Genomic DNA, 72089 nt, shown 5'->3' with positions numbered 1-72089 from the left:
TGCCACACCTACATATCTTTTAAATACCTCGAGGAATGGTGACTCCACCACTTCCCTGGGCTGCCTGTTCCAATGCTTGACAAACCTTTTGGTGAAGAAACTTTTCCCAATGTCCAGTCTAAACCTCCCCTGGCCCAGCTTGAGGCCATTTCTTCTTGTCCCATTGCTGGTTACTTGGAAGAAGAGACGAACACCCACCTTGCTGCAACCTCCTTTCAGGTAGTTGTAGAGAGCAAGAAGGTCTCCCCTGATCTTCCTTTTCTCCAGGCTAAACAATCCTAGTTCCCTCGACTGCTCTTCACAGGACTTGTTTTCTAGACATAAAGATTCTCTAGCCTACTGTCTATATGCCAGTACTGTCTATATACCTATACTGTCTATATGTCTATACTGTCTCTAGCCTACTGTCTAAATGAAATAGAAACACAAAGATCTACAGAAAAATACAAAGGTCTATACACAGAGTTTCTGCTTACTCCTCTACGGTTCAAAAACCTGTGTGTTTGAGTAGTCTTTTCAAAGGACCAAAGTCCATCCTTCATTCCTCTCTAGTTTTCTGTCGTGTCTCTTGTCTCTTTGTTCCACTTTCTGTTCTCGTATGTTAGAGGAATGTTTTTTGCAGTAGTCCAAACTTACTGGTTATTCACACCTCTGTCAGATGGACTTCAGCAGTAAAATAGATCTGGGCAGGCAACTTTTAGCACTAAGAAAGCTGCATAGAAAACTACAAATTATTATGGAAGCACTAAACTTATTTTAGACTATGTGTAGTGGCCTCTGTGTAGAATTCTGAATAAAGAAATACTGTCTGTATGTTTGGATAGTGAGTAGCCTAGCTCCATCACAGCCATAATGGCTTTGGGCTGCAGGCCATGATTAGCAGCAAAGTTCTGCTGGCCCAGTGGAACACTTTCCTCAAAAGAGATAGTCCCAGACAGTGAAGAGTCCCCAGCCACAGTGGAAAATTTCACTATCATCTGCTCATCATTCATGCCATTTCTTTGATCTTCTGTTCTCCAACATCAGAGCATTGACAGAGAGAAAAACACTTACTTCTTTCCTCTGGGGAAGGATGAAAGAACATACATGTGACAGATGTTAGACATGTTGCTTAGTATATTACTTGACAATGTTCCTTCAGTGGTGAACACAATTTAGGAACCCATGTGGAACAAAGTGGAATTGCTCTGGCCTATGAATAAAGACATCTTTAGGTGCTTCTGAGTTTCCTAACACTCTTTTCTTGGTTCAGACTTCTTACTGGCGGTCTTTCGATTGCTTCACTCTTATCCCTGATGAAGTGCTTTTTGCCACCTTTGATTTACAAAACATTTGAAGTGCTACTGTGGATGCTTATGCTCTTTATTAGCTTGTTAATGCTACGCTTGCTGTTCTTCAGCCTTTTTGAAGACCCATTTAAAGTAGTCCAGAGACCTACTGCTGCGACCAGATCTTGAAACTCCAGGTTGAGAACACTGAATTTAGGAAAACTAGTCTCTTGTCATGCCCTAGCCATGTTTTTTTATCACAGTTGGATTATGTTCTAGTAGTTATTGTCAATGACTTTTTGATTCTTCTTTAGCTACTTCCATATAGATTGGTAAAAGGATGTTATATGCACATTCAGGGTTATCAGTTACATATGCTGTTCATGATGTATTTTAGAAATGGAGAGCTTTACCTAGAGGCACTCCTCAAAATCTTTGCTTTTGCTCCTGACTTATTGCATATTCATAATTTATGTATCTAAGGTTATCCTATGAGATGTAGGTCAGTATGGTAACTTTACTTCTCACTGCTGATTCGCTTTTCTGCTCCCTCCTGCCACGACTTGCCTGCTTTTGTTTCAACAGCAAACTCCCGATTTTCTGTCTCATTACTGAGGCTTACAAATCGTCCTGGAACTTTTCAGTCTGTATAAAAACTTATCAGCTTCAAGACAGTTCCCTCCTCCTTTTTACTTTGTCCCTGTATTCTCACAAAGACAAATTAAATATCAAAAAAGATGGAAGCTTTGACTATCTTGAATCTGATTTAGCTCAGTGACAAATGTTTAACAACCTGCTTCTTTCACCCTTACAAATCACTGCAGTTCTTAATAGGTTTTCTTTCTTTCTGCTTTTCTTTCCATATGTGACACTTCTGAAACTAGATAGTGAAGATTTATTCAGACTTTCAAATGCTGGTTTAAAACGTGCAGACGTTACAAAGGTTATATTTATTGGAATAGGTAGAGTATTAACCACAAGAAAACAAATGTAGTCCAGTAGGTGTTTATTTTGCAAGCTAATGTCTTCATTTTAAATGTTTTAGTGTTTTGCTTTTTTACTCTTCCCTCTCACAAGCCTCAAGATTAGAGTCACTGCTGATCTAAAGGGAATTCTACTGTCGTACAGATTTTGTTCTTTTCACACAGTTTCGGAGGCATTGCAACCCACAGTGCTTCTAGTAGCAGAGCTATTGTCAGTGGCTTTTTAGTAGTGCAGAAGATACTAGGAGAAACATGCAGTTGCTTCTGGAAGCATTAACTTCCACAAGACCCTTTTGAACATGGGTGGTGAGAATCCTGAGGCTGGCTATGAGCTGCTGCAGTACTATGCAGAAAGTGGATAATTCATGCAACAAGGATTTTACTTGTAGAAGTAGTGACACTTTGTCCCACTGTTGGGGCTTGGCAGTGAGAATTGCTCCAGTTCACACGATGTGGATGATTGGGTCAAACAGCTACATATGCTGTTCTCATTTCAATTCTGTTGTATATTTCTATGTTTTAAAGCAGAAGGTATAGTAATTACATTAAAGCTGTCCACTAGGGAAAAACTTAAACGCACCTAAGAGATTTAGAAATACTGGTGTTACCAAAAGCCATGTCCTAAGATCACTTAGATTATTTTTGGAATCTTGCTCAGGATTCCTTTGGAAAGTGAAATAAGAGTGTGCTCTGAATTCAGAGTGTGCTCTGAATTTGGCTTCTGTGACTCAAAAGAAGCCAGAAGTGCCATAAGTTCCCACAGAACAACTTCTTGTGGTCTTTGCCTGAGATCTCCTTGAGTGAGAAGTGGTAGTGTCAGGTGAAGCTGAAGCTTGTATGTGTTTACTGCGTGGCCAGTGTGAACATGATGGCTGGCCAACTGGCTGCTGCCAAATTTTCCTCAGCTGGAGTATGGATTTAGGTCTCTTCAGAAGGTTTGTGGAAACATGGTTATGGCTTCTACAATACTTAAAGGTAGTTGGACTTACCTAGGTTCAAATTTGGTTGAAATTGATCAACAGGTTAAAATAGGGTACAAATGGGATAAGTAGATGAAATGAATTGGGAATGGGGATTGAGAGGCAGAAACCTGGATTGCAAGCCTTGCTTTCTTACAAACCAGACTGGAAATGGGCTATTACATTTAGATTCTAATGTTTTGCTTTTTATTTGCTAATCTTTTAATCTTGATTTCTTCTGTTTTCAATTAAAGTTTTAATTTGCAGAGAAAAAATGTGTGATAACATCATAAGTAGGTCAGAATTCCCATGAACATCCTTAATGTTGCTGGATTCTGTGGTGCGTGTGCTATCTTTAGTATAGTAGACTTTGCTTATAATCAATTATGCCCCTTATGCCTTGTAAATAAGCAAATGAAAAAAAAGGATATTTCATTTTCCATACTTCATTTGGCAAGTTTCTTTTTTATTTAGCTCAGTTATGCTTTAAGGACAAGGGATGAACTTCTTTGGTTAGCCTGTTACTTCTTGGAACACAAGTGGATAGGCTGGGTTTAAACCATAACAGGTTACCCAAAGGTAACTTGAGTGATTTCCCTCAGTAGACTAAAAATTCACCAATGCTGAAATGTTTTTAACTGTATCAATACTGTAACCGGATAGTGTAGATCTAGTGTTTTCTTCTGAAGATGATGTCCACTGCCAAGTAATAAACATATGTATAGCCCATGTTTCTAAACAGCTTTTTGATGGCTGCAACTTTGGCATATACCCAAAAACTGTTCAGGAGGTATTAATTCATATGGCTTTGAAGCTTAACCAGGAATCTCAATGAAACAAAGGCATGATGAATTTAGTAAAGCTAATTTAAGTCTCTGAATGTAAATTTTAAATGAAGTTTTTATTGATGATAATAAATATACTTTGTTTCTCATTAGTTTTCTAAGCTTCAGTGGTAGTATCAGTATTGCAAACATGTTTTACAAAGATTTAACATTAAAAATGCTATTAATATGACCCTTGGTACACCAGCACAATTAGATTTCAAAGTGAGCATTTAGGATGTAACAGCGATTAATGACAACCATCGAAAACAATTTTGAACTCCATCAGTTTAACTCAGGAGGGTAAACTTAATATGATAATTTATCTAGTTGAATTGTATCAGCTTAGCAGGAAAGTATGCAAATATGTGACCCTTACCTAGAATCTAAATGGATGCTGTGCTGATAGATTTATCAGTTCCATTAAAGAACTTTAGGGAACTTTGGAATTTCAGCAATTGTTCCCTTGGAGGCTGAAAACCAAACCTGATCTCATACTGGGACCATTCTGGTCTGCATATTTCCATAATTTGCCTTTGCTACTAATATGACAGCAAGACGCAAATAACTGTTTCTAATAATACCAAATGGAGTTGAGGAGGACAGCATTTTAATGTAGTAAAAGACCTCCCCGTGGGGTTGTTATTGCCACTATAGAACAGCAGTTACACAGTTGCAACAATAGTCTCTTAATTGATTCGTTTAATTAGCAAGAGATGAAGCTTGTGCTGCATCTTGTCATCTGTTATCATGGGGGCGGCTACAGGGAGAATCTTTGCATTTGTCACTCTTTATGGTTGGGTTTAAGTAGAGTAAAAGGAAACTTCCAAACACATTTGAGCTATAGAGGTGAGCGTTGGTAAGAACGTTTTGTGAGCGTGCTTCCACTCGGGTTTGCAGTGTGTGGACACATCTGGTTTAAGCATAGAATGGCCTCTGGAGTAGCATGTATGACAAAGCATTGTTTTAGTGGGGGAAAATCTTAATCCAGCGATGCTGGGTATTTCTAACCTAAATATGCAAATCTAAGTATTATAGGAATGGTGGATTATTTGGGGCATCACTATTATAGACTAGATTTACTTGGAAGAAATAGGGTCAGATTAGTGAAACCAGACATCTGTCTTGTGATTGCTTTTTTGTGGCATTTTTGTTTCCAGACTAGATAAACAATGAGTTACATGAGCACATGGTCCATGGTAGGAAGCGTGTGTAAAAGAGGGACTTTCTTTGTGGTTGGTTTTCCCCAGAGCAGTTATAAATACAGCTACAGTGCTGTGCTTGCTTCTGAGAGATGAAGTAATTTTTTTCTCAGATCGATTTTATTTACATTTTAAGGGTATGTAAATAAATATATTTTAAAGGCATGTAAATATATTGGGAGCTTCAGTTTCATTTTTCTCTTCTCCTTGGCTTAGTTTTATCTTCTGTTCAAGGTTATTCTTCCTTATGGAAGGAAATATTTCTAGAGGAGGACAAACTTCTTGTTAAATGCTAATTAAGAAAATGAAGGTTACATTGGCATACTTCCATTGTCATAGCACTGACCTAAAATAAGAGATCTCTTACTAATCTGAAATAAATTAGAGGGGGAAGCAAGTGATTCTGTGCATGTGAAACACTTGTAATGTCTTCTGCTCTATTTTTTTAGATGACTGCGCTTTGTGGCTTTTTGTTTACTTGTTTTTGGTTTTCCACTTCTGTGCTGTAGTGTTGGACAAGCCATCTAATTTTGGAATATGATGGTGCTGTCAATCTGTGTAGCTAAGGGACAATGTGCTGTTAGAGAAGGCATCTTTTTTAGGACAATTTAAACAGACATTTAGCCCACTTATCATTAAAGTTCCCATGGTAATTTCCGCGAGGTTCTGAGATCGCTTCATATTCTGAGACTCTTGGCCAAAGTCCACTTTGTGTAATTACCTTCTGTCTGCACAAATCCCTAATGCAAGTTTAGATGTGTTTGGTATTTTTCACTTCCTGTCCTAAATAGTGAAAATATTGCCACACAGTGCTCATAATTACTGTGGGTTATAGTCTAAGTTCAAATAAAGAGATTCCTGTAAATTACCATAGTGATTTTTGTTTTGCCATTGTTAAAACACCAGAATATGTGACAAAAGATGAGTAAATAGTAGGATATGTAATTAAATTCACATACTGATGAAATAATTCAGATTTTTTGACTTTTCTGTTTCACTGTATTTTGGCTATGAGTTAAAATATCTCTACTGCTAGGACCATCACTGAGGGAAAGTCAACTCTCAGACCATGTCAGAGGTCAAGCTTAACACACTGCACAGTGCTTTGAAGCAGGTAGGAAGCCAGTGTGGGGCTCTAAGTGCCTTCATCATGTGCTCAGTTGGCTTTTACTTGTGTTCTATACTTTTTTTGTTCCTACAGCTGAAACCGTTGCCTGTGCGTTTGTTTCTTAACTAAAACCAATTTCAGTTCCTTTTTCTGTAGGCCTTTCATGGACTCCAGAGTATGTGTTCAACCATGCTGTCTTAAAAATCGTCTGCTTCTGTGTTGTCTCTTTTGATAGAATTTATTGGCTTACACTTGAAGTTCAGTCCTCCTGTTTTCATCACCAAATCGTTATATCACTTTATTGTATGCCATGTCAAATCTTTTTTCTGATACTTCATTTCTTCTTTCCAGTCATCCTTTCTTTGATTTTTCTCTCATATTTATCTCATCCATATTTTCTAAGATTGCTTCTCTTGTGCATTTCCTGTGTCAGGGTTTTTTAGGCGTACTTGTTTTTTTGCTAGAAAGATACATGGGTCGAGAAGAGAGATACTACTATTAATCTGACATGAACTTTCATGTTTTTCTGTAAGTAGCATTGAGGAGAAGAGTGAGTATAAGAATGAAGTATAGAAAAATTGCTGTGCATCAGCAAGTCATACAGGGACAGGGAACACCAGGGACTCTTGTAAGACAAAAGTCTTTCCTTTGTCCCTATTGTGTATATTACGTTATCTGGGTCCAGTTTATTCGTTGCATGTAAAATCTAATATTAGCCTTCAATCAATATTTTGAAGCTCTGCAATTTTTTCCCAGTGTTCATTTAAGACTTTATATAAATAATGGGAAAATACTATGCAGGGACAGTTTATTTCACTTTTTATGGAACTAAGCTTTCACGCAGATTCTTTTCTGTGTAAACTACATTGAAAATTATGTTAAAGATTTGTGCATCCCTGCTTATCTGAAGGGTAGCAACCCACACTGCTGCAAACACTCATACTGATACAAGTAGGCAGCCTCCATCTGCTTTTCATTCATGCCATTTGATATTTATAGCCCTTGCCCATAGTAAGGTGAAGGGCAGAGCGGTTGCAGTAGGAAGTATCGTGCTTGTGTGACCATCTCCCAAACACCAGTCTTATGTCTTGGAGAGGTGCCATGTTGGCAGGGTGCACAGGAAGTACTCACATAGCAAATAGTGTTATGAGCAGCAGAACCGCAACAAGGTTCTTCCTGCATCTAATGATAATTGTTGGACTGGGGGGGAGGGAGGGAGAAAAGGAAGGTCAGGGCAATGCAGATGAAAAGGAAAGGCCCTCACTATTGTAAGGACAGGGAAAACAAACTGCCCTTGTGCCAGGGAGCTTCAGTGTATGTGACACAGCAGCACTGAGTGGGACATGGGAATATTCCTTTGAGGCTGAAAAGCCCTGTGGGTAGGAAAGCTCTGCTGATGTCCTGTGTTTCCACTGCTACCTCTTATCCTCCCTACTTCAGAGTAATTTCTCCTCACATGCCCTCAGAACCAACTCTCACTTTATTCTTTGATGTCAGTGATTTCATATTAGGAAAAACAAAGATGTTTGAGTTTTAAAATACTTACATTAGTGTTCTATTACAAGTCTTTGGGCGTTCCTTGTTTTTTTGAGAGGGTTTTGTGTTATTTTGGTTTTTTTCTCACTAGGTTTATCTTTTAGTTATAAAAGAGCTGCAGGGAAGCTGTCTCTTAGCCTTGTAAGTTCCAAGCCCACTGTTAAAATTTAACAAATACTCAGCAAGCAGAACAACCCATTGTGGTCACTGTACCTAAGCCAGATCTTGACACTGCATCAAGAAGATCATGGCTACATTCTGAAAAGCATCTGTCCCACAACATGGTTTTGACACATTGTCTTAGAAAGAGTCAAAAGACAATGGAAATCTCCTTGTTCATGCCAGCAAGTGGTGGCTTTTATGAGGCACAAGCTGTATTCAAGTTTCCTGTAAAGCAGAAGATACTTTCTAGAAGTTGGGAAGCATCCCAAGATGCAAGAGAGACAGTGAGTTTCTCCACCCTTAAAATATTTCTCACCACATTGCAGGCAAGATGAAAACCAAGGATGTTACTGTTTCCTAATTTATCTTAAATAAAAAAAATATAAATGCAATGTTACATGTGAAATAACTGTACAAACATGCTTGCAATCTTGGAGAGGCCAGACAAGACTTACAGAACATCTGAGGTTGGAAGTGACCCCCACCACCCCTTCAGTGCAGGGTCTATGACAGCAGGCTGATCAGGGCTGCTTCCAGTTGGCTTTTAAATATCTCTATGAACTCCACATCTTGACAAATGTATTCAGCAACTTTGCAAATTCTTGCGTGTCCCCAAAGGCCTTAGAGGGCAGCGTCACAGAAGTACTATAGATGAAGAAAAATAGGACAAGCAATTCAAGGTCTGTGGTAATGCTGAGTGTAAAAGGGAGCAGTCGTTCTTTACCAGAGCTTGTGTGACTGCATTGAGAAGAGAGAGAGGTCAGAAGCTCAATTTCTAATCTGGAAAAGGCTGGACACTTGTGGTAGAGACATAGGTATGCAGCAGAACGTACTGGTGGTGTTGTAGAGGTTTGAAGACCAAGAGAGGTCTGGCAGGTTGATACCTCTTAACCTGTCAAAATCCATCCAGAAGGCAATGATGGAAGCTGTAGAGAAGGTTAAGAAGAGATTATCGCCAGAGATTAATTGAACTCTCAAACAGGCTACCGTTAGTGTGCTGAAGGAATAAAGATTTTAATAGAGGCATCCATGGGGTGCACAGGAAACAAAGAATCAGAGGCAATGTCAAGCAAAGGGAATCTGTATACAAAGGAGAGGAATTCCCCCACATGCCCACCCAGCAAATGCTTTATAACCATATCACCGTTAAATGTTTCAAAGTACATGCATGGGTTTTGTAGATGTGTGCAAGTTCACCAGTTTTCTTTGAGATGGTAGATAAATTATTAGAGGGAGAAAAAGCGTGTGACTTTGAGAATCTTAGGTACATGCCTCAATAACATGAGGGTTCACTGAGAAGGTAAAAAGTAGAAAAATGATATCAAAGCTGTCTAATTTCCTTCCATGAAGTCCACTCCTACTCTGCTAGAATTACATTTGAACCAGTATCAGTAACGTGAGAGATGTTAGAACTTACCTGAAACATTACATCTGAAAAAGTATGATTCTCACTGACAGATGATCTTACATTGTGAGGCTGTGCTGTGTGTGTGTGCCAAATTGAGTAGTTAGCCTCAAATTACTGACGACTCCATTCAAACTGGGAACTGGCTGCCAAAGAATTTGGATGTGCTGGGGTTGGAGAAGAGGTGCCCTACGCTGGTTGTGTAGAGTGGTAATGTGTGCATGGGGTCTGAGCCAAGCTTTCTTCCTTGGGCTTGAAGGAAGCAGGGTGGACTCCTGTTACCCTGCAATGCCATTCTGGATAGTGAGGGAGGAAGGGACTGTGGAGGACATAGTGAGGCAACTACTTGAGTTGTAGTGGAGATGGCAGGTTGTTAGAATTCCTTTCCCTTACATAAATTTTGATGAACAGAGTAAAAAATGCCTGAGATGGAAGTCAGACTGGAGGCTGTGATTTCTGCCTATTTTCATGTATGACAGTGTGAGATGTCTAGCATGAGCAAATCAGATGCTTGGTTTTATGCACAGGCTGCAAACTGAATGGCATATATTAGTTTTTGGCTTCACTGCAGGCTGTCTTACTCTCCAGGCCATCGTGGCTTCTCAGCAGCAGGAGATGAGCAGCCGAGAAGTTCCCCTGCAGAAAAGCTTTGTACAAATGCAGCTGCTTCCTAGGAAACTCACTGCCACAGGCATGCTCAGTGTAAGGATGAGGATGAAAGTCCCAGCAGCTGTTGGAGTATACCGCACTCTCTTCTGTCCAAACTAGAGCTGCTTCTCAGTACCTAAAGGATTTGTCTGTGTCTGATAGCTTGGAACTAGACCTTCAGGGCAGAGTAACGCAGCTCTGTGCAGCCCTCCTGAGCTCCACCTGATACTGCTCTGTTTCAGTTTCAGTCCATTTTTCATTTAATGTCAGCATTTCCTTATGTAATATACAGCTAAAAGTGATTTTAAAGTACTTCAGCTTAAATGTGTTTTTGTTCCCCACCCCCATGCTTTTATGTTTGAAGGCTTCATTAGTGTCCATAACAAAGAGAGAGTAACACAGATGGTAAACATTTTTACCACAGAACACCAGCAGCGAGCACCATATCACTGATTTAGGAGTCTCTGTACTGTGCTTGCTCAGCTGTATATAATCACTCTCATTTCCTTCCCTTGGGTTTCTGGCTGGCTTCAGGAGACTTTACTGGCATGTTCAGTGTTGTCTCCTTGGCATTGCTGAGCTATTCATTGCTCAGTTCTCATATATGCCACTTCGTGGAGCAAGAAGCTCTTTAATGGAGCTGGGTGAGCTTTTGCCTGGTGTGTTCCCTGATTTTCAGAAATGTATTTTCTTCAAATGTACGAAGCTAAAATGAAAACTCTTTTGGGTGAGGACAATATCTATCTTAGCTGCCTGGCAGCCATAGTGCTTTTGAATGCCTCCCTGATATAAAAGGTAATAAACCTAAAGGACTGTGATTAGCCTTGCCTGAGCTTTGTGACATAGTTGCTATGGTGGAAGCTAGTGTGTGCTTGGTACAAAGCAATGATATTTTTAAAGTTTCAGTTTTCATTCTGGGAATGCTGATAGAAAGACAAATGCTATGAATAACGGTTGTGTTGGCTCTCTGTAGTAGTTCAAATAAAGCTGTAAAAAAGTAATTCAGTTTGGTGCAGCACTTTACCAAGCCGACTAGCTGTGAGGTTCTTGTTTTATCTTCCTTTTTACCTTTCTTTATACAAACAAAATAGCAAACTTAGGCTTTGTCTATCAAAAATGTATGTAGCTTTTCTTTTGTACTTCAATGAGAGAGAGAATCTCTAAATAAAATTTCACATTAGCATTCTGCTTGGAAAATAAAGCAGTGTCCTTTGGTCCAGAGAAGTATTTTTTTATGAAACAAGCGTACACTACAGTGTGTGTAGTCGTGGCCCATTTTGGTGACTTATTTACTGGTGTGTCTTTCATATCCAAATTCTTGGCTACAGACAAAGCATTCAAATACTTTTCTCTTTGTCAAAAAAAGAAGATGAAAATTGTCTGAAATTGGAGCCAAGTTCACATTCTCTGGAGTACTATTTCAGCCTCTGGGAGGACTGTCTAGTGCAGAGTAACTGAAAACTTGAGCTAGGTTTGTTTGAACAATCTAAACTTAAAGAAGAGACAGCAAAACAAATACTTTTTAATTCTTGTGCTTTTTATATTTACACTGGCGGTGGTGTCTTCCTCAGATAAAACGTTTTGATATTAAGCAGTTCCTCTAATTTTACTGGGCTCTGTTTCTTTTTATGGTAACACACACTGTGCAGGAAGGTCATTATATGGGAGAAAAAAGCTGTCAGCATAAAAGAGAAAGTTAACATTGCACATGTCTTTGTTTATGGGGTTCCTGGAATGTGTTGCAAATTGAGCCAAATGATGGCTTAAAGTGTTCTTTTTAATATGCTGCATGGTCTCTGTATGTTCTGCCAGTAACAGGTACTTCACCTTGCAAGTATAGGTTGGAAAATTATCTGTGAAAGGATCTTGAGTGTTTCCTTTGTATGTTGCTAATATTTGCTTTAAAGACCATTTATATATTTGGTCCAGGTTGGGGAAATGTGATCATTGTTACATTCAATTAACCCAACTGTGTGTGATAAGAACATTGAACTTAATAATGAAACTTGTATTGGTTGTGTATGCAAAGCCAGTTTAGGTTAGTACTGGTCTCAGTGTTGCCTGATGACTGTACATCACAGGGAGCCTTGCGAACTGCTTGGTGATTTTTGTCTCATTTAGTATTGCATTAACATCTGTGTTACAAATGGCCATTCATCAACTGGTAGTTTTGAGTTCCAGAAGAAAGATGAAAGCAAATGAAGCAACTTTGCGTATTTTGAGTTCCATCTCCCTAACAGGTTTCATATCTGAGGTTAAACCAGAGCAAAGGAGTAAAACCCCCAAATAACTTTTAGCTTACGTAAGCAGTTAGTAAATTCTTTAATTCTTTACCTTAGTAAAAGAAGAGTAAAACCTTGTCTTCTCTAAGACAAAACTGCTGCCTTCAGTTTGTACTCGAAATGGGGTTTCCTTGTAAACAGACATGGGGCTGAGCAGGTGTTAACCGTTTTAGGGATTCTTGCTGAACTAGTCCTGCACAGGAGCCCTGATGACTTGGGACATGAAGGATCAAATCAACAATTAAAGGATAACAGTGAGTTGGGAAGGAAAGGGAAGAGGACTAGCCAGGAAGGATTAGCCCGAGTCAGGAACAAATTTCCTGAACTTACTCAAGCTGGTGCTTAAAGGGAGGTGGGTTATTCTCTTAAGGAGTGATTTTCAGAAGTGTGTGAGTTGGCTACGAGGAGGTCTGAGAGGCCAGCGAGGAAGAAATTCCATTGGGGAAGAGAAGGATACTGCCTTGTAGGGTCAGGAAGAAAGTAGTGTACTCTTGGAGGACAAGATTTCTGCTCTTCCCTGTGAGAGGCAGTGTGCGTTGTACCATGAAGGAGGTTAACACACTATCCCACACACCCTTTTCCCCTGGGAAAAAATGAGTGTTTAAAGAGCTAATGCATGTATTTTTGTGTGTTTTCTTTGTATAATGTCACTAGATACTGAAATCAATACTTGCTGAAAGGAAAACAACTGATTGCTATAAACTAGAGAGGCGAGTCCCATAGGGAAAACCAGCATCTTTTATTAGACCAACTGATGATGTTGGGGAGAAAACGGCAGCACTTATGTTCTTTGCTTGTTCTCAGCTTCAGTGGGGAAGGGAGATAAAGTTTTGACTGAGGCCTTTTTACATGCTCCATCCCTGTACTTTGACTTGTGGGAGCTGGAAACAGTGCAAGGGACAAGGCAGACGTGGGCATGGGTGAGGAGAGGGCTTGCAGTTTCTGCTCTCAAGAGCTGGTGTAGCATAATCTGTTGGTGCAGTATGAGTATCATCTCATGAAATGGCCTGGCATTAACAGGTATTTTATATTATTTAATAGCTACCTGTGTGTAGCTATTAAAGCTACACATTTATTAAAATACTCTCAGATTGGTTTTGTTAGCTGAAGCGTGTGCACATCTGCCTTGTGAATCAAAATGAGGATTTGGTTTTTTTCATTTTTCAATGTGTTTCATTACACTGGATTCCTTTACAAGCCATGTTGGTATTTGTTTGGCTGAGTTCGTTTTGGAGTTGTATGGGAATGGACACCTCAGATGCTAATTTCTGATTTTTATGTCCTCTATAACACCTCCATTATTTCTTTTGGGATTAGCATTCTTTAGACAATGGTTTTGCTCAGGAGCAATCACATTAGTGTTCAGTAAAGCTGAAATTGTATGTTTTACTCTTTATAAAGTATTTGTCAAAGCATTGGTGTCTATTAAATACTCCTCCCATCTAAAGGAAAAAAGCAGAGTTTATTTGGATGTCAATGGTTTCAACATACTGCTAGCTTCTGGCCTCAATCTAAATAAAAAGGAGTGAGACCTGCAAATACCAAGTATATAAAATTCCAGCCTATTTTATTGGACAAGGTAACTCTATGTTAAAGAACTCTGTGCTTTGAATGATTTCCAAAATATCTTGTTGGATTCAAAGTTGTGAAATGTAATTGCTTCTGCATCCTGACAGAGCCACAGGATCTGGAATGGCTTAAGAAAAGTGAAGACCGAAGGCCAGGTTTTCAGAGGCAACTTAGTCCCACTAAAATTAACGCACGTTATGCACCTAAATGCCTTTGAAATCTGGCTGTGAGCCTGTAGTTTTTGTTGCTGTTAATACTTTGGACATTTTCTTTATGCCAGCCTTTCAGCTCAACTCAAGGAACAGGAGAGGGATTTCCTGTGTTGGTCAGCAACGTGCTGTTTAGCACTGGAGCTAACCCCAAGCACAGGGTTGGGCAGTGCTGCTTTGGGACTCTCTCTACATTAATATTGCTCTAGTTGAAGTCAAAGTTTAATTGCTGGTACGACATTTGACTCCATTCTGAACTACAATAAGTTCTGAAGTAAGGAGGATGTCAAAGAACAATTTCCCCTTCCCCCACCTTTTATTTTTTTTTTGTCCCCTGGGTTTTGGCATTCCTCTCAAGACTTGTTTTGAGAAAAGAATGTATATATCCCAGCAACATGGACATCATTGAACTGAGCTTGTGGTGTAGTCATAGTTTCATTTTATGGGTAATAATACTGTGCCATTTTTAAAGGGAGGAGCAGACTGAGAAAATCAGACTGGAAAATAGCTAAAAAGTCTAATTTTTTCCCCATCAAATTATAAAACTGTACTGTGCTAGCTGAAAGCACATAATGAGTAGGAAGTGAGCACTGATCTATTTGGCTCTGTCTGAACCTTCATATTTCTATTTATCTCAGTGGGAGATTTTAATATTCTACTGATGTTATTTTATATTTTGCTGACTTTCAGGTTGAGATATTGGCACTTAAAATCACGTTGACTGCCTGAATGCAAAATTGGGCTTTATGAGAATTAATAAAATCATGCTATTATGAATCTTGGCGATGGCACTAGGTGATATAAATGGTGTCTGAAAATGATGTAATGAGCTGGCTTTGCTTTTATTTCAAAGCTCTTTTTCATACACTTGAAAGGGTTTTGCAAAGGTGTATGCATATTAAGGCCCAGATTCTGCTTACATTACAAGGAGAGTATCTCTAATTGATCTAACCAACAAAGCTAAACATATGAATGAAACCTCTTTTCAGTAGATATTTTATTAATTACAAATTACTTGTGCTCAGTCCCCAGTTTGCCCTCTGATTTTCCCTCAAGGCCTGCCTCCTCTCCACCGCAGTTCCAGACCATGGTTATTGAACGTGCAATGGTTTTTGCAGCTGATACAGTGAGGATTGCAAAGAAGTTGGAAAAATAAACAGAACTTAACATTTTGACATGTGAGGACACCTACCACTATTTGTGGTGTAGAAGAAGTGCAGAATGTGCAGTGGTACAAATGGGGAATTCTACTCAGAGGTGTGGAAGTCAACTGCTGAAAAATCTTCAGATAGGAAGAATTCTAAGGAAACAAGAGCCTACAGCCACCTCCTTCTCTCTGACTCATAATCTTACTGACTTTTGAAGCAAAGTAATTTGACAGAGGAACTGAAGAGTTTTAATCTTATGGCTGTTTCAAAATAAATCAGCAATTTCTCCATATAACTTACTAGGCTTTTTAAAGGATTGGGAAATGAAACCACAGAAGTTGTCCATTCAGAAGAGTGACTCCAGACTATCAAGTAAACCTTAGAGCTGGTAGAACTTGATCCATCATTTAGCAACTCTGATTATATTTTTTTTTCCCCTCCTCGAAACCTATTTGAGTGAGCTCAATTAGTATAAATGTATTAGATTTATATGTAGCACAGATAAATTAAAGCAAGTTAGCAGTGACACACTTCAAGTACGAGGTATCTAGAATACTTCCATACCCAGGATAGCATTTTATTGGAGGCTAGCTCTACACTTTTGTGCAAAGAGAGTTTTGCTTTAATTAAAAAACCACCACCAAAACAGGTTAAATGCAAAAATGTGATACATAAGGGAAATATATTGTCAGATGGACAAATGTTTCAGAGATGGGGAAGAAAATTAGTCTAAATTCTTAGTGCTTGATCATCACTTGTACACGTGCCAGGTTGCACCTGAAAGCAGAAGGCAGAACAAATGGAGAAAATGTGCCTACTTGGTGAAGAGTGCCTTATTTTGCATGCATAAAGGTTGGGTCTGCTCCTTAGTTAAGAAAATACTGAGGACCTCTGAGTCATGTCTTTGTGATCAGATTTTCAGAAGTGGTCGATCACTATCACTTCCATGCAAATTAGTGAAAGTTTCAAATTCTTCCATGTTTCAGAAAACCCTGTATCGATAGTTTAGGTTTCTCCACTGTCTCTCACTTGGAGCAAGTTATTTGTCTGAATGGAGAATTATTAAGACCTTTTCTAATGTGAATTATTCTGTAGCTTGCCAGTGACATCTTTACTATGCAGGCATGCATGGTGGTCCAGTGGGAGTTTCAGTTCACTTCTGATTATTTCCCAGGCTTTGGCCAGAGAAATTCTCAGGCTCAGATGGTTCTGAGTGATTGTTTCAGAGCATTCCCCTTCTTCACTGCACATCAGTGCCAGTAGATGCAAGCATAGTGTAATGTGTGACAGTTCTGAATCTGCAGCTCAAATACATGTATATGAAAAGGCAATTCTCTAAGTCTGGTTTTGATACTCCCAATGATCTTGGTGGTACAACATAAAAAAATGAGTTCTTTCAGCAACAGAGAGGGAGAGAGACAAATGTTTTAATCAGAAGAACAAAGAAAACCCATGCATAGCCATTGGTAACAGGATTAATGCGGAGGATTTACTTTTTTTTTTATTAAAAAAGTGAAAAATTAAGACTTGCAGTTATCTTGTTTCTGTATCAAATGATCTGGCTACATCATTACTTATTAATCAATACTATTTTTATTTTGCATAAGAAATTTTTTCATTGTATTTGTATAACTGTCTGATGAACAGGGTGGCTGCTTACAGTGCAGTGATATTGAAGTAGTTTGAGTTATAAATATTTTTAATGATCCCTTTGTTGATGGATGGATTATTCCTCTCAGTGAAGGCACGGACTCACCCAAGTAGTTTAAGAGAACAATTTGAGTGTCAGTTTCACAAGTGAAAAAAATCCGAAAAGGAAAAGGAAGCAATTCATTCACAACGGGACATGGTGCAGAGGAGGATAACCTGCCTTCAAAGATTTTTGTTTCGAGTATTATAATGTTTAATAAATAGTTTACTTCAAAGGCCTTTGCTGGAGAAAAAAAAAATAAAATAAGCAGCTTTCCTGCTATTCTTGTTCACTGGTTCAGTGTTGCTATAAGTAGCTCATATCCTGTCCTCTGTGGTCTCAGGTGGTTAGCTTTTGTTTGGGAAACTGAAGCTTCAACCAAAAGAGCTGTGCCACCAGTTAAATTATTAGGTAGTTGACAATATGTCTCAAAAATCAATGGAACTCATTGTGGAACTTGGGGGGGGTGGCTTTGGCAGGGGAGGAGGGGTGTCGGTATTATTTTGGGTGATGAGCAAAGGCGACAGATCAGATAATGTAAAAATAGAAGTTGCTAAGAAAGGCGTCTAAAGTAAATTCTTCACTTCCATCTTCCCCCACTACATACTTTTTTTCAAGCATTGTTCAAGTTTCATAGAGTACAAGATATATTGGAATGTCATTTGATCTGTCCTCAGTGTCAGGATTAACTACAACAAAACCCATTCCCGTTTGAAGTTGTTCTGACCTGTTCTGTATCCATTTCAGTATTTCTGTATTGTTTTGTTTCTGCTAAATGTCGTGCTTTGTATTTGTGTTCCATCAACTAAAGAAATGACTCAAGGCTTAAAGGAAAAGGCTTGGGTGTTTCCCAAATAATTACATCTTAGGTTTTCTAGTTCTGGGCATATGAACTAAGCTACTGGTTTGTTTTCTTCCATTGTTCTTAATTCTGAGTTGTTTTAAATAATTTGAGGGAGTAGCATTATGCTGTTGCCATCCATCCAAGCCTTATGTTTGTCCCTCACTCTGAATTCCCATCCTTGGGGGCACAGTCTGGATCTGAAAACAAAACCATTCAAACTTTCAGGTAAGGGTCGTGAAGTGGAATTACAAAGCTCCAGTCTTTAATTTGTAGCCTGTTGTAGCCAGAACTGTAAGTGACTGGACTTTGAAGAGAGCTGAGCAGTAAAAGCAAGAGAATTCTGCTGGAGCTATCTTCACTTCACCCATGCTCTTAGATGATTGAACATGGACAGTTTTTAAAAGGGTTTAACCCACCCCTCCCCAATAATATATTTTCATGAGATCACATCTGGTGTTTAAAATCTAGAACATAACCACTAGAGCAGCTTGCTCTGATAGGAGATTTATCAGGGTGAATCTCAGGTCTGCACACCCTGTTTGTTTGGCCACTTCAAAGTCAGAAATTTCCATGAGTTTTCACAAATGGATAAAAGAATCTCCAACAGATAAAAAAATACTGCTCAGCAAAAAAAGGAATCAATATCCTGTCTGTAGGAGTGTATCTCTTGTTCTATCATAGAATCGTAGAATGATTTGGGTTGGAAAGGATCTTACGATCATCTAGTTCCAACCCCCCTGCCATGGGCAGGGACACCTCACACTAGACCATGTCACCCAAGGCTCTGTCCAACCTGGCCTTGAGCACCGCCAGGGTTGGAGCATTCACAACTTCTCTGGGCAACCCATTCCAGTGCCTCACCACCCTCCCTGTAAAGAACTTCTTCATTATATCTAACCTGAACTTCCCCTGTTTAAGTTTGAAGCCATTACCCCTTGTCCTACCACTACAGTCCCTAACGAAGAGTCCCTCCCCAGCATCCTTATAGGCCCCCTTCAGATGCTGGAAGGCTGCTATGAGGTCTCCACGCAGCCTTCTCTTCTCCCGGCTGAACAGCCCCAACTTTCTCAGCCTGTCTTCATACGAGAGGTGCTCCAGTCCTCTTATCATCCTCGTGGCCCTCCCCTGGACTTGCTCCAACAGCTCCATGTCCTTTTTATGTTGAGGACACCAGAACTGGACACAACACTCCAAGTGAGGTCTCACAAGAGCAGAGTAGAGGGGCAGGATCACCTCCTTTGACCTGCTGGTCACGCTTCTTTTGATGCAGCCCAGGATACGGTTGGCTTTCTGGGTTGCAATCACACACTGAAGCCAGCTCATGTCAAGCTTCTCATCAACAAACAAGCACTGGCTTTCCAGTTAAATGGTAGGTAGTAAGAATGATAGGGCTTGATCAATGCTTCCTCAAGATGAGATCCAAAATGCAAAATGCAACAAAACGGCAAGAGAAAACTAAACACGTAAATGGGCTGAGGTGGGATAAGGAAGATGCTGAGGATGTTTCAGAGACACATCCTTTGGCCCTGATTTCAATGCCTTCCCTATGAAATATCCTGTATTTCCAGCCACAACAACTCCAAGACAGTGAAACAAGAAATACTCTCCTCACGTGTCATTTTTGTCTATGAGAGAGATGTTTTTGTCACTGAGGATCAATGAGACAAGGAGAAGGCTGAGTGCAAGGACAGACAGCAGTTCTCCAGAAAGAAGACATTGTAATCACCTGTAAGGAGGGCCTCAGATAGGCAAAGTACAGTCTTTCTTCTAGACAAAGTATGTAAGGCATAATACTGAGCTGTCTCAAAGTCTGCTTTTCTAGACCGTAATGTATGATTTACAGTAATATACTTGGTTATTCTGGCTGGAGGAAAGCTGATTTTACCAAATAATCCACATGCAGAAAAGTAGAGATGGTTCTGAGAACATTTTAGACCTTCACCAGTGATTCTTGGAGCCTTTGCTATTGACCCTGCATTTTGTTGGAGTCGTTATCTGATGACTATGAAATACTTAGTCCCCGGAACGTGTCAAGGAAGCAATTACCTCAAATCAGCTCTTGTTCAACTTACAGCTAATGAATAACTATTATAAACTAATCAGTGCTGTAATGGTAATTAGTAAAGTGGGTAAAATAACTGGAAATTAAAATGATTAGACGTGCCTGTTTGGAATTCCATGTTGAACAGTAAGGAAATGATGTATTGCTTGAATCAGAAATAATATATAGTTACTTATGTATTTATGCTGCTATGTCACTCAGACAAATATTCTGCGCTTCAAGTGGCTTTAAGGGAGAGGACATACACTGCAGTGATGACCAGGACTGTCAAGAAGCTTGAGGAAAATTATGCCTTGTTAATTACCATGGGCCCTTTCAGCCCTGTTCTCCTTCACCCATGCTCAATTCTGTCAAGCTCCTGTCCTATTCCTACAAGCTCTTCCTCACTCAACAACTATGCAAAAGTCTTTGGTGCATGCCTGTGGATGAGTCCTTATCTATCTGCTGGCCCCACAGTCCCTAGTCCTTTCCACATCTCCAGGTCCAGTAATGTCTTCCTGTAGATAAACTTCCTGTAGAAAATTCAGAAGCTATTTATATTTTGCCTCAGGCAAACTTTGCTGCCATGGAGGAAAGCCATGAAACTCCCTTCCAACCATCCATTAGGACATTTATGAAACAGTGACTAATTTTTTTTTTGGGGGGGCGGGGGGTTGGTTGGTTTTTTGTTTGGTTTTTTTTTTTCATAGAAGGGGATTTTATGAAGAGGTTTTTCTTATTATCCCACTGTGGTAAAACTACATAGCTGTGCTTACTTTTAAACAAGAGTGTAGTTGTGTTTCTCTGTCCCATGTCTGTTTTCGTAATGTTTTCTGAATCAGGAACAGCATTTTCCAGAACTGAAAAGAACAGCAGCCTCACTCTGACCTACGCTGACGGAAGCAGCCAAAAATTAGGCTGCTTAGATTATTTAGTCTGCAGCGAGAATCAGGTACTTTCAGGGTCAATTCTTTTCCCTGCTTCTCTGCTTGGTCTGTAAAGGGGACTGTAAAGGGGTCAAAGCTCTTGTGTTCAAACTTAGATATCTAACTTTAATGATATAATGTAGCCAAGACACCTGCAGGAAGCTGACAGCCATAACACTGGACCTACAAGTCCATTAGCAGCATGCAGAAGCCAGATGAGACAGCTGAAAGCATCCAAAATGGCAATGGTACCTGAACCTCACCCATAAAGCTGGGTGAGAAGTTAGAGGAAGTTTCTGTTAGAGCCTAGAATTTACTGGGACCATCACCAACAGAGTTTCTCTTTAATGTGTGAGATACCTTAACCAAAGAACAAAACTTCCTTTAGGATATCTTTCAAAAGTATGAGAACAAGAGAAAGCCTTGTTTTGTTCCATGTTTCATGTTGCTGATCACAATAAACCCCCTTCCACTTAACACCCTCTCCACCCCTCAGTACATTCTTGCACAGGAAAGAACTCTTACAACTGTAAGAGAAAAGGTTTTTATAAACCTTAAAATAGCACTAAATTTACATGCATGTCTACTTATGTAAATATGTATATGCACACATGTAAATACATATACATAATTTGTACATACACAGTGTATATGCTTATATATAAATACTGTTTGTAAAGATTAAACTTAAGTGATAAAAAGGAAGCAGTGTAATGTAAAGGAATCAAAGGAGTCAGATTATGATTGCACTTTGTGTATTTGGGTAATAAGGTTCTGCATGCAATAGGGAAGCTTAGTTTGTTTTTTTCCCCTGTACGTAACTTTGTTAATGTGAATGTTAAATGAATTAGTGGAATTATAAAGCCAGTTCATAACTGGTATTTCAGATTAAATAGGCAAATATTGGGGAAATGAGGCTGGGAGGAACAGAAACAAAAATTAAAAACAGTGGAGCAAAGAAAAAGTATTCCTTCGTGGTGGTTGTTGACTGCTACATGTTAAGTTGCTGTACTGCCCCACTGGCAAACATTCCATTTTGTGGATTCCAGCCGTTACAGTAGCTCTTCTGACTTGACCATATGTTGTATTGATTACTGTTCGTCATGATGGGCACTTGAAATGTAAATTACAGAAGCTTCTCTTGTGGTTTAATGTTTTAGGGGAAATAATTTTAAATGTAGGTTGTTAATTGCGATTCAGTTTTATCTTTATTATTTAAAGCTAGATATAGTGTTTATACTATTTTTGGGAGAATTGTGATGGATTATGATTGACATGAGGATATTTTTATGAAACACAAGTAAAGGGGAGGAAAGAGGGATGATGCATGCTGGCTTGCTGTATTTTTTGCAGGCAGACATCAAAACAATTATAGATGTTTTATATGACCAGGTGTTATTTTTTTTTTAAGTAAAGGAACTACTTTAGGTTTGCATGAATTCACAGTTTTTTCCCAGAAAGCCAACTTCAGTCTTAAAACACCTCTATAAAAAAGCCATGAAGTTGTAGCTGACTTCCGAAAGATGTGAACTGGAAAGACTGTTTATATTTAAAATCGCCATTCACCATTCTGTCCGTAAATATATAAAAATGTGCCAATGTTACTCTAAAGCATCATGCTTTTGTTTTCTTGGCTCTTACATGAAGAATATCTGAATACTAAATCAGTAGTAAAACGTGAGATCAAGTGTACTATGGAAGGGCTTTTCTTCACTGTACTTCCTAGAATTTTGTATAAGGTAAAAGTGGGATTGCTCAGTACATGTAAAGGCTGAGGAACTGCTAGAAAGAAGAAGCAGTATCTCGGTAGCTGGGAAAGCGACTGGTGCAGCATGAGTTCAGAAACAGAGCAAGCAAGTTACTGTAGGAACAGTGAGGACTGCCATAAAGAGATATAAAAGCTGAAGGACTGTGGGGATTCAAGGACATATTTTGTGAGGGAGAAAGAGCAACCAGAAGACCACCTCTCACTGAAAGCAAGTAGTTGCAGAAATCTCTATCTTTAATGCCTTCTAAAAACTCCTTTTCACACACTTTAAAACTACCATAAATGAAATGACATTGCCAACGTCCATGTTTTTACTTCATTTTGAAGTTAACAGAGAAGCTATACCAAACTTGTTGACATTAGTTTTGTTTTCAATGTATGTAATATAATTTAAAATTAGCTTATATTAACTGATATTACAGTACTACATTGTTTTCTAAGTAAAAAATGATGTCTTGGGGTATCCTTGCAAGAACTAATGCTTTTCTTTCTCACTTTGTTTTGAACAAAACATGCAATGCACCCTCCACGATACAGAGTTGTCTTTCACATGGTACTTGTGTGATACTTAAGAGTTCAAACAATCATGCTTTTCAAGGAATGCTGAGAATCTCTGATGTTTCTTTCCTAAGTTTTCCTCTTTTCTGTCTGCTATCTTTTGCAGTATAACATTGTCAGAGGATAATGGTGTTCAAAGTGCAGTGGTGCTGCCTGGTAATTTTCAGATGGTTACTGTACTGGTGCTGACTATGAAATTCAGATTCTCCTTATATAAAACCTAAAAGAAGTAGTAAAATGCCTTGAAGAAAACTCAGCCTTCACTTCAGTTACAATTCAGTCATACACCAGAAAACTCACATTTCTGAGTATTGATTGTGTTCATTTACTGCAGCAAAGTGCATTCATTGGTAACTACCTGCTGGTATTGAATCAATCTTATGTGAAGCACGGGGCATTATTGTCAGGTAGGGTAAATAATATTGATTGTATTTTAAAATGAATATGGCGTAGGAGAAATTAATTTGGTTCTATGAAGTCATTTAATTGTGTTCTATCAACTATATAAGCAGTGAAGGTCATACAATAATAATGATATCATGAAGCAAGTTACAGCTGCAAGCTTTAGCAAGGTTACCCCTCCATAATGGCAGTAAATATATTTTGGTTTTGTTTTGTATTAAAAGAGGAAGATAAATCCAATGCCTGTAATGGATCTTAAAGCAGGGTTCCAATTGGTATCAAATCCTGTAAGTGGACCTAAGGTCTTCACTGACTGCAGCAAACCAGGTCCTTCTTTATATTGTAGGTCAGCAGATTTTGAATCTTCAAATATTTTTCTGACTAATGTACTCTGCTGTCAAAACTCTTTATCATCCAAAATAAGCAAATAATCAGGAATGGGAGAAGGGAGTTGTGTTGATTATATCTTGATCATCTTTCAAGCTATTTGCTCCATGAAAGAGTAGCAAGTAAGGACAAGTGCAATAAGCACAACTACTACATGCATGAGTAAACCATGAACGTAGCCTCGCAATTGCTCTTGCATTTGTTCCCATATGACAATAACGAACTATATCACAGTAAAGTTGACAAACAGCAGCAGCAGCTAAAGCAATGAAACTGTGAAACACATAACCCTTTTTGGATTACAGACAACCATGCAACTGCAATGTAGTTGTCGATCATATACCCCAAACGTTGCCTTCATAGGATGTACAATGAATCGTGAAGTCTTAGTACATGAGAAAATAAGTTATTGATTCTCAGATACCATATGAAGAGAGTAGGAGAGGCTGAGAATTCTGCCAGTACTTTTTGACCACTGTCTCATTTTAAATATTTAAGATCAGATTAGTTGCAACCAAGTTGTAGCCGCTTGAACAGCTATCTAGAATTCAACACTTTTGGAAGCAGTAGTGAGCTGAAGGAATAAAGCCAGTTGTCTGTATTTGATAAGGACGCAGAGGTTGTGAGCCATGTGACTATAACTGATGGATACAATTTTATGTAGAATAAAATGATGGATACAATTTGTCTGTAGAAAGTAACCCTTAGAGAAATGAAGGTAGATGAATAATTATCACTAATCAATATTATAGAAATCAACATAAACATCAATATGATTATATATACTTTTTCTGACAACAGTACTTCAGTTTCATATATCCAGATGACTTTAGGCATCAGGCTTAAAGGTCCAGAGGACCTCGAGTGCCTATTTTCATAGGTACAATAAGATTCAAGTGCAATTTAGGTATCTGAGTCAAAGAAAGTGATCCAGGAAGCTTAAGATCCAGAAAGCTTCTAAGTGTCCTCAGGACACCTAAAATAGGTTTCACAGCTTTGTACCTAAAGGTACCTGCATCTTCTCAGCAGGCCTGCTCTGGGGAATGAAATGTCAAATGTTCACTTCTCTTCCCAGTGCTGCTGAAACAAAGTATTTAAATTAATGTCAGGTTTTGTGAGAGAACAGTCTTCAGAAAATACCTAGCATGGTTGTGCAGCCTTCAGTTCAACCCAAGGCCTAGGAGCTGTTGCCATATTCATCAAAATTCATAGTGATTAGAAGGTAGAGATGCTCACTTTTTGTAGCTCCTCTTTCTGCTGAGAGCACTTGCCTAGAAGGCTGGAGACTGGGGTTGTGTGCTGACTTCCACTGACTTCCACTGCTCTTTTCCTGCAGTATATAGTAATTGACAAGTCTTAGGGTGGTAGAGGGAGAAACCTCTTGTTTGAGTACCCTGTAGTCAAATTTGTAAATATTTAGATTACTGAGTCCATTTTGAACTATGGAGTACTAAGCTGCATCTTGATTGTCCTTTCAGTATATCTAACGGGCTGCAGTTTCAGTCATCTACTGATGAAAGTCTTCCTGTAGCACCCAGAGCAGGATTGCCTTGTCATCCAAATTCCAGCCATGTTGGATGCATGGGAGTTTTGGGATTTTTCTTTAAAACAGAAGAGAAAAGAAAAAAAAAAGAAAAGAAAAAAGATATTTTTGTGCAATATGTCTCACTTTAAAATCTTACTGGTAAATTATAAGATGGATCTGTTCAACTTTGATCTTATCCCACTGTGAAATGTACTCAGCTCTGTTTCGTAAATTTGACAGACAAACCGAGAAACTCTAAAGCATCAGGATAACCTGCATGTTTCTTCCTATCATTGTACTGAGTAGTGAGAGTATTGTGACAGATAAAATCACTACTTGTTATTTCCAGTCTTACAACGCTTTCCTTCTCTTCATCCTCATTTTACTAATTTACACAGCAATGCTCGGGAATTTGTATTTCTCAGCAGCATTGTTTTTGTTCCTAGTTTCTTTTCCTATTCCCACACCAGGTTTATATAATTATTGATACACAGACTCACTCAGGTTGCTATTTATGTCAAGTGTGATTAACTGGTTTGTTAAAAATAGATATGTAGGTATGCATGTCTTGCCCTAAGGTAATGTCACTGCTAAAATTCAGTCCAGTTGACTGATTTTCACCCTGTGGTCAGTGGATCACTCCTAATCTTTTCCTGGAGTAGAGAAAATCACTGTATGAATAACAACAGACTTGAGAATGAGTTCAGGTTTCTTATGAATAGTGGTTTTGGGGTTTTGAAGCAAGGTTATGTTAAAGAAACATAACCAAGTTCTGTTGTTCAAACAAGTGCCCTACAAGTTGCATTTCATCTTTTAAACCAGCAGAGAAATAAGCCTAGTGACCCTGGAAGATAGCTCTTGGGCCTAAACCAGTAGTAGCTGCAGTACAGGTCTTCTGTAGGTTGTCCAAGCAATCATTCTGTTGGATTACGCTCAGAAAAATGCTGGTGTGAGAAATAAACATAGTTTAGATACTTAATAAGGTAGAACAGATGCATAAAACGCATCTCTAAAAGTAATCCTGTACTGGCAATTGCAAATATATTTCCCATGGCATTAAAAAAATGATTGTTCAGTGAAGTGAAGAGTAGGACTGATAAAATATTTATTTGGACTCTGTTATCTTTGGGTTTCATTTGCATTTAAAGAAATATTCCTAGCTCTCTTTCTCCACTGTTTTCATTAGGATTGTCTGAAACAGTTTCACACGATCTTTTAATTGTTATGCCAAAAATTGAGCCAGAAGCAGAGATGAAAATGGAGAGATCAATATACTCCCTGCTCTGAATGCTTCACAAAACCTTAGTCTAATTAAAAAAATAAATACTTAATCACTTTAACCAGCAACTTCAAAATATTGCCCTGAGGACAAGGTTAAATCAATTATGAAGTAGTAGCCAAAGCTCATAATAATAATAATAAGACTTGGAGGGGGTGTGTGTGCGTGGTTACGAATTGTTAGCTGGGGTGCTCTAATCTGGTCTTGGTTTGGGTGATTGCATTCTACTGCACTATGAAGAGTATTTGCACACAGTAATTGCTTCATGCCCCATCCTGAATCCACTGAATAATGTTGCTGTTAGGTGTTAAAACAACTCCCAGGACTCACTTCTTACCTGAGCCTCTTATGTGGCTGTTATGGCTTTGGGCTAAGACAGCTCAGTCATAAATTGTCTAATGTGTATTTGGCAATTGTTAACTTTGATTCTGTGTGAGTGAAATATTTATAAATATAAGCCTGGTTTTGAAATAGCTGCTCCAATTCATCATCACACATAAGGGATATGTCTGACTACACGAATGCTTAAAGCTGAAAATAAGATGCTACCTAGTTTTTGAAAGTTTTCTTTTTTAAATTTTTACTATCCATTTAATCTCAAATTTTCTTCTTTTTTTTTTTTTTCTTTTTTCTGTCTGCTCTGGAATATTTTATGTATTACGTGAAATGCCTATTGAAAGAAAAATGTAGACATGGTCCCTGAAGCAGAACTGGACCCTGCTTTCCTGACTCCTGGATCACATCTGGGCTTGAGGAAGGGAGCAGCTGTATTACTTGGTTCTGAGCAGGTGCAACAGCAGAACTCTAAACATGTTTTTTGAACCAGGGAGGAGGATAGAGTGTACGTACCTTCAGTGTTAAGTGACAGATGATCAGGGGTTTGGATTGCCATTTTGGATTTAGGTGCTTTCAGTTCTGCATAAGTGTCCTGCTTTGGGTATGTAAGTCTTTTTTGGATCTAGCCCTTAGGTATTAGCAAGGATTGTCTTGTAAGGTTTGAATTATAAAAGCACTAGTCTCTAATGTAAAAGAGTGTTTTAAGTCCTACATGAATAATGCTGCTATTAATCGTAGGAGCAACAGCCTGTATTTCTGAATTACAAAGGTTAGAGAATGTGCATCTACTGCTAACGTAGATATCTATCCTAATGCCATGAAATGATCCCTGGAAATTTAATTGTAGGAAACAAGTATAATACTGGTGCTGTAGCTGCACTTTTGCTAATACTTGCATGATGATTTAGTATCCGGAATAATTAAGAACCATAATTTAAAATTGGTTTGTTACATATCATAAAATGTATAGAGTTTCTGTGGATTTTCATACTTACCAGTAGTTTTGTTTGTTAATTTTATTGCATCAGAAATAAAACGTAAGTTTCATTAAACAGGAATGAAAAAGGAGAGCAAAACTTCTCCTGTATTATGTAGCAGTTTTTCACCAACGCCATCCTGAAGAAGACAGTAAGGATGACTGATTAATTTTCCAAACAATCTTTTTTTCCAGGCAGTTATGTCCATATTAATGATCAGTGTAGCGACTCACTTAGTTCTTAGTGAATTTAAAGTTCCCACTGAAGTATTTTGGATGAGATCATGAACTTACTGAAATTGGTGGGACTACTGACAGAAACAAGTCCAGGTCAAAAACAGATCCAGGATTTAGAGCCTCTTGAAAAGTAATGCTTATTAAACCCCGTAAATCAGTTGCCAGGCTGTGTAATTGCTGTGGTATGAGAATAGAGTGTCTACCAGGAAGGTGTATAGAAGAGGTTATCGCACCATCTTAGATGGTTTGAGTTCTCATCTCTGTGGCCATCTTTTCTCAGATTCCCCTCATGACCAGCGAGACTCCTTTGACTTTTGAGTTTGCAGCAGCCTTAGGAATGCATATGGACTTGCCCAGTTTCAAGGGGCTTCAAATTTTAACTTCCCTAAATCCATATTTTAATCCAGAGACCTTTGTAAACTGAATCAAATCTCTGTAAAAAGGCCTTGGGCTCCTACACACATTTTTCTCTAGTTGTAGATGTCATTGTGCTACCTGCTGTACAGAACAAAACAGAAAGATGCTGTGGCTTACCAAGTAGTATTTGGAAGCACTCCAAGGCAAGTTAACAGACCAAGCTCTAACCAGTGCTTGCCCAACCATTAGAAAACCTTGTAAGCAGTGAAAGAATGCAGTTTGCTCTGCAATTTTCTCCCTATGAATCATACAGACTAAAACCATTTTTGCAGTCAGTGAAAAATAAGACTAAATGTTCTCTATGGTTGTAGGTAGCCTCACAGTGAATGAAAGGCCTCTGTGCTCTGCTTTTTTTTTTTTCCATCTAAGTGAGTGACAAAAGTAGTGCTGAGCTTGAAGGGAAGAAGGGTCAAACATTTGTTATTCCCTTGCCACTCAGAGGAGCAAAAACATTGGTGTCTAGAAATCAGGTAGCATTTGCTTGACATTTCTGTAAATCAGTTCTACTCAGTAGTTTGGTCTCATTTGGTTTTCTTTTTCTTTTACTTTTCTAGAGGAGAGTATGTTGTGCCCCAAGTCAGATAGTACTTTTCGAAAAGTACTTCCTCACTGAACTTTCTGAATAACTTAGAAATTTGTAGTTAACTGAAACAAACCAGGCTGAAAAATAGTAATTATCCTACAGGCATTGGGTTGCTCTATAATTGGTGCTATAGTTCTACACGTTTGTTAGATTTTCCCTTCTCATAAGTCATTACCTTGGCCTCTAGTCAAATCAAACTCTACACGTTGCTTTTGTGAGCCTTGCACAGTTTATTATGGATGGACTTGCTTTTTATGGTTGTGAGAATCCATTACCCTTAACAAGTTACCTTGTTATGGCGAGACATATAGACAACTTGGTAGTCACCTGCAGCTAGTGCAGTTCATTGCAACCTTTATTAGTTTGACATCTGTGTAACTCTTCAACTCTTCTCCTTGGACAGTGAGCTCCAGGACAGTTGAACCACACTTTGTTTAAAGTTTAAAGGCTTGGTCATATTGATATCATTACCACAACCTAGAGGTCTTTTCTAATTATAAGAACAGAAGGAGGACAAGTGGCTACTTATGAGGCAGTGTATTTTTATTTCAGAATACCGATCCATTTTGTCTGTGATACAATTAAAATCTCATGGCAAACAAGTATTAAAGTTACATGTAGGTAATGGAGGTTCAAAGTGGCAGCACACTTTGTCTTGTCTGCTATCACTTAGTCTTTCCCTACATGCATCCTGTGGCAGCGGTCACTAAAAGTTGATTCTGTGGGGTTTTTTTGTTTTTGTTGTTTTATTTGTGTGGGTTTGTTGTTGCTTAGTTCTTTTTTTGGGGGGAAAGTATTTGAGGGAGGTATATTTTTCTGAAAAACAAACCATCTCATTTTGCAACCATCTGCTTGTTCTCAGCAACACAGATGAGCGCGGTTCTTGTCAATGGTTACATTTTTAACGTTATACAAAGGTCAAATGTTCTTGCCCTTTTAAAATACTTGTAGAAATATTTTATTATTACTATTATTATTATTACATGTTAGAACCCACTGTATTATATAATGGGGTTAGTCAGGTTTAACCACACTGTCTGTACATAAGTGATAGGACGTATTTTTTCCTACTCCAGATCATGTTTCATGTTTAGGGGGTATGATTTTGTACTCAGGAATGTGATTTGCCTCATACTAACCACAAGTCCTGATGGCTATTGTTGGCCTGGTTACATGTGAAAAGTTAGGGAAAAGCCTGCAGGATTGGGACACATTTCAGAATACAACCGTGCAGATTTTTCATGCTCTTTTCCAACAGATTTTATCAGAGAAATATATATTATTCCAGTGAGAGTCTCTGGTGTTTTGAGGCAAAAACCAAGTTGCTAATGTCATAACTAAACCATTTTCATAAAGTTGCAAGTGTAGTGGCAGGAACCTGTTTCTAACCAACCCACAGCTGAGTTGAGGCAGTAGTTTGTGTGTACGAATGTTCCACATGTGGTACTCAAGGCAGTTCTCCCTGGCTTTTTTATTAAATAGCAGATATAAAGTAAATGTTTGAAGTATAAGTTGACCGTATTTGAAGCATAAGAGTGATGAAAGTGATGCATTATGTCACTGTAACATATTGACATTATCAATTATGTGTTATTAAACAGCTTAGCTAACTGAATGATTTACCTTGTGTTTAACTGCCTTTTTCAATTAAAGGTAGCAAATGCTGTAGAACTGGGGCACAGTCATAGAAGCCATATATTTTCTCCTGTTAACACCAGCACTGCTGACATGCAAGTGATGGGAGTGTTGGCATTTTGCTGCAGGCTCTAATGGGCTAGTTTAAATGGTCTAAAAAAAGTGATTAATGATTAGGAACAGGACTGTTACACAGCTTCACAGCTCTTTTCCTCAATGCGTTTCCATTTATGTCAACTAGCTGCACACTTGGGAGGTGTTATTTCAAAGTAGTCAACACCGAAGGGTGTTTTTTTTTTCCTTCTGCCATTTGTTTCTGTTTCATAGGTCCCTTTGGTTGGCCAAATATAGCTAGTGCTTCCTTAAAAGTTGTAAGCTTTAGTGGTAAAGGAGGATAATCCACAGGCTTTGTATGTCTGGTGACTAAAATCTAAACTGCTGAACTCTACTGTAATTTCAGAACAGCAAATGCTGTTTTTAACACGACTCTACGTACTCCTGTTTAGTGTATTGTGTCGGAAATAATTCAAAGGTTTCTCTCAAAGTAATTGAAGCACTTCATCAACCAATATGTGATTCTCTTCTGCTTATTCACTTGATTTTGCAGCAAGCAGTAATTTGTACATTAGTACTTGCTTGTTTGTTACGAGTAACTGTCCACCCCTAATCCCTCCTTTATATACATGGATACACATATACATATATATTTGCTGTTTGTATTTGTTTGGGAACTGAGGTCAATAAACAGTATTGCAACACTTTACCTCCCTCCCCTACCAAGTAATACATAGCTGCCATTAAGTAGAAAAAACAAGTAGTTCCAAAGGAAATTAAAAACGAAGTTGGAAAACCCAGCATTTCATTCTTTTTAATGAACCTTAGGACAGTGAGATGTCTAGTAGAAATAATGCATTCTCTTTGCTCTTTTAAGCTAAAGCAGTATCAAACAGTGAAGAGTAGTGAGGACTGAACTCACAGGGAAGATACCCTGTATTTTTCAGAAGCTTATGTCACAGTGCTAAGATCTTAGAGCTCATGGTTGAAAGTTAGCATTTGCTCTTAAGTATCGTGTTGTGAACGAAGGGAAGGTATTTTCTTAGAACAGGACATTGAGTAGTATTTTAGTTGCTAGCATTTTGTCTTGGCATTGTGTTAGTGATCAAAGTATGAAGCTGTCTTAGCTGTGTACCAGATAAACCCAGTTTTCTGAAGAAGCAGCTTAAGAAGGGAGTTTATACAATAATAATTTGGGACAGATGGGATATGATTTAGGATGCAGTGGCATTGACTCCACGTATACTAAAGCCACTCTTTTGCAGAATAGATGTTATACCAAGTAGATTTGCAGCATGTGTTGGGGAGGAAGCACGGCTCAAAGGTGTCACTCTATTAGCTTGTCCTTGAATGTAGTGCTCAGGATTGTAGATTCTCTTCCTTTTTTGAATCTATTTTTAGCTAACTTTTCCTCCAAACTAAGACTTGGGCAGGCATGCTACAGGCTCCTGGTGTGTGTTTGGTCCTTCTTGGTAACTTTAACTCAGTGAGTTGACTTCAGCCATATGTAGCAGAGGGGGAAGGGTCCTTAAAAGCATTACAGTCCAACCCATTTTGTGACTAAAAGGTGTCCACTTGTAGGAGGAAGCTGCAACTCCTCATGGTAGGGAGTGTGGGCAGAGGGTTTGGTCAAACTCATGGTTTATTTAAGGCAAGGGAATCAGCCCTGGGGAGTGCAGGTGCAAACGCCACCAGTGAAATGCTATTACAGAGATGACGAACAACTACAAGCCTCATCTGTGAGAGAGAAGGCTTGGTTAGTCCTGGAGCTGACAAGCTGCTTGTTACTTCTGAGGAATTCTCCTCTCCTGCTTGTGCAGTGTGGTGTGGTATGGGTGGCGGTTGGTGGGCTGTCAGCGATTTTCTTGTCTGTATATGTATGGGCTAAAATACATGTAGTCGTTACTACAGGTGTGTAATGCTGCTTCCCTTCCTCCTCATTTAACTTATCAGTGGCTGCTTGAATGGTTCTTGGGTTGTTTAGTTGGTTTGGGTTTTTTTTAGCACATACACATTTTCTGTCTAAAAGCCCGATTTCTAGTCCACAGATGGATCAGGGGGACATCTGCTTTAGATAGTTTGAAAGAGTTACATGTTAAATTCAGGCCCCCAAAGTCCGGGCATCGTGGTGACTATTCCCAGGCATGCATAGCCTGCCACTTGTCTTTTGGAAGCGTGTGTTGAGGTTCATTACACACATTTATTCTTCAGTTTGTGCTTGTCTCGGATTCACCACTAAGATTATGTTCTGAAACGGTGACGTAAAATATATATGTATTTTCTTTTTCTTACGCATCAGTGCAGCACTTTTTCCCCTGTAGTTCATAGTAGTACTGCTTGTGGGCAGGTTTCAAAAGAATCTCATCTCCATATGGTTTTACTCGATAATCCTTTATCCACCATCTTCAGCTCTCGTTCCCTTGCCTTCTTGCCTGTGGCTACGTTTCTATCTCTGCATCAATTAGCACAGTGATTTATACAACAAGCAAGCAGTTTAGAGGTAATGGTACACAATTAACATCTCATTCCACCATAAAGGGTATGCTAAATACCCCAGTCACTGCTTTCTCTGCCTGGAATTGAAATAAGTGTTTGTCCTAATTCATATGCTATCTGATGTGAAGTGGGCCTGCTTTGTACGGCACTACACCATTAATCTAATTATAGATAGCTGCAAATGAAGTGCTGTCTGAGCACAGAGACTGAAGAAAATAGCGCTTTTGTCATTTAGCATGACTCTGTGAAGCAAGATCGCACTTTACATGGCAGCATGGCAAAATGGAGATCTGAATAATATTGCCGCCTGTTGCATCTTTTCTAATTACAACGGCGTTGTAAACACGACTGGGCGCTGATATAAATAGAGCTGTAGATACGCTGTCATGTGGGTTGGAGGAGAAAATCCTTGGTGTGCTGTTGTATTAAATGATGCATCCTGATTGACAGCTACCTTGAGACTGCGCTGATGGAGTTGTCAGAGCGAGATGCTAGCCGGCTGCTCCAGCGGCTCCAGCTGCGTCAGATGCGGCGGCAGCGGCGGCAAGGGAGGGGGAGCTTCTCCGCCCTTCCCGGTCCCCTCGCCGGGCTCGGCTGCCCCATCCCAGCTCCGAGAGAAGGACATCCCCGCGCCTTCAGCCCGCGCGGTTTCTATTCCGCCACTTCAGCCCCAGTCTGAAGTGGAGGGAAGATGGTTTTGCGCAGCTTTAACCCTTGTTAGGGTTCTCTAGAGTGTTAATTATGTATCACACAAGGAATGGAAAGTGGGAAATGTGGCTGAATTACAGTTCTAATTAAGTTGCTGCTGCTGGAGCGTGTACTGTGTGGTGGTGAGGCTTCTCTCTTTTTTTCCTTTCCCTTTTGCTCCTGCTAAAGGCTCATGATTTTTATGGCTGTTCTGTTTCTTTTTTTTTTTCCCTTTCATTTTTTCCCTTCCTCCCCTTTCCCTGTCCCCCCCTCCCTTTTATTTTTTCCCTTTTTTATTTTTTCTTTTTAATTTTTTCCTTTTTCCTTTTTTCATTTCTTCTTGGTTTTTTCCTTTTCTTTATTTTTTTTTAAAGATGTTGTTTTCTTGTTTTCTGTCTTTCTTTCTTTCTACTGTCTCTCTAGCATGTTGAGTGTTTGCTACTCCATTATTTTGTGCAGGCGTTAATGCCAGTCCTCACGGCCACCACCCTGTGGAAGTAAGTTGGCTCTAGAGCTCCAAGCTCCAGGAAAAAAGCCTCTGTGATTTGAAGAATGTCATTTATCTCCTTGCTGAGTAACAAATCCTTGACTCTGAAAGAAGGTGCTGCCTGACACCTTCAAGTAATATGGATTAGATACATTGTTTATCTGTTCATGGGCTGTGGTGGAAATCTAAACAAGGGTATGGTCATGGTGTTAAACATGTATAATGTTAATGAAAAAGGCAGCGTGTTCATTGTGCTCAGCAGAGGAACAATGCTGAGTATTGTTTTGAATGAATCCTGAGTAACATACTACTTGTGAATCTATGACATCAAACCACAGGTGACAACAGTTGAGTGACATGAGGCAGGAATGTTATAGGGAAGTAATGTGGCCACAGTTAATAAATTTCACTGATTCTGAAAATGAGACTGTGAGGTCAGTGAAAATAATGAAGACGCATGGCAGATGGTTTCTCTGCTGAAATCTGAGCTACGTAAGATTTTCACCCTTCTGACCACAAGAATGGCAGATGTTTGAAAAACATGGTTGAACATTTAGGTAGAGCATACTGAAAATCCGTATCTGGTCAGCGGTTCAAACACTGCCGTAAGTAACATATGGGTAGCGATAGACTAGGATGCTCTTATAAAAGCTGCAATGGAGTTTGAACATTTAGAGTTTCTGGGGACATGAGCTTCAGGTGTACAGGGAAGATCATATTTAATAAACTAACATGAGATGTAGCGGTGCAGTTTTGAGCATTTTTTCAATATTCTGTTGTACATGGCGAGGGAACCAGTGCGAACTACAGAACTCTTTTTTAAGCAAAGATGGGGGCAGATGTGCCCTGACCACCTTTTTCTGTAGTAGCCAGTCTGCTGCTTCCCTACTTACTTGGGGATCAGTAGGCTATAGATCTACAAAAAGCCTCCACAAAACCTAGGGGATAATTTTCACTGTATTTGCTTTCTTTCCCACCACCTTATTCATTTGCACTGCTATTATTACACCTTTTTGTTTTCTTCTTTTTTGTCACAGAGATTTGGTGTAAGAGGGTAGGTTTTTATTACATACACGTCCAATTCATTTAGTGGGAGAGGTAGGAGAGGATACTGTTACCCTTAGAAAACTACTAAGTAACATCACTTTTCCCAACTGTAATTTTTGTCAACTGATTGTGGACTTCCAGCAGTCTTGTGAAAAAGAAACACCTGTTTTCTATGCCATCACAAGCTGTATGGCTTCTCTTGGGTACCTCTCTATTGACTTGGCTTTGGCTGGCAGAATTAGGCTCTGACACCCTGCGGAGTGGAGCAGTGGCTGGTGACAACTACTCATCAGTGTAGATCTGATGGCAGCAGATTTCCTTGCTCTGAGAGTCCACATGTAATCTATTTATGACTCCAACAGATGTTTCTTCTGGTTTAGGCCAGTGGAAACCTTCTGGTCTATATTTATAACCAACACTTCACAGCCTTCCCCAACTCCTTCTCCTGAGGGTAAAGGAAGAAAATCCAAAACTCATCCGCACTCTGTTAGTAGTGTATTGAAACTTTGCTTTGTATGTTCAGCGTTGCCCTCACTAAATCAAAGGCATAGCAGCAGTGTTGATCATGACAAAATGTGGTATATTCTTGATTGGTTTTGTTGTAGCAGCACTGGCAGGCATTGTTTGACATGGTCTTCCAGAGTCTTGTGGCTCTCACGAAACCAAAGGCTGCACCTGGGTTAGGTGAACAACCCCCTTGGTCCCCCCTGTGCAGCTCATCCCCCATGGATGAGAAACCACCTTACAAAGGGACGCTTATGCACTTACTTAGTGGGGTCCAGCCAGCAGCAGAAATACATCAAAGGTAATCTTAAAGGAACCTTTCTTTGCGGCTTTGTCTTTTAATATTCTGAAAGGTCATTTGTGAATCAACTGTGCCAAAAAAGGCCTTTCCCCAGAAGTTTACTGTTGTTATTTTTTACTTTTTGATTACAGTAACTTGCTTATCCCCCAAACAGACTAAAGAACAATAAACAAATACAAAAGGAAAAGGAACAGCTCATCAATAACAAAGCCCTACGTTTTAAAGCTTTGAGTGTAGTGACTCTTACATCTCACTCCAAGCAAAGCAGGAGTCCTGCAGAGAAAGGAATCTAAAAGATACGAAAATTATAAAGATAGTAAAAACAATGTTTGTAAGGGATATTTTAACGTGGTATGGAGAACTCAGCTTAAAGTGCAGTCAACTGAGGAACATGGCTTTCACCCACTTATGTTGTAGAGTTTGTAGGGAATACTCTATTTCAGTCCTCATGAAATGCTGTAACCTAGATGAATGTGGAAGGTCTAGCTTTCACTTTAAGTTTAAATTTTGTAATTGGGCAGCTCAGAAGTGTTATATATGGCTTAAAAACTAAATGGCATCTAAACCTAATCCTTTGAAATCATATCAAAACAGTCTCTTACAAGAGGTAACGATACAGACCACAAATCTAACTTATTTCTGTGTTCTTCCTTTTTTCCTTTTTTAAAATTTTTTATTTTATTTTCAAACTCTGAGTACAAAGACGACACTAACCATGGATACTGAAACTGTGCAATTTGGTGTAATTATATTCCCCCCCATAGATTTAATGAAGGACTTTTAAGTACAATTTATCTCTGATAAATAGTCCCTCTGCACAGAATGTTTATTAGATTGACAGCAGAATACACTCTGCAAGCTTTTTTTCCTTGCCACTTATGACTCAGATGAATTTTAATAGGAGTAAAAAGCTTTTATTTGCACAGTAATTTCACTTAAGGATCATATCCTTCAGAAGCTGGCAGACACTTGTATGTCTTGATTGCAAAACAGACACTCAAGAATAAAGAAACATGCATAAGATGTTATTATTTGACTTGTCACACTGCTGCAATTCTGTTTGCAACTTCTGTCATCAAATCTCCTATAGGCATCACCTCCCCTCTCCCCACAGCGTCCATGCAAGTGTGCATACATGCACGTGTATCACACACATGTGCTTTACTTTTAGAAAAAGCAACTGCAAAGAGCCTACCATATTGAATGTAGTTGCTTATGCAGGCAGAGCTGTATTTGGGGTTGGAAAATGTGAGTGCCACAGTCTTAATTGTCATGATGATGCCTGCAGGAGGCTTGGGAGTTAAAGAAGCTTTTCGCATACAAAATGGTGCTGGTTCCCCTCTGCCACATCAATTGTAACTAAGGCATGTGTTTGGGAATAGGTTCTGAAATCTTTGGGTGCCACTTACAGCTTCAGGGGATGTTGTTGTGGTGTTTTATTAGTTTACTGGGGTGGTGGTGGGGGATCAGTTCATTTAACCATTTGCTTGTGTATCTGATTAGAAGCAAGTATTTCTAAGCGAATGGCTGCACTGTTCATTGCACATAATCTTGTGTGTCCACACGCCATTTATAGAGGATGATAATCCTCTGTTACATTGTTTTAATTTGGCTTTGAAAGCTGCTCTTTAAAGATGTCATTACAGAGTTAATCACCTTTTGCATGTATTTCTAAATACCTTGTTCTACTCTCTACAGAAGCAGAAGGTAGAGTCCCCCTTTACCTTCACCATAAGGATATCGGATTTTTTCTGTCTGTGTAAAACTGAAAAGTAAAGACATTTTATTGTTAATAAAACAATAGCTAATTGTTTTGGAGGAAAACATACTGTGCAAAGCAAGGTGTTGAACTTTACATCAGCAAAATGCGCATTTGAATTGTAAATGCAGTTCATCCAGTGCTTATTATTAAAACCTTTGTTTAAATTATTGATGAAGTGTGGTGCTGGTCCTCACTCGTTGGCCTTGGTGAGCCGGGAGTTTCACGCAGAGACCTGCTGCCATCTACTGGCTTTTTGCATTCATTTTCTGCGCTGGGACAAATGGGAAGGCCATCTGTCTAAGTGCAGCGAATTATCTGTCAAAGTGATTACAAGTTTGTAAAAACTAAAAGCCTGGAGCTGAAATTAGTGTACACGCACATATGTGTCTTCAGAAAGGTTTTGTTTAAAGGGGTGCTCTCAGACACCCGAGGGTCACTATACTCGCTTCCATTTGTAATTCTTATAAAACATCCTAGAGAAAACATTCTTTTTTTGTTGTTGTTGTTTTGGGTTTTTTTTTTGTTCGTTTGTTTGTTTCTTTCAAGGTAGATAACAGCTGCTGAACAGTTTTTATTGCAGAAAAAGTATATTCATTACAACCACAATGTTCCATCATTCTGCCTGTGCATGAAAAAATGGAGTTGAAATTGTTTAATATATTTTGATCACAAAATCTAAGCAAGTTATGAACTTCAAACATTAAATAAAAGTAAACACAATGTTTAAAATCAATCATGTCATTGAAAATCCAGCCAACTTGCCCAAAAGCTCGATTTCCAGTTCAGCACAGCTCTGGAAACGAATCCCTCAGTACTTCTTATCCTCTAAAGGTCATGTGTCGCAAGCGTAATGATATTTCTGGTTTTTAAATGTGTATCTTCCTTTTCTATCCCCAGTTTTTAAATGAAGCTGACATTTCTTTACTTGATTCTTTCCATCTATGTGCTCGTTGCTGCACGTTGGGGTTGCATATTTTTCTTTCTATGTCCTGAAAATGAAACTCTGAATAAAGATTTCAGATAGTGATTTTTAGACAACAGATGTATTATATAAAAACATGCCATAAAATAGTGGAGATTGTTGACTGGAATTCACCAAGGTGCAGTTTTCTAAAACGTTCCTCTTCCTATTCTTTAGTACAAATTACAAATACTGACAAAGGTTGCTGCAGAGCTGAGCAAGTACATGCCAGAGAAAGCAGCAGAGGACACCTCCAGCATTCTGAGATCTCCCATGCCTGGAGCAGTGGTGGCAGTTTCTGTCAAGCCTGGGGACACGGTAAGAAATGTGATCTATATATCTGCATTTTCATTACATATTCCACACAAACTTCTCCTTGGTGCCACTGAAATGACAGGTCACAGGTTGGAGGGTTTTTTTCACCTGTAGAATAATGTGTGCTGAAGGATGTGTGCTAGTTGTCATTTGAATTACAAAAACTAATAAGGAAGCACAGTTCAAATTAAACTGGCTTTAAAAAACTTTTTCAGCTGGGTACAAGTCCACAGCTGAAATGCAACAAATAGCTTGGTTTTGCATCACAAACCGGGGGGTGGGTGTGTGTGTGGAATTTGTGTGTGTTTGCATATGTGCATGTAACTATACGTAAGTCTATATATGCTGTTAGTGCTAGCAGGAGAGGAATGTTGATTTTCTGCCCTGAAGCAATGATGATATTACTAAACACAAGGGATATGGGAGAGATATTTAACTCCTTTGTCAATTCCCGCCCCCCCCCTTTTTTTTTGTGTTTAGAATCCCTATGTTAGCATTTTGCAAGACACATGAATTTCCTGCATTGGGAATTCACAGTCTTTTATGGGAATCCTCTTGCCCTGCAGAAGGAGTAAACTTGACATACAGAAGAGCAACAGAACACATTGTTGCTGTCCTGGGGATTTCCAGTGTTTCTTACCTCACATTGAGCTGGAAACAGATGCAAATACAGTGTGTTAGAATTACATATAAACACTTACTTGAACTCAGTTTTAGATTAAATTTTACCACGTTGTATCATATGTTATTTCTAAGGTCAAGGCCTTATCCCTCCTAACGACTGAAAGCAATAGGGTGATGCAGAAGCAGAAATATTTAAATCATTTTGTGTAGATTGATTTTAAAGTGTTATTGTCAGTTAAATGATATCATAAGTGTGTATGTAGCACTTACTTAGATACAAACAGAAAGCTTTAGTCACAGAGTTCGTAATTTATGGCAATGAAACATAGATTTTCTTGAAAGATGATTTAGAAATAGGATCAAGATCTCAAGTCCAGAATTAGCACTGCACTTACTATGTGGTGGTCATCAATTGTGCTGGTAAAGTGATTGTTTGCTTACATTTTGGCTACTTTTGGTTTTAGACTATATGATTGTTTCTGCCTGTTTAGAGAGAGAAGGGAGTCACCATGTTAATGTTAAAGATCTGTAGGTGTAAATGTTTGTATTAATGAAATACAAACATTTCCTGCCTTTTCTGAGGAAAGAGAAGTAAGTACAGCTGAGTAAAAAATAGCAAGAGAAATTCTTTTAGCTTCTGCATTTAGTTTTCTGGGTTTGTGATCTATACATGCATGCACACACACACTGTTTATACCTTAAAAACTAGCAATGTTCAATTAAAATTAATCACAATGTCTTCCCATGCACAGAGGAATGTGTGATTTCTGTCTCGGCAGTATGAGTGACCAGTGAAGGAGATACTTGGAGATTAAGGAGATTAAGCAAATACTTCTTTTTGCGAAGAACGGAAACATTTTTAAGGCATGGATTTTGAACCTCTTTTAATTTAAGTTTTTTTTTTTGAGAAGTTAATTCTGCTAAATGTTACCAGTCTTCTTGCCCTTACTTCTCCTTGTCTTGAAGGAATACAATCAGTGGAAAAGGAGGCCAGAGCCGAAGGGATTTTAAGTAAATAAATAAATGAACCTCCCTCCACAAATCCACAAGTGGTGCAGTGCATCAGAGCACAAGTTGTTAAATAATGTGTGGAGATTTTTTTCTTCCTCATCTCATCTCCTCGTCTGCAGCTTTTTGCTGGAGGCACTGAGTGGCAGAGCATTTGAACGGCATAATCTATGTTCTGCTGACCTGAGCTTGTCAATGCTAATTGTGTGGCTTTAACTGCAAAAACACATTTGCGTTATTGAAAAGGGTTTAACTTCAATCTGTCCTTTTCAGGACTACTGTCAAAACGTAAAAAAAAAGCGAGCCAGTGAGCTAGATGAGGGTAGCATCAGCTATCGGCACTGAATAAGCAGTGGGATGGTGTGATTCAGATTACACGTCTTGGCTGTCCGTCAGAAACCAGCTCACTCACTACAGCTGTTCAAGGCATGATGGGCAGAGAACTGCAGCTCCCTGATAAATACAGCTCTTTTTGTTGCACTGCTTGAGAAAAGTCCGATTTCTTTAGTATACTTGAGAAATGGGAATCTAAGTAGCTCCCAGTCTGCAGCTGGGTTTGGCAGCTCGAATTTGCAGTGTGTGAAAACAGCACATCTGAAAAATGGGAGAGCATGAGGTAGTTGTCCATCCTTCAGGTGTTGCTGTTGCTAGCAATAAAGCTGCCTGGTTATTAGCTACTCTGAGATTGGTTTCTCCTAACCTATAATCTATGCTACATAGTGTTAGGGCAGCAGTTACTGCAACAGTGCTGCGCTCACAGAGAGATGGTCTCAAGTGGTCAGCAGCACAGGGAGCTGGGCTGCCGTACCCCTACTTCATGTGTAACTTTACAAATACTGAAGAAACACCTGGAGAGGGACATTTCTTTGTCTGAATGGCCTCACTCACAAACTCGCGTGTATTGCCTGTGGTTCAGTTATAGGGCATCACGCCTAGTCAGGTAAAATGTATGATGTTTGTTAATGTCTTCCTGTGTGCCTTTAGCCAAATGAGAAGGCAATGCTGATCTCTGTGTTTCCCCCACTCTATGTGTCACTGTTTTCCCTTGAAGCACAATGTTCTCATTTGGCTGCTGTTGTTGAAAAATACTTTGGTCTGATGAGCCCTGTAGAAGATTGGGTGAGCATCCTCTATCCAGCTGGTCTGATGAGCAGTTTTCAATTAATTTTTGCCAAAAGATACTGCATATGCAAGGAATTTATTTTCTTTTGTCTATAAGATGATCTATGGATTTTAGTAACACAGTGGGGAAGTGCTCTTTGTCACTTAGAGAGAAGCAGAACTTGTGATGCTGCCAATTTTTTAGCTTTTTAGTTACTTTCTACTTTCTTTATTTTCCTTCATGTGATCAGAAGACTGTAATTAGTTGTCACTCAATTATTCTTGGAAACACAATGAAGGCACTTAGAAGCAGAAAGCAACATAAACAACAAAACAATTTGAAATCTGACTGACTGGGAAGATGGTTCATTGGGAAAGAAGATTTAAATCTAGCCTACTTTCCTCACAGTCACATTATACACGAAATACCCATTTTGGGGTGCAAGGGTGTTTGCATATTTATTTTGTAAGTAGATTGTTAATGATGAGTGTGCATTAGGATGAAATTCAGTTTTAGGAGAGTTACTTTTTGGTTTCCCATGGTGCCAAGGGCCACAGAAACCACTGGGATTGAAGTCCAGACAAGGGATTCACTCTGTTTTGGCTGACACTGATGATAGCACAAGCCTGCACTGATAGTGCACAGCAGTATTTTTATGCTGGAATATGGAGCTTGAACTGCGCACAGTTTTAATCTCACCACGACTACCACAAATATAGCACCATAAAAACTACTAGAGCTGCACAAATTCACTGCTTTGCTTAGAGGGCAGGAAATGGGCAGGCACTTTCAAAGATTTCTTCTTTGTCTTGAGTTGCTTGGCTTGATTTTTTTGCATGTAGCATTCAGTGCATTGAAATTGCAGGGGAAGGGAAAGCCCAAGGTCCTAATGGTCAAACAGGTAAAGCAGTGTTGTTGTATCCCTTTTAAAAGAAGCAACCTGAAGTGCTTCCACAGCTGATTCCAACTTTGGTAGTCTGAACTGTCCACAACAACAAAAAAAGATCTGAACTATCTTTATTGCCTTGTAGCCTTTGCTATATTTTCACCTAAGAATATAGTTTTTGCTTTTTCAGTTTTCTGTCAGAAATGCAAAGATTTTTTCTTCTAGTTGTATGCTTCTCTTTGTTGTTTTTCTTTTTTCTTTTTTTTATTAAATTAAGCAGAACAGGTGGCATTACTAAGCCAGGCATTGGTCAATAAGCTAACACCAGCGCTGGTAGCCTAAATCACTTTAATGATTCCTCCCATCCATAGATATGTAAAAGGAATACACATCTGGTTAAACACCCCAGCATTACTGAATCACTGTAGGAGTATGGCAAAAAGAAGAGGACAGTTAATTATTTTGACCTAGGCTTCTATATTTCCTCTCTTCTTTCCAGTAATTCGAGATTACCCCAGGTTTTGGAAGTTACCACCATTCAAACTACTCTTTAAATGGACTTTTCTCATATGAAAATTTCTTAGGTTTGAAATTGATGCTAGAGTAGTCATGGGTATTGATGCTGCATGGGATGTTTATCTCTATCAAGATGTCAGCTGCTATATGCTAATTATGTCAGTAATTTAAAAAACGTGTAACCTGAAGGCTGCTTTTTCACGTGTATAACATCCAAAGCACATTGCTCTCAGTGAGTCCACATTTTAAAAAACAGAGGAAGAGGTTTTAAGCTGCATTTCAGTTCTTTTAAACTGCGTTCCTCTTCCAGTTCAATCACATGCGCGTTGTTTTAATTTCTCTTGTTATTCTTCAGAGGAATAGTTTAAAAAAAAATAAAAACCTTTCTCCACAATTTTCCGTTTCACAAGCCTTGGAAAGTTCTTGCTATGGGAAGAGATATGTTTTGCTTGACCTCTACTGCTGAAATACTCACTACTAAAAACCAAAACAAACCAGCTTCCTAAGTTCTGTTTCTCACTGCATCGTTTACTCTTTTGAAAGGGGAAGTGAAGTGGAATTATAAAGCTACCATTGCTGTCAGCCAGTTGTGTGTTTTAAATCACATTTACCTTTCAGACCTCAAAATCTAAAAAGAAAAAAAAAAAAATCTTTCTTACCTTATACTGGTTGGAATTTGTAACAGAGCAATAACAACCAGGAAAAGCAGTGAAAATGCATTTGCTTAAGTAACAGTTTCACATTTTATTTAGAAACATATAGTATTGATAATTCAGTAAGACATTATTAAATCCCAATAAGATTTTTGTCTTGTGTGAACCTTTTTTTTCTTTTGTTTTTGATTTTCCTGTTTTCTTTCCCTCTACCTCCTTTCCTCCCTCCTGTTCTTTGGCAATCCCAGAGCAAATCTAAACTACATTTTTCAGTTAAATGGAATTTTCAAACTTGACCAAATGTGGTCAAAAACCTCACGTAGTTTTTATGATTCTGTGTATTAAGTTATTTTTTGGGGTGTATTTTTGTGGGGGGAAAAAACCTACTGCTAAACAGGAAAGGGAAACATTTTCACAGCTGTGGAAATGTAAGAGTAAAAGCATTTAAATATTTCACCATTCTTAGAACACAAGGCTTCAAGTAATAATTGTGCTTACATTAAAACCCACCTTAACTATAGTAACTGCTCATAACGTATTTATGTATTTTTCTTTATATTTGACTTGAATAGGTTTTTCTTCTATATCTTTATGCAGTTGCACAGTCTAAGGTTTGTATTCAAGTATGGTGTAATTAAGAATGAAATCCTATTTTGGTGATGAGCTACAAATAGTCAATATTATTAGTGCTTCCTCTTAGGGAAGAAATGCTATCATCCTTTGGAAATAATTCATAATTATTATTTTTTAATTGGTGTGCTTTGCCAGTTCAAATAATAAGCAACTTTTTGGCCATTGGTAAAAAAGTTGACTGATAAAAATTGGCGTAATGGAAACTTCAGCCTTGCCTTGAGTTGAGTAGCACAAGAATTGCCCCCAGACGTTCTCTGCCTGCATATCACTTCCTCAACATGCTGGGATCTCAAAAGCAGTTGGGGAAGTGTGTTTTGGATAAGTGGGAGTGCAATGACCAGTGCTGATTGCTGTCAGGGGGACATCACTGACCTTTTGTTAGTCAGAGGTCACAAAATTTGGGATGTGCTATCTTTGGATTCATTCGTTAAAGGAGTGTGGCAAAAAAAGTTTAATAATCATTTGTCAAGTACTTTTAATTGCTGCTAATTATGTTTGCAGCTCTATAGCTCTGGTTTCAAAGTTAATTTGGGAAGAAGGGAAAATCTGCACTAATTATTTTACATGGTAATGGACAATGTCAAGGAATTTCAATTGCTGCTCATCCAATTCCTCTTGATTTGTTTTCTTGTTGGATGCTTGCTGCCAGATTGCCAACAAGTCAGAGAGAAAAAAATCTGGGAAGGGAATGATACCAGCATGGACTAAGTTTAAACAACAAACAAAAATCCCAGTATCTTCATAAGGGTTTTAAATAGTGACTAGATACTTAATTCGGTGTTCAGTGGTTTTGCACAGGCATAAACAAGGTGAATGTTTGTAATTATTTTGCAGAAGGCTACAAGAGAAGGTAACTGGATTTCACATGGCACCGTCTTGCATTGTCCCTTCTTACTTATGAGGCTTAATAAAGGACACAAGTCGCAGCATAGTTGACATTGTGAAGGATATTTACTAGTGTCTTCCCAAAGCTGAGAAAGGAGATATCAATAAAATCCAATTCTCACTTCACTTTTAACCAAATCTAAGATTGTTTTTGCTTAAGGCTATCATTGTTATTTTTCCCTTCAGCTCCAAGAGCCTTAAAAATGTTACGCAGCAGAGCACCTGTGTTCTAAATATAATGGTCTTAAAAATGTAATTGAGGGATGTTCACTTTGGTAGGGAAATCAGCAGGGTTGATATTGATCCATCTTTTTAGGGAGCCATAGTGCACCAGAAGGTGATACTGTAGAGGGCCCCGTAAACCCTTGGAGCCTTCTGTCTAATTTGGCAGAAAACCACAGAATGTCGGACAACAAAAGAACGATCCGATTCCGCGAGAAATCTTCATCCCTCCCGCCCCCTTTTTGCAGGATTAAAAAAGAGAAAAAAAAGACAAAAAAAAAAGACTTAATTTTTTCAGCTGCACACAATGATTTGGTGCTCACTCTTGCATTGAAACAGTTGCTGTCAGAACAGGCAGGAAACAGTTTTCTTTTAATTGCTGAAATCATTCGGAAGTGCTTCATGCACGGCTTCTGTACAGCAGATGCTGTGCATTAATTGGCCTGTGTAGGGCTGACCCAGGGTTCCTTGCAGCAGGCCCAATTTTAGGCAGAGAGTTTAAATAGCTTATTTCTTATTTTGTATAACCTGGCGTACATTATAAGCATGCTTGCACATGGGGTACTTCATGGTCTGCAGTTTCTAATGTCATGTGGGTTTCAAAACCTGTGTTTCTTTGGTAATGTACTAGCAGCAGGTAAGCTCTAAATACCATCCATCAGGAGTTAATTTTTTATCCAGCTACTCCAATGACTGATGAACCTGTCTTTTGTATGAATGTTCAGCACAGGAGAAAGCCATATGCCCCTGGCACTGGTTCCTATGCATTCTTTACAGTTCATAGCGAGGAGATTAAGAAAAAACCAAAACCTTACATTTACATGTCTTTCATTTATTTAGCAGTTAGCACTTTCTAAAATAGCTCTTTTCTTTTTTTCCTTCTCTTTTCTTTTTTTTTTCTTTTTTTTTTTTTTTTTTTTTGACATGGATCGCCCTTTTTTTTTTTTCCTTTCTTTTTTTTTTTTTTTTTTTTTTTTTTTTTTTTTTTTTTGACAGTGAAAGGAGATTTAGGTCTTTTAAAGCAATCTGACTACCACTACTCATTTTCTTTATCAGGAATATTACTGCACACCCTTAATAGGGAACCTTGTTTTGCTACTCCCCGTCTGTTCAAAACAGACCTTAGCCCATTAGAAGGTCCTCCCTTGTGTGGGAAGACCACAGCTGTTACTGTAAATCTCATCCAGTAACTGTATCACCCCCATTTTGTGGCTCTGAAGGATGAAATTGAGAAATGGAATACTGTGCAGTCATCCTTTACATCTCCAATTTTAGGCCTTTGCACATCATTTTCATGCTTTTATTCCAAATCAAACAACATTAGTGAGCAACACCACCCTGTGCTAAATGCCTAGTGTCTAAAGGCAGCACCTATGATCTTTGTTTTTGGAGGATTTAGAGGCAAGTTGGGGTTTTGTTGATAGTAATTTTTTAAATTTTATTTTTTTAATTCCCTCTTTTCGCTTCCTTCCCCCATCAGATCTTTCCCAATCCCCAAAATCCGTTGGAAGCAGAAATCCAGACAGTAACGAGGTGCCTAAGATGGAGGATGCTCTGTTACGCCTCCACAGAGGAAGCGAGAGCTCAGCATGGTTACAAACACAACTTTAAAAAAGGTTTCTGTTTCTTTAAATCCTTCTGAATAAAGTGGATCTAACTTCTTATGAAGGATATTGGGAGTTTTAATCAGAAATAAGAAGTGGTTTAAATCATTAGCACAACAAAGCAAACTATAAGCTTGAAGATAAAAGTCTCAGGGGAGAGAGTCCTCTGAAAATAAATGGGACTTGATAGATTTCCATATCATTTATAACTTCCCTTAATTACACTTGGAAGACTTGCCAGTAAAACTGGAAAATTGGCAGCCTATATCCATTATAGTAATTTTGCCGACCATGGCAAGCAGCTGGCTTTACTGGATTTTATTTCCCATCACTCACAATTAATCATCAGCTGGAGATGTCTGAAACTCCTCAAAACGTAGCAATACTGTGTGACATTCAGGCCTCCTTAAAATGCTGAAATCTGCTGAGTAAATGGGCTGAGTTCCCCTTCCAGCGAACTCATTTTGGTGCGAGGCAGGCTGCCGGTTAATGAGTGCCACTTCGATAATCGGATGCGAATGTGAACCCTGACCTCATGTCAAAGGAGAGGACGCAGCAAGCTGGATAAAAGATAGGGGATTCAGATCTGCAAACTTTACACCAATTAGACAGAGAGCGGGGAAATACATCAGTGCTGATTGGGTTTATCAGAAAGACTTGTGGGGCTTGTGACCATTTTGTAAGCCTAACATTGAAGATGTCCTGTCACAATCATTAAGTCTTTATCAGATGATGCGCAAAAGTCTGAGGAAAGTGTACCATATTCACAAAGATCCATCCCGTGGTAGCTATGCCCTGGGGTGCGCGCTGTCGTTTGGTGTTTCTGAGGTTTAAAGGGACCTATCCATAAGTGCAGTTTGTCTTTACGCTGAAATGAAAACTCTTTGGGTTTGCTTTTTCTCAAATTCTGCTTCCACCCCATGTCATGGGTTGCTTGGTTGGGAAATGACAGTTCCCTGTCCCGTGTGTAACCTTTTGTCCAGAGCAGATAACAACTGCCATGCAGTCCCTGCGTTATTCATACAGTGCTATTGAGTGTTCCCAAATTCACATCATCGATGTTACCAACATCGAGATCTTAAGAACCCTCCTGTTCAATGATTTTTCTTTTCTCATCTTTTTCTTTCTTTTTTTCTTTTTATTGTTCCTTTTCACTCTATGAAGAACAAAACTGAACAGCTACTTTGAACCGCGCCATGCAGAAACAAGCTACTAAAATACAGACTGCAGGCCTAACAGTTAATCACTCATTTAATTCACTATTCCAAGCAGCGTTAGAGTAGATTTGTCTAAAGTGTAACTCTGTGAGAGAGATACCTGAGTTCAATTTCTTTTAAGAAAAGGAGCCCTTTTATTTCAGTTGGTTCCAATCAATCAGATGTTTTCTTTGATTTTATTTGCCTGTTTTGACAGATTCAGGTCATCACTGAGACCTCTCTAAATTGAAATGTAAAGATCGTGGTTTACACTGGTTTACCATCTACTGAAAGAAATAAATTATATGTTGAAAATGCTACATTAAAAATGGCCCAGATAAATCCTTAAATAGGGTAGAAAGCAAGAACTTGTACACATCGCCGTGATTTTAATTTGCAGGCTAAATAACAGGCAAAAGGATATGTGCAATTATGGAATGAAAGAAGTTGGACAATGCCCAAAAGACTGAAAAAGAGAAAAGAGAGATACAAGTGCCTAATTTTAGGATTTGTTGCTTTGCAACACAATGAGTGGAGATGTAAAGGTTTAACATAAGAACAGTAATTAAACTTCTGTGCTTAAGTGACACTTTCACCAAGGCAATTTTCAACAAATTGCACATCATCAGAAGTACTGACACAGCATTTTCACACATGGTACCTGTGGAAAGTGCCTCCTTCCTTCCAAATTAGTAAGACTAGATATTAACTGGATACTTTGTCTATATATTTTGTGGGTTGGGGAGGGGTATTTCCTTCCCAGACACTACTTTCTTTGCCATTAACCCAGCAGGTATTATGTAAAACACAAAAACTATATTTTTGAGAAAGGGAGTGAACATGAGAAATTCAGAATCAGGGACATTTCCATCCCACAACCACTTAATACCTCCTGGCATTTTAGTGCCAGATCTAGAGACAATTCCATACTTTCCCAGCAGATGTAGTTCCAGAACTCTATTTAGGTAGCTGCTAACTGGTTCATTTGCATGCCATCCACCCGATGAAGCCATGTTACAGCTGAATTGCACTGGGACTCGAGAAGAGTTTCTTGTGCCCTTGAAATTAGGCCACTCAGTTCAGATCTGCACTCTAGCATCTCAATCTTCAGCAAACTTTAGAGACCCATGTTCTTGGTGCTTTGATAGCTGAGTTTAACTGAGTGTCAGATTTGTTTCTGGAATAGGCTATTAAAACCCCCTCAAAACTCCAACAGACTTTTTTTAAATCATTATTATTGTTTTTTAACAGCTGTAGATATTCACAGCTTCCTCTTAACCCCAGAAGTGTCTGAGTCGTTCAGAGCAGATGCAAGAAAAGCTGAGCAGTGATACAGAGAGAAGAGGAGGAAAAGAAGCCAGGAAGGGAAGAACAAGCTACTGGGACAAAGCTACAGGCAGAGCAGCAGGTGTGGAAGGAACCAGACAAAAGATGGGGAAAGGGAATAGAGGGGAAGTAACTGGAGACAAAGAATAAGTCTTTGATACTATTCACTGAATTTGACACTGCTAATGACTTAAATGCTCGCCTGAAGCTCAGGATGGAATTTCTGCAGGTGAAGTATTGGGTGTTGCTTATTCTCTGTATCCAGTTAGTACACCATGTTCCCAGAGCAAACACTTCCCTTACCTACCACGAAAAGCAGTCATATTGCTGTTGGCAGTCTGCTGGAGAAAGGATGCATAAGCACCTTTTAACATAATTTCTTTTCTTCAGTCTTGCTGTGAATCCATAGTCAGGTATCAGTGCTTTTCAGTCATTGCTAGTGCATGCTTTAGGAGAAAAAAAAAAGCTTTTGATTTTCAGAATGTACTTCATGCCATGTGCATTTGATCTCTGACTTCACACTTTTCTGTTAGATGGTATATTCCTCCAAAGTGGAACACGCTTGTCCTTAAATATGTATTATTTATTTTACATATATTTACAAAAATGTATCTGTATGTATGTATATAAACAAAGAGATTTTGAGGGCACTGGCACGTATAACAAACAGACAAGTTGCAAACTCTGGTAACAAATCAGATCTCTGCAAGTCTCAAATTACCCTCTTTAATGAAACTTTGACATCAGAATGAAAGCATCCCAAATTTGCTGGGATAATGAGCGAATGGCAAGCTACATCTGCTAAAGTGCCTAATGCAAGACTTGCAGTGGACGCTTGCAGCCAGGCACCCCAGAGGAGTGCACCTGCGTAAATCCTAAGTAAATATTGGCATGGAGGTCCCAGTGCCCTTCCCTCTCCGACATGCATCATCTTCATGGAATGACTGGCTCATCTCTGGCGGATAAATCCTGAGTCCTGTGGTTTTCCCCCCTTGTATAGGCAGCACCCCCCCAACACTGTAAAGCTTTGAGTGGCTGTTTCCTCTGCACAGCATAGTCCAAGGTGTTGAAAGGAGGATCTGACCGGGATGCACAGGGAGCCCAGCAGAGCAGCCCAGTGGGTTACTGGTGACATGGAGCTTCTGATGCCTGTTTGCAGAGTACAAGCCAGCAGAAAGAGGAAACTTGAGTGTTTCCTTTTAAGAGCTATCAGCTGTGGTGAAAAGGATGGTTTTGCCTCTGCAATTCCTCCCCTGTGGATGAGAGGTGGTGGTTCCTCGCAGGCGTGCTCTGTTCCATCAGTCTAAAGTCATCAGCTATCATCTGGGTGCTGCCGTTCACAGAGGTGTGACTTTCTGCTCAGCATTAGCGCATTGGGTAATGCTGGAGTTTCCAGCACATGCTCCCCGGACACCTGCCAAGGAACTTTTGGCTTCTGGATCAGGATTAGTATCTGTGGGATTTGCACCAGGGAAGCAAAGCAAAGGCTTCCAGCCAAACCTGCACAAATCAAATTTTGCTCTGGATTTAATTGATGTTGGTCTGTGGTGGATATGTGGTTTGTCTGCAGTGGTGGTTTTAAGCAGGTGATTCCTTGTCCCCTATTTTTCTGCTGGTTTTGGCAAAAGCAATTGCATTTTGTGATTGTGGTCTGTGTCATGACTGTGTAGCTGGCTGCCTTGATTTATGCCATCGGAGTCTTTATAGCATTTAATGAAATAATCCCTTTATTTTCCAGAAGACTCATACACACTTAGAGTATTTAAAATCCTCTATCCTCATTTTGTACTACTTGAATTTTACCAGGTTGCAGAAGGTCAAGAGATTTGTGTAATTGAAGCAATGAAAATGCAGAACAGTATGACCGCTGTTAAAACAGGCAAGGTAAGCTACCTTGGGTCGCTTAAAACCGTATGCAACTTGTCAAGTAGGATAGGATTTAAAAAGGGAAAAAGGAGGATTCTGGTTGTTAAGGAATTAAGTCTGATTGTTGTAAGTCTTTCAAAGTGAGTTGTCTTTAATTTTTAACATTTGGATCTGCTGTGAATGCTGTTAAGTAGTTCTGAGCCTTAGATAGCACAGCAGTAAATAGTTTTACTGGCTTCAGAATTCAGATAAGTCTTTCTCTCCTAAGTGGTTTGTTATCTGTGATTCTATGTTGCAGTGCTAAGTTGAACTGAAAGGTGTTGCAGACTGATTCTCCAAATTCCATCTTTCCAGAGAGCAACTGAAAGAAGGGAGATCTCTTTGTCAGTTAATTCATTAATTACAAACAATTTGACATTAAAAAAACCCACTTAGAATGAGGCATAGAAAGTGCTTTTGCAGGAAGATGAATGAAGCAATTTGTTTATTATTGTGACTGTTAGATAAGAAGCCAAAATCTGAAGATGTGTTAAGCTTTGCAAGGCTGTGTATTGTGATACCCTGTTTCTGAGGGATCAGCGTTGCAGCCCCTGACCTGGGACTCTCCTGCAGTGCAGGATGTACCAAAACCAGTGCTCTGGGTGAGGAGCTGGTTAAGATTACATGATAAGGATGTGCCTTAAACCCCATCTGGTTTGGGGACTGCCAGTCCCCATGTGAGGGCCTCAGAGCATCCCTGTACCAGGTTATAATTCACAGCCTGAAACCATCACTTAGGTATGGGCCCCTGATCCATCCTTTTCAAAGGGAGGGCAGAGTCTGGATCTGGATTTATGTATTCTCTTCTATCTAGTATTTCCTCACCTGTTCCAGCCTTTCTCTGCCTGGGGACAAGCCCCTCTGCTCTCCCTGAAGCACTGCCATTTTGCTATTAAAAACAGCGGAACAAACCCAAGTGCAACATCCCTTATCCCAGAGGGAGGCAGCAGGGAGGGAGCCTGGCTCTCCAGAGCAGGGATAAGGTCGGCCACTGGCAAGATTCGCAGAGATCTCAGGATGGATCTCTGTGCCAAGGACTGTTTGTGTGTTTACAGGAAAGGCTTATTTGGCACAGCACTAACATTGTCGCTGAGGCTGGGACCCAGGGCTTGCATCTTCCAGTGTACCTAGTGCAAAATTGGGTCTCAAGGGAAAGAATTGCAGAGAGAGGGAGAACATACCTTATCCCGTTGCTCTAACGTTGCCACTTTATGATTTTATTTCATGCATTAATTCCTATATAATTTATTTTCTCACTTGATTAATATTTCCCAGCATTTAATTTTTCATCTTTGCTTCTTTTGTTTAACCCCTTACTGCTGCCTTTTTGCATCCACTGCTTTTAACTAGGGAGTATTTGTAATTAAAATGCCATTCTCCCACCCACTCCCTTTTATTTTTTACTGTGACCTTCCCTTTCCCATCATGGTGTGCTGTAACCTATGGAACTGTTCCTTAAAATCCTGCTTGTACCTCTCCCATTAATAAATATCACCCACTCGTTCTATACAGATACCATGTAAACCCCACTTTTGGATTATTAGTCCTTCAAAGTGGAACGTGACTGGTGCACAGGCCATTCAGTAGGCCCGATGGGCACCTTGCAATGTCCCCTTGGTGTCTGCATTTTAATAATAAGCAAATTGTTTGATTCTTTTGAATTTTAAGAATTTGAAAAGGCAAAAGAGTTTTGGGCTGTGGAGAGGTGAAGCTGCTAAACAGGATTCATCTCATTTTGCAGTGCAAAGTCATGACTCTGAGTGCCAAAATAACTTGGCCCCTCCACAGGAATGGGTTGTTTGGCACTGGCTGGTAGTCTACATTTTGATGCCCTGAAACTGTGTTTTGAAACTCAGTTCCTTTGTCTTCAGCTGGAAGCTGTTCCCATTTTCATTCCTGGCTGAATTCCTTTTCTGCATCCAACCCCATTTTCCTGTTTGCAATTGTGAGAAAAGTGGTTTGTTTTTGTCTACTTTGAGTTTACTCCAGCTGCAGGTGGTTTAAAAATGAGGGAAAGATGGAGAGGGACTGTTGTGCCTCCAGTCTCCTCTGGGACAGCTGCGTGTGGGTCAGAATGAGGAATGTCACAAACCACTGGGGAGTTTGAAGCACTGGCCAGCCACAGTGTTTGCTGAACCCTGGCTTTGTAGATACAGAAAAGAAAGAAGTAGAATATTTTTCACACTGCTTCCATCTCTTTAAAGATTGAGGCTCAGGAATCAGGTAGGCTGCCTAGCTACTGATGTAGAAATAAACCCCTTTCTTGTACATCATGTCTTTGTCCACAGTGTCCAGCTTTGTGTCTTGAGCAATGCTATGAATATGCTACATGGCCAGAGATACAACTCATGTGGCTTTAGGCTATCAAACTAACTAGGGCATGGGGAATATTAGCCTGATATTTTGGGTATTCTCCAGGTTTCTTCTAGGAGCCCAAGGTAATGTTTGGATGACTAAACTTAGGTAACTGCTGAACAAGGTTTTGACCAACAATTTGGGCATGTCAGTGTGAGTTTTGAATTAATATTGCAAGTAAACTCTAATATACAGCTTCAAGTAATTTCTGGAGCTCCAATGTGCTGAAAGGGAATTCAAACATGTTGCAGCCTTTTATAGAGGAAATGAGGGACTAGTGGAAGATGTTTCCGTTTTAAAATTCAGGAGTCTGCACATGAGTGTGTAACTCACCCTCAGATGAGCTGCATTTGACAGTGGTGAGGCTTTGCCAAGTTCAGTTATGTTAAAGGATCCCAGTTAAGTTTGAATAATCTATCCCAGTGCTCTGGGGATTGAGGGAATCTCACTTCATGGTTTCAGTCCCAAAATTCAGTTATATTTAGAATCTGTAATGCAAGAAATACTGGAATGTTTAATTGAAACGTCCAAGTGTGAGTGTTGAAGAGTCAGCCTGTCCTCTGATTGATAAAAGATTTTAAACTTTATTAGTAAACGAACAGCAGTGCAGACAGGTGGAAGAAGGTGCCTTTTAAGTGTGCCATCTCCATCTGACTTTCAGGTCTTCAAGCACCCAAGTCATAAGAAAACCAGCTAGTGGTAGATGCCCAAATACCTTGGTGGAGTTTGACACCATTTGGTGAAGCACTGGGGAGATGGTGGAGTCTCCATTCTCAGAGATACTCAAAACTCAGCTGGACTCTGAGCACTAGAGGTTGAGACATCAACCTCTTGAGGCCCTTCCAACATACACCTGTGATCCCTGTGGTGGTCATAATGCTGCTTTGGCCACTTACCCTGTGCAATGTAGATATGATATTCTATATAAGCAATGTCAACCAAACCATTTATTTAACCATGCTATTGAGGGAGGTTTGAAATTATTCCTGTTTCTGTACCGCAGGTGAAAGCTGTGCACTGCAAAGCTGGTGATACCGTTGGAGAAGGAGATCTGCTGGTGGAACTGGAATGATGTGTCGCCTCCACAGTGTTGAATTAGCTAAGCCTTTATTATTTTCATCCACAAAGTAAGATTAAGGTAATTCAACACAGAAAATGGACAGTCCTATGCACAAGGTTTTATACAGACATATTTATTGAATCAGTAGTTGAGACAGCAAACACAGATGTTAAACCTTGGCAACAGATCCCAGATTTTTACTTCCAGAAATACTTGTACATAACCTTTGTAATTCTTTGATTTTTCAGGATCAAATAAAATTATTTCTGCTTTAAAACAGGAAAAGCCTCTTTTTTTTTTTAAAAAAAAAAACCCACAACAAAAGGCCAAATCCGATTTGTCTTCTCAGTGGTAACATCACCGGTTTGAGAACCCAGCCAAACAGCGCAGAATGGTTGGTGAGAGTGAAAAAAAATAACCACCGAGTGAACTGAGCTGTTTTTTTCCCACACTCTGTGTAAGTGCTGAACAAGTACAGCCAGTGCCTTAAATTCTGATCAGGTTTACTGTTGTATTTTCAAGTCTTCGTATGGACTAGATTTGACTTACAGGTTGGATGTTTTATTTTGCTAGTGCAGACCTTCCCCATGTATTTTCATTTACAGCTGGCTCCATACTCAGATCCCCACCACTCCCCTCCTTTATCTTCTTTCTGTTGATTGGAGAAGAGAAGGCTGCGTGGAGACATCACAGCAGCCTTCCAATATCTGAAGGGGGCCTATAAGGATGCTGGAGAGGCACGCTTCATTAGGGACTCTAGTGGTAGGACAAGGGGGAATGTGTCCCCCTTGTGTTTAAACTTAAACAGGGCAAGTTCAGGGTAGATATAAGGGAGAAGTTCTTTACTGTGAGGGTGGTGAGGCACTGGAATGGGTTGCCCAAAGAAGTGGTGAATGCTCCATCCCTAGCAGTGTTCAAGGCCAGGTTGGTCAGTGTGAGGCAGGCATCCCTGCCCATGGCAGGGGAGAGGGGTTGGAACTAGATGATCTTAAGGTCCTTTCCAACCCAAACCATTCTATGATTCTGTGATTACTGGATGCAAGTCTGTCTTTACAGGAGGAGCTGGCACTGTCCTCAAACTCCCTTAGCCCCCCAGTGTAGTGCTGGAGGCATTTGCTGTCCCTCTGGCCAACCTTCCTCCTTAACTCTTACAGAAAAGGGAGACAAAGTGATCTTTGTTGTGCAGAGGCTCTTACTGAAGACTGTACGAAGAACTAGAACTGTTCATAATACAATTGCTGAAAGAGCTGTATATCCAGTACGGGCCTAGAGAGGAGGAAGATTGAAGAGACTTAAATGGACTGAGAGGGCCGGTGACTCGGTCAGAACAGGTAAGAAGACATGGGGTTTTTTTCACTCCTTGCTCAGGAGCTCCATGCCACAGGATAATGAAGATACCAGAAGTTTACTGGGTTTGAACCAATGTTTGTTAGTGTGTGGTTAAGAAAGGCTCTTTCTTCTGTTAATTGATTTAGCTCAGTAATTCAGCAGCTGCAGCTCACTAGATGCAGTGATACCTCTGCAATCCCTGCACACTGTAAGCATCGTCTCTGACCCTGTGCTGTTGTCTAGGCCTCCACTGCTGCCCATGCTGGGCCAGCACACTGGGCTGCTCCTGCCTTTGGTCTCAACGCCTATGGCTTTTTTTTTAACATACATCCTTAACCTCTAGGGCCTGCTCTCATTTTCTTGCCTAGGATGTGCAGAGTCATTCTACTTCCCAGAGAAACTCCCTCTGGCCAGAGGCGCCTGGGCTTTCCCAGAAGGACAAAACCAGACTGTGACAGGGCTGGTGACTTACATTTAACCAGGAATGTTTGTGATTCTGCTTCACAATTCTGATTGAAGAGGCATCTTGCATATTATTGAGACACTGCGAACAATACCACACGGCCAAGGGGGAATAACGTAGTGCAGGGACTTGCTTTGTTAGTTTACAAAACCCATCAAGGTGAGTAAGGAGAGTGAGTAGTACCTGTCCTTCAGGAAAATTAATGCTTTTGCAGTTGGAGAAACTGAGGCAGACACCCTGCAGATCTTCCTACCAATCTCCTTAATTCCACCTTGCCCTTTCCAAAAGGGAGCACAGTTCAGCTGCTGCAGGCTGCCCTAAACAAAAAACAAGTATTGCAAAGAGACACAAGTCTTGTACTTTAAAGTTGCTTAAGTTGTTACTGCAGCAAGACAAGCTTTTTGTCTGTTAGATAAATGAGATGCAGCGGTGCATCCTACTGATAAAGTTTAGGCTGATTCCTCACCCTGGACCTCCTCTGCCCATCACAGGGCTACTGGCAGTCAAGCAAAAGTACCATAGTGTTCTTAATGGTATCCTTAGTACATTTCATTGTACTTTGGCTCACTGCATGGCATACATTCCCTGCTCACATCCTTTTGGCAGCTTTGTATGTTCTACAATCTGTATGTACCAAACACTGCAGTTGAAGGAAAATACAAGGCACAGGAGCGTAACAACAGAAAGCTACGATTTCCCCAGATTGTACAGAAACCAGCACAGTTGGTTGGGTCAGGGGGATAATAGTCATCTTTCCATCTATTTTTCTTTCCCCTCTTTAAATGTTGCAGGTCCTTTGGATGTTTTATATCATGTACAGAAAATCTTTCCCTCGATAGGAAATGCAGTTTGCATATGGTTGCAAGTAAGTTCTGAATTAAAGTGCTTGGCAAAAAGTCACCTTGATAGTTAAGTGCCCGCAACAGCTGCATCTGCTATAGTGTGATGGGCAGCTGAAAACAGGTTTGCTTTTCCTGATCCCCAACACCCCTCCACCACCCCACCTCCCCCAACCCTACAGTCACTCTGAACTGAAATGGTACTTAAAAGGTTTAGAATGCTAAATTCAAAATGATTTTAAATGTAATTCTCTTATCCTCTCTTAGTATTTCTTCACAGTACCTTATAAAACTAAGCATGTTTTAAAAATACTCCTTTCCAGTTCAGAAAAACATTGCAATACAGAGTAAGAATAGTCTTTAAATTTTCTCTTTTTCTCCAGCCATTTCATGTTTGTCTTGAAGTGCATAGTACCTATATTGTCATCTCTCCCGGTTTACATTCAATAACCTACTAAACACCATTACAAGTCAATATTAAACATGAGTTGTGCTTTAGTTTGCTTGCAGACATGACTTTTTAAAGTCAGTTTCAGCTATTAGTGCAGTCGTATCATTATTCCACCCACCTTGGAGAACTACACAAGAACATTTGTCAATGCACTGATACAAAAGGGGGGGGGGAGGAATTGAGAAAACAATTACACCCCAAAACCGATGTGCACAGATAGTTATTTTACACCTCATGCTAACCCAGTTACTCGCAGGTTAGTGGTGGTGAGGAGGATGCCGGGGAGGAGTCCCCATCTGTGGGCCTACAAGACTTCAACACTAGCGCCAAGGCTCCCAGGCTGGGAAGGTTACAAGAGATCCTGCATTTTAACAAAAAGGTATTACAGCTTTCCTGGAAAGGTTACCGATCAACACGTGCTTAGTACTATGTCTTCGGCCAGGCTGCGTCACCTCCCTCTGGTGTCTAATCCCGGCTTTCGCGTAGGACATAGGAGAGGCCGTGTTTCCCTGAGGAGTCGTAACTGTCATGGTAGGGGAGGCCGACCCACTCGGGCGGGTATGTCGTTGTGCTGTACACAAAGCACTCTACGACACCCTCGGCAGCTGCCCGCGCCTCGCCCACACCACCCTTCCCTTCCCACTCCACCACCTCGATTCTCATCAGGGTACGCTGGTACATGTCTGGGCAGCCTTCGAACTCATCCAGGAACTGCAGCATCTGGTCGTCAACCGAGTAAATCTCCCCAGCAACGTGGTGTCCTGTTCCCGGGATGTTCAGCATGTAAGGAATGTTGTATTTGCCTGCAATCACCAGCGGGTACTTCTCCACCGTGCGGCCCCATCCTTGGAATTTCGCTAGCCCCTTGGCTGTGTTGATCATGTGCTTGTAGTTGGGCTGGCCCTTCTTAAGCGTGCCGTAGACGAAGACACGAGCCATTGCACCTGCAAAAGCAGCTGAAAGACAAAGGTGAATGTTACCCACATGGCCTCTTTGGCCAACGTTCTGGAGAACCTCACCCACACAAAGACACATTGCACACACAAAGACTGTTTGGGTGTGTGCAAAGGGGGACTTGTAGTCCTACACCACATTTAAATATCATACTAAATTCTAGTATCTCTTGAAACTTTTCAGTCAAGAACTGTACTAGTGAGAAACAGATACCAGGGGCAAGTCAACCTTTCCGTTCTTTGCTGTAATCAAATTACAGCCCATGGTTCGTGTTAAGGAATCCCCAACATCAGCCAATGCATTCCTGAGCCTTGGTAAACCTCTAAACCTTTCTTCGTTTTTCTCTCTCTCACCATGATGGAGCTGTGCTGCAGCAAGTGTGTAATGCTCAGCAACACCCAAAATCAAGTGTAACCTGGAGTTTAAATGGGATAAAAGGCTGGCTTTACTGAAAGGTAAAGGGGGGAAAAGATACCTTCATAGATCCTGGGTTATTTTTCATGCTGTGCTCCATTTATCCCCCACCATTTCTGTAGGGCAGAGATAGTTCTCGCACTGTTTGATGGTTTCCTATGTTTTGCCCTCCATCACTGACTACTGTGCAGAGCTGCCTCACTCGCAGCCAGCTGGCTGGGCCAGACACCCAACAGCAGAGGAGCACCTCCACTTCCTTTTGGAAAGAGGCTCACTGAACAATGTATTTTAAGTTCAAAAATCTTTAAAAAACAGACTGGAAGAAAGTTAATCTATTTCTTCCTATGTGCTCCTATTTTAGTAAACTGTTAGATCAGGTCAGGTATCCAAAAGGATACATTGCTGGCCAAGAGAGTGTCATTGAAAATCCTCAGTAGCAAAGCAATTTCCCCCTTGGTGAAGTAAACAGGTTTTCTTTGTAACAGAATAGTTTTGCAAGCAAAAATGGTGTGTGCGTTTATTTACTGGCAAACTGCTTTCACTTCAGGAAAAAAGACTGCACTGATTTTCCCCCTGTATTTTATCAGATATTCTTCAGTGTAATTTATCCTTCATGACATAAACAAGGTTTTTTTGGACACAGCTCATTCCCTCACAATAAAAAGAACATTAATATTCAGTCCGTTTGACTCCCTTTTATAAGAAAAATCATTACCTTTCAGATTGTGTTTTGAATAACAAACACAGATCCTTCAGGAAGAAACTTGTCCCAGTGGGGATTGAGGAAGGATCAGAGTTAAGCACTGAAACATGCAATTAATTCCCATTAGGGGATTAGGGCACTCGTGTTCACTTTGAATCAGAAAAATGAATTGTGAATTAAATTGTTCACTACCAAGAGGTTACTTGTCAGAGTTAATAAGTTAAAAAATAAAAAGGGAAACCTAAAATGTACATAAAAAGCTCAATAGCTAGTGGTGCATCTGTAAGAAAAAGATACGCTGCATTTCCATTAAACAAAAGCTCCATCCCTACTGTAAAGCTGGAGATAAGCTTCCAAAAAGTTTACAGGAGTGTTGCTACTCCTGAAATTGGTGAGAACGAAGTACGATTTCTGATGGTGCAGCAGATCGCTATTTGGAAATGTCACTGATTTAAAGAGACAACTTACCATCCTAGGGCAGGACCCACAAAATTCACCACCACCTAAAAAGAACTTATTAACCCCAGTTTGGATCAGTGTTTCTGATTTAGCATTCAAATAGGTGAATTCAGCAGGCAGTACAAATGGAGATGGGGTGGCAGTCTGATGTTTCAGCCACAGTCACTGTAAAGCCACAAGGCTGAGGTGCCAGGAGAGCTGTGGCTTTGCAGGCAGGCAACTGCTGAGCTCTCTGTCACACTGCTGTGGTACACAGCGGCCTGGTTGCTCAAACGGGATGGGCTGGATGCAAGGACTTCTATTAAAAACCCAAAAACGCCACAAAGCCAAACCCAGCCAACCCTGGCTGAGGAGGGATTGAAATAAACGTGGTAAAAACACTTTCTGAACGCCACTTCATATAAATTAGACATACAGAGTTTTCTGTGCAATAAATCTGGTCTGCTGTGTGCCGCGTATTGCCTTGCAGAAAGGCTGTTAGATGTATTAGCATCATTTCCAGCACTCACGTATCATGGGCTTTCAAAAAATTTTTAGCCACCTTGTGGCAGGAGAGTAAAGAGCAGAATTTTATGAGGGTCATTTCACAGACTTCCACTAAGCAGCTGAAAAGAGCTATAGATGGCATCCCTTTGCTGAATCACCAACAAGAAGCTGCCTTTTCCCACTTAATCCAGTTTGACACTTCTCACCTATGCTAAACCACCTAAGAGGAGAAGAAAATCCACCAAAAACTAAACGAAACCCACTCCCAGACTGTATACTGACTATTAGCTGCTAGGACAGAACAAACCCATTCAGAAGGTACTTTCATAAAATATTCATGCCAGAATCATTAAAATGTAATGGCATAGGGAAATGCAAGTGAAATATGTATGTCATCTCTCTAAACTGTTTCTTTTAGCTATGAAAGGCAACTTGCCAAAGTGCTCACAGATCAATTACTAGTTGCTTCCTTACACGAAAGACAAATAAAGTGACTATTTCAGGACCATGCAGGTGCGAGGTGCTGTTGGGTGAAAAGTGGCTCATAACCAATACCAATCACAAGCCTGGGATGCTGCTTGTGGTGGTAGGGCTGCATCACTGTACCCACATCTGTCCTTGCCTATTGTTGTGAGTTTTAGGTCAGGGCTTTAGTTTTCCCTCTTGAGGCCCAACAGCTCCAGCGTGGTAAGAGAGGGATTGGCAGCCATGGGGCCAGTCACCAGCTCAGTCAACGTGCACTCGCAGATGAAGCTGAGCTGCTGCAACCAGGCTCCTTGCTCCCAGGCTGTGCCTAAAACAAGACCTCTCTTCCCAAGCAGCAGCAGCTTTGACAAAAAACATCCTTTCACCACAAGTTACGGGACACCACAAGCTTCTTTTGAAAATAAAACAAGAAATAGGACATGCACTATGCTGGCTCCAGGGCTGTTTGTGATCATGGTAACAGTGGCTTTGAGTTTTATTTTGTTGAAACTTTTTTTCCCCAACTCAGAAAGTATCCATTTCTCTTGCTCCATACAGTAACATTATTTTCCCTTGAGAAAAATTCTCTGCATTGGCTCAGTGACCAGATATAGTTACACATTAATTCTTCAGAAGTTTCTTAAAACTGTAGGAAACAGGTGAAAAAACAAAACGCCTTGAACTTTAAACTTGAGCCCAGTCTGTTTGAATGAAGCAAGTTTTAAGGTCACTCTTCACTCAATGCTAACTTTCAAGAAGGACTAACATGCCAGAGAGGACTCCTGGGACCGCATCCTGTTGGTCCTTTGATGCTTTCATTTTGTTGCTTGCTATTTTCTTTATAGCACAGACAAGGGCTTCCTGCCCGGGCCGACCCCTTTCCAACCTTGCTGAATACCTCGGAAAAAGTTTATGGCAAGACACCTTTCTTACATTAACCACAGAGGCACCAGCAAAACGATGGCTCCTTTGAAATCAAGAGGTTATGTCTCCTCACAGCAGTTGTCCGCTCAGAAACTGTGAGGTGCTGGTTTGTGAAAATAAACAAGATATTAGAGAAACCAGTGCCATGCTGGATGCTACCGGGCACTATCTAAAACATCACTTAAGCTACTTTACAGATACTTTTAGTTTCACCCTTGGATAGTTTACATCCCCAAGCCAACAAACATGCCTGCGCTTAGGCTGAAGTATCTTGGAGTACCTGCCAGGAGGTAGAGTGAGGATGCCCTCCCTTTGGACAAGCATGAATCACAATGCTCCTTATGTGCCTCACACCCACTCGTCATCACAGCAAATATTTGCCTTTTGTCTATTTGAAAACACTTCAAATCACTTTCAACTCTATTACATAGAGAAACTTCATTAGACTAATTTTTACTACAATCAGAAAGAGTTTCATTCCCAAAGCGACTGTTAGGAGCAGCTCCAGAGGTAAAACCACCAGGTGAACATGCAGAACACACTGCTAAGACTGATTAAGAGACTAAATTTCTAGACAGTGCAGAGACGGAAGAGGATTGCCAACACATCAGGAGGACAAGAAAAGGCGGATGAAGAAAATGGAAAGTCAATGGATGTGGACAAATTGAGATGGGGGGTGGGAAGTTGTCCTCCCAAGAGAATATTATATCAGTATTATTAAGTATTGACTAGTTTGTCCTAATACTGTCTGAGTCTCAGACAGAATATTGTATCAAGGTCTTGCTACCACAATTCAGAAACCTGTGGATTACAAAAGTAGTTAGAAAGAGCTCAGGACAGAGCACTGAGTGCAGGACTGTTCTTTGGGGGCACAGACTGAACAAGCAGGAGCTTAAAAACAGCAGCTGAGGAGATGAGGCATAATCACCTACACACATATAAAGGTTTCATAGAAGAGACAGTGGTCAACAGCAGATACCTCAGGAAAAGCACAAGAACAGGGCAAGGTGACAGTGACGCATTTCTAGATTTAGGACAGATCCTTCCTAAGCCAGAGGTGATGAGCACTGTGGTGCATAAAGGCCTTTTCCTTGCAAACCACATGCAACAGCAGCAGCACACAGCAGGCAGCCCCACACACATGCATGAGATACAAATTGCTTTGGGGTTTTCCCTACCACCTCCTTGCTTCATCTGATGGCTCTTCCTCCCAGTCAGGAGTCTCTGTACACACTGTAAGTGCCACCAGATATCTTTCAGCTCTTGCTCTCTTCTAGGCTGATGAATCCATGTATATTTAACAGAATTGAAACACTACTTACACAATCATCTTTGCCACCTCTACCTCTAACTTTTCTGGTTCTCGTATAGTTTTTTTGAGATAGGGAAGCTAGAACTGAAACATTTGAGAATGGATAAACCATGGATTTCGACAGGGATATAAATCATGTCTCATGTTTTGTTCACACTCCTTACCCCCAGTGCATTTAATGAGTGCTACGGAGCAGTGGACTGATGTTTCATAAGAACACAGTAATACCTCAAGCATTCTATCCTTGAGTGGCAACTGGGTTGTGAAATGTTTACTGAAAATCCGAATTTGTTGAAGCCTTGCAAACTGGAACTCTTGAAAAACAGGTATTTGTTCAAAGTATCATGGATGCTACAGTTAATCTTGCCTTAGGGGAAAGGTAGCACATTAGATGGCTTCTCAAAATCCCACTCAGCATGGTGGATCCTTATGATGCTATTTCAAGTATGACACAAATTAAATGACATAGATAGAAATGTCTCATCTTTGCACTTTTAGCTTAGATGCTTAAACTGTTGTATCTACACAAAAGGAAAAAAAAAAAACCACAAAACCAGCCAAAAATGAAGCATTAACAGTAAATGCCAGATTGCTGTTACAGAAAAAAAAAGGTAGAACACAACTTCTGATAGGGCAGCCCTGCTATGCCAGCCCTGTTCCCGGTACCGCTTTGGATGCCACCGTGAATTTGAAGTGGTTTCCATCATTAACATGCGGATCATAGCCCAGTATTTCAAACCGCCGACATCCTGAAACTCAGGACACAGCCTGCAGCTTGGATGGGTTCCCCTCAAGGTCAGCACACTGATTTACATGCCAATACCCGGAGCGGTCAGTTCGCTGTTTTGGACTAAGAAGAGCATCCCGGCCTGTGGAACACAGCAAACACTTTGAGTACCTAAGCTTGGGAATGTGTTTTTCTACACTGAAAAGATGGTGAGAGAGGCAGGGAAGAGAGAAAAGATGGGAACTTGTGCGAGACTGTGAGGGGCCTTTCCACTAGGGAAGCAGGGGAACGGCCACACAGTGATGCTCTGTGAGGAGGGGAGAGATGCCCAGGTCATGGCACAGCATCGTCCCCTCATCCTGCAAGAGTGCAACTGAGCCTGGAAAGGAGATGTTAAACAAAACCCATCATTCAGCAACAGCAGTGTCCCACCAGCAGGAGCCTGTAGCTCTGGAGGCCATCTTATGACTTTGCTCAGTTAGTGTGGAGATGCCACAGCACGGGGCTGCTGGTGAGATGTGCTCTGCCCAGAAGACACCCTGCAGCCCCGTGAGTGCCTGGTGGTGCCTCTCAGGCAGCTGGACACCACAACTGAATAGCAGAAGGCTGCTCCAGCCAGTGGGTCCACAGATGCTGGATGAGATGAAGTGCCAGAGCCTTGGAGCACTGTGCAGAGGGCTGCAAAATGATGCTCCTCAAACCTTGCCAAAAAAACCCCCAAAACCAAAATCCGGGTGCAATCTGGGAACAGCGTCACATAACCCTGTGCTACGTTTTCTCCAGAAACCACCTACCTACCCCAGCATGGACCAGCCACTGAAACATAAACCTTTGACCAGTGACAGAAATGAAGCATCAGGAGACCTAATTTTTTTCAGCCCACAGGCCAAGGAAAGGCAATTCATACACATCTACAACATCCATATACACACACAGGATTTTCCACACAGAAGTGCTTTGCTTGTGAAGTGTTAGCGGCCCACAGAAAAGGAGAGGTGAAAGTTATAACCAGCTGTACTGAAGGAACCACCAGATTTAAACACAAACGGTATTTTAAATACTCAACCAGGAAGGGTACAGACAGCATGGGGCAATGGCCAAGCACGTTCACTTAGAAGGAGGGTCATAAAAATGTTGTGAGGTTCAGAAGGGTAGTGTATAATAAGGTGTATCTATGCTCATAGAAGATATACTAACATTAATGACTTTTTTTATGTGCACATATGCTGTTAGGTAGCAATGGAAGGAGAGGCCCTTCTTGACATTTGGAGGACCACAGCTGAGATTACTAAGGGTGCAAAAAAGGGAAAGTAGAGTATTCACATAATATTAAAGGAGAATTGTAGACTCAGTGGTTTGTGGTTACAGCTCTGCAGCAAGTCAAGTTGCTGGTCTGGAGACGCCATTGGGAAAAGAGTGGAAAATGTGTAAAGACAAAGAATCAGCAGAACTTCTTTCTGTAATACGTGGAAGTATTTTCCTTTCTCTTTAATTATTCTTAATTTATTTATTAAGTCAAGTTTTTTTAAAGCTAAGAAATGAATTATGGGGGTTTTGTCCCCTCCTCCCCCACCTCCTCTTTTTTTTTTTAAAGAAGGGAGGCTTATACCATACTTTCAGTCTATGAATCAAATTTGTGGAAAAGCATAATACTTAACATGTGACATACCAGTTACAAAACAAATCAGCTCAAAAGGCAGCCCAAGGAAGTAGCTGAGTCACCATCCCTGAAGGTATTTAGAAGATGTGTAAATGTAGCACTTAGGGACATGGTTTAGTGGTGGACCTGGCAGCATTAGGTTAATGATTGGACTCTATCTTCAGGGTCTTTTCCAACCTAAATGATTCTATTCTATTCTAGTTCACTAACTGCAGTTATTTTATTTGCCTAATTAATTAAATATATATGCAAGTCTTACTTTGATAAGCTATGTGGGTAGTTTTATTTAATAAAAATACTTTTTTTCTTAAAGTGAATTTCACCTTGCAGCTCAATACAAGTGAAAAATAAAAACCCAATCCATATCACAGCAGTGAATCCTTTCCATCATTTTCCAATATAAGGTAAGAAAATACAAACCAAAACAGAACATCAAATCAAAACTACAAAGAACCATGAACAGATGTATATAGTTACTTCAGTTCCACCGAGGCATATCACCTCTGTTTAGAAATTAGTGCTGAGTTTGCTACAGAAAAAGATAAAAGTCACAGATCATTATGAAAATAAAAATAATGAGTTAATTCAACTGTACTGGTCTTGATTTTTGTTCTCCAAGAAAAACTTGCAAAGTTCTGCAATGAAATCTGAAACATACCTCACCTCTTTCATCAGCTGGGAAAGAATCCTTATCTCAAAGTTAATACATCTAATGACCTGCTATCTTCTATACAGAAGAAACAAACACATATTCGGAGGGCATCCAAAAAGCCTGAAACAGAACTCAGCAAGGCTCTGGAGTAATTGTTTCTAGATCCAGAAAATGTAGTGACCAGAATCTCAAATATCCTCCTGCCCTGTAGAGTCAAAGATAAGCAAGACGACAATAAATTCCCAAGTTGTTTGTGTGCGCCCTGTAAGGATGTGTTGAATGAAATGCTTACTTTCAGGCAAGGAGTGGTTTGGTCTCTTGGTACAGAAAAAAGCTCTGTAGTCTTATAGAAAATTTAGTACAGGTTTGTATTTACTGAAGAATGAAGAAAACCAGCTACGCAAGCATTTAAATTTTCTCCTGGAACTACAAAAGGCTCACAAGAAATACTGATGGAAATAATTCCATATCTCTACTTTGATATACATTTGTAATAGCAAAAAAACCCCCAAACAAACAAGACCAAAACCCAAAAAACCAAACAAAAGAACACCCCCACCAAACCAAAAACCTAGTTCAGTTTTACAATGGTATGTAGAATTTATGCTAATTGAAGGTCTCCTTGGCAGTGTCCAGGAGGCCTGAAAGGAAGCCCTAATGAAAGGCATGTTACACCAGAGGTCTGGCTGTAACAGGAAACACATAATATTTAGTTGAATTACATAGACATTTATATAAGATGGAATTATTTACAAATAAAATATTCATATAAATGAAACTAGCTTTATATTTGTTGGGCAGCCTCTTCTCAGTGACCTTTAAGAAGGAATTTCTGTTACTAAAGGAAGAACAGAATCAAGTACTGGAACTAAAGGACAAGAAGAATAATATGCAATGTGGTTCTGAATGCAAAAAAGTCAGACCAGTGTCATTAAAATACCAAATACCTAGGAGATACCTGATAGACATTAAAATACCTAGGAGAGTGTCCAACTAAGTGTTCAACTACATGTATCCATCAATTCAGACTTTGTGTTGGGAAAAGAGGCATAGAGGGAAGGCAAGGCAATATTACAATATAGAACATATAAATACATATAAAGTGTTCTGAATGCCTCAAGCTAGATCTGGAGATATAGCCAGTTTAGGACTGGAACAGATTGCAAGCAAAAGTGATTAAGCCCCAAGTATAAACTAGCACCTCGTCACCATGTTCCAGTATTTAAAAGGTGGCTACAAAGAAGTTGGAGACTCCCGTTTTATAAGAAGTCACATGGAAAAAACAAAGGGCAAGAGTTACTCCCAGAGAGATTACAGTTGGACACTAGAGGAAAATTTTTCACAATGAGAACAATCAGCCACTGGAATAATCTCCCCAGGGAAGTGGTGGATTCCCCAATGTTGGGTACTTTTTAAGATTCAGCTGGACAAGGTGCTGGGCATTCTCATCTAGGTCATACTTTGCCAAGAAAGGTTGGACCACATGATCCTTGAGGTCCCTTCCAACCTGGTATTCTACAATTCTATGGTATCCTCTGACTAGCTTTAATATCTCCCCACAACAGCCTCCTCACACACCCCAAACATGGGACAAAATTATGAGAAAAGAGCATGGATAAACTGGCTACATTAGTAGTCAACAGAGCAGACCAAAGGGGATGCATAGATTTCAGCACAAAAAGGGTAACTGCCAAACTAGTATTCATTGCCTGTACAGTGGAACGTGAGGCAGAAGTGACAAGGGAAACACTATATTCACCCTTTTCCAAGGTTTGTGCTGGAAATTCGAGAAGTCACACCTGCTGCAATGGGCTTTATTTAATTTTTCTGCTTTATTGGGATCCTACCTTTCCAAATAGATCCCAAATACCCAGTAGTAGGTAGAGTATCCTCCAATTCACTTCCTTATTCTTTACGTTTTCCAATTTCAGTGTCAGTGAACAGGACGGGCAGGACAGGAACAGCAAGTCCGAAGATTTCCGTAGCCTTCTAATTGAAAAGTTTCTGTTTGCATTGGGATCAACAGATATTTTCCCCACACACTTTCTCAGCACAAACTGATACATCGTACAAAACCAACTGCTTTTCTTGTTAGCAACTTTCCCCCTAATTTAAAGTAAATTTATAAGCACCATTTATATTTTATTTTCATGCCACAACGGAAGAGAAGGGCCTCCACTAAATATGAAAGAGAAGTCAGCACTGTGCTTTTGAAAAAGACTGCTTCTGTTGAAAGGTCTTGGCTCATAGCAACTATGGCTTAGGAGTTTTAAAAGAGGTAGTTCTGGGCAAACACTTGTACACCTTCACATCAAACACATTTCACAATGGCAAGCTGAAATAAGAAAGCATGATCTTACAGATTATCTAAATATCTTATTTCTGGTCATAAGATAATGTTAACTGAAAATTTTGAAGATAAACATTATCCATACAACATTGAAAATGCACAAAACGTTATTAAATGTCAGCTTAGTCCAATTTGGCTATAAAGAGTTACATTTCAGCTCTTGAACAGATCAGTCACTGCCCTCCCAATGCCACTCTCCCTACCCAAGTATCCTGTAGTCAGCAGTCTCTGTTAGCCCCAGGTACTGGAATATGTTATTACTCTGAACACCATTTCTCCCAGATTTGCCAGACAGTATCTAGGGACATTTGGAAATCTCAGTTAATTTTACTTCTGCATTCTTAAAGCAAATACTTTCGTAGTGATGCTAATTAAAGAAAAAATAAATAATATAATTAGAGTTACACTAGATATAAATCAAGAAACAGTGCATAAAAAGACACAGAAGGAAGAGAAACCGTACAAGAATTTCTTTTTGTCTTTTTGATATGGCTTAAAAAGACAGGTAGTGAACAAATCACTTCTGATTTTCAGCACATTAACACTTCTTTTAAAATAAGTAACTCAAATTATTGTAAAATTAGAAACCTTCATTAGCTCACTGCTTACCCCACGATAACTATCAATTAATAAAGGCATGCTTCTGAATACATAATGCATTACATTTTTTACTTTCAACACCTGGTGTCACCAGAATAACGTCATGTATTTCTAAAATGCTCCGCAGTTGTGTGTGTGCGCGCTTTCATTTTAGGGCAGTAATACTTCCAAAGAAGTGGAACCATAGAAGTGATGCACACAGATGATTTTGGTGGTCAATTGATACATTATCAGTTAACCGACCATGACAGGTCATTTTAAAAATGAAACTTAGGGTGTCTAAAAGCCTTCATTCCCTAGTTAAGATCAAAATGGCTTGAAGTGAAGCAAAAATTCTGCTGTATCTTCATACTGTGAGCACAACTGTTCTACAAAAAACCTTTAACTGGTGACTTCTACACCAGAATTTACTAATTGCAATCAATTTTTGTACTGGCTAATCACTAATTTTCCATCCAGTCTAGGGCTGTATTAATTGGTTATTATGATGGTTCCACTGAGAATAGACAGAGGGGAGTGATTTTGATTGATTATTGTTTGGAGCTCCTTGGATCTCCAAGATAAATAGTAAGTTAAACATCAAAAAAGATTAATTAATCTCAGTCTCTCCTTCCTTCCCCTCTATCAGCAAGACAGAGCCAACACAAAGCACCTGACAAACTCATGGAAAATGTAATGAGTCAGAATTGGTGACCCCCTATTTCATTAAAATAATGAGAAAGTACGTGTATTTATATGCTTTAAACTTTAGATAATGGGCATAAGAGAACGAAAGCTTTCTCAGCTTTTGATGCTTATTTCAAAACCCAAACAGAATTATGGCAGGCAGTTAAATCAACTAGTGTAAGATTTAAGTTGTGCTATGTTTTTTTTAAATACAGCTTTTCAAGTAAATTAATGAAAGAATCCTGAACTTTCAAAAGGAGTCATAAACTCGTTACACCAGGAAGACTGAAAATACTGTAGTAAAAGAAACGAATGCAATACTTTAGAATCCAAAGGTTCCAAAGTCTCTATTTTGGAAGAAAATTCTGTATCAGAAAACGGAGGAAGATGTGGTCAAGATATTTATTATTAATTTTGTAAAAACATATTTCAACTGACACTTCCCTTCCGCTAATGACGCATGAGTTTTCTTCAGCAGACTGTCCGAAAGTCATACTGTCTTTCAACATTTTTTCAGCAAGATATAGGGACTTCTGCATGTACATGTTTGCAGGTTCTAGTGCAACCATTGTAGATATTAAAGCTAGAACAGAACACTGATAGAGGGATTATTTTCAGGTGAATGCTTATCTAGGATCTGTAGACAATGTTGGGAGGAGATCCCTATGCTCCAGCAAGGCACTTAATACCTCTCAGCTGATTTGTGTGACCAGCTTTCTGATGACAGAAAAATCAAGTCACCTGAAAAAAAACCACAGGCAAGCAATGCAACCTTGAATACTGCTATCAGGTAAGATAACCCCATATAAAGAAAAAAAGTCATGGAAAGCAAGAAAAAAGCTGAAGCTTGAGAAGAGGGGTGCTGAGTCATTAAGAAAATCAAGCAACTGGGAGAAAAACTTGTTTTAAACAGATGTTAACATAAACAAATAATTTTTAAAAGACACTGCCTAAGTCTGAGGGACTAACAGAGTTAGACAGGTTTTACATGCATGATTTATTTAGTATAACACCATCACTTGTTCTCCCCAGCTTCTTCAGCATTTCAGAAGTAAAAAAAGAAAAACTCAATGATAAAACCACAAACAACTGACAACAACAAAAACCAACAGCACCAAAAAAAAACCACCACCACCCCC

At 39.7% G+C, this 72089-nt stretch overlaps 2 protein-coding genes across 2 annotated transcripts; one reads left to right on the top strand and one right to left on the bottom strand.

Annotated features, from left to right (window-relative positions):
• Positions 1 to 33945: 33945 nt before the first annotated feature.
• PCCA (propionyl CoA carboxylase, alpha polypeptide) lies at positions 33946 to 55757 on the top strand. Its single transcript, XM_010010716.1, has 4 exons — positions 33946 to 34137; positions 39384 to 39524; positions 51983 to 52060; positions 55440 to 55757. The coding sequence occupies exons 1-4, from the start codon at positions 33946 to 33948 to the stop codon at positions 55506 to 55508; spliced, it is 480 nt and encodes a 159-aa protein (XP_010009018.1). The 3' UTR covers positions 55509 to 55757.
• Positions 55758 to 59043: 3286 nt separating this feature from the next.
• GGACT (gamma-glutamylamine cyclotransferase) lies at positions 59044 to 59517 on the bottom strand. The gene has a single exon (XM_010010715.1). The coding sequence runs from the start codon at positions 59515 to 59517 to the stop codon at positions 59044 to 59046; it is 474 nt and encodes a 157-aa protein (XP_010009017.1).
• Positions 59518 to 72089: the final 12572 nt, after the last annotated feature.

This window comes from Nestor notabilis, unplaced genomic scaffold (genome assembly GCF_000696875.1).
Source record: "Nestor notabilis isolate BGI_N333 unplaced genomic scaffold, ASM69687v1 scaffold5403, whole genome shotgun sequence".
In the NCBI taxonomy this organism is placed as follows: Eukaryota; Metazoa; Chordata; class Aves; order Psittaciformes; family Psittacidae; genus Nestor; species Nestor notabilis.
The sequence above is the reverse complement of the archived record's forward strand: the minus strand, read 5'-3'. Positions and strand labels throughout refer to the sequence as shown.

Excerpts from the sequence above, each read along its gene's own strand:
- PCCA (XM_010010716.1), top strand. The coding sequence starts at position 33,946 with ATGCTAGCCGGCTGCTCCAGCGGCTCCAGCTGCGTCAGATGCGGCGGC. Across the intron at positions 34,138-39,383 it reads CACTTCAGCCCCAGTCTGAA|TACAAATTACAAATACTGAC; the intron begins GTGGAGGGAAGA and ends CCTATTCTTTAG. Across the intron at positions 39,525-51,982 it reads CTGTCAAGCCTGGGGACACG|GTTGCAGAAGGTCAAGAGAT; the intron begins GTAAGAAATGTG and ends GAATTTTACCAG.
- GGACT (XM_010010715.1), bottom strand. The coding sequence starts at position 59,517 with ATGGCTCGTGTCTTCGTCTACGGCACGCTTAAGAAGGGCCAGCCCAAC.